This window comes from Channa argus, chromosome 16 (assembly GCF_033026475.1).
Source record: "Channa argus isolate prfri chromosome 16, Channa argus male v1.0, whole genome shotgun sequence".
Lineage (NCBI taxonomy): Eukaryota > Metazoa > Chordata > Actinopteri > Anabantiformes > Channidae > Channa > Channa argus.
Window position 1 is genome coordinate 12,474,219 of NC_090212.1, and position 72,089 is coordinate 12,546,307.

General features: G+C 38.4%; 4 protein-coding genes across 10 annotated transcripts in view; 3 read left to right on the forward strand and 1 right to left on the reverse strand.

Moving 5' to 3' along the window:
* Window positions 1–8,129: 8,129 nt before the first annotated feature.
* LOC137101722 (serine/threonine-protein phosphatase 2A 56 kDa regulatory subunit delta isoform-like) lies at window positions 8,130–10,913 on the forward strand. The gene is made up of 4 exons (XM_067480462.1): window positions 8,130–8,521; window positions 8,629–8,694; window positions 9,701–9,851; window positions 10,795–10,913. The coding sequence occupies exons 1-4, from the start codon at window positions 8,495–8,497 to the stop codon at window positions 10,911–10,913; spliced, it is 363 nt and encodes a 120-aa protein (XP_067336563.1). The 5' UTR covers window positions 8,130–8,494.
* Window positions 10,914–14,220: 3,307 nt separating this feature from the next.
* ppp2r5ca (protein phosphatase 2, regulatory subunit B', gamma a) lies at window positions 14,221–27,442 on the forward strand. Of its 3 annotated transcripts, none has more exons than XM_067479929.1 (14): window positions 14,221–14,420; window positions 19,432–19,631; window positions 21,617–21,727; window positions 22,048–22,140; window positions 22,237–22,367; window positions 22,507–22,566; window positions 22,841–22,949; window positions 23,131–23,184; window positions 23,751–23,921; window positions 24,017–24,144; window positions 24,386–24,487; window positions 24,656–24,728; window positions 25,390–25,506; window positions 26,215–27,442. In XM_067479929.1, exons 1-14 carry the CDS (start codon window positions 14,327–14,329, stop codon window positions 26,347–26,349), a joined length of 1,578 nt encoding a protein of 525 aa, XP_067336030.1. In that variant the 5' UTR covers window positions 14,221–14,326; the 3' UTR covers window positions 26,350–27,442. The 3 variants fall into 3 exon arrangements, with proteins under 3 accessions (XP_067336030.1, XP_067336032.1, XP_067336031.1); XM_067479931.1 differs by having other exon boundaries at window positions 25,425–25,506; window positions 26,215–26,354; XM_067479930.1 differs by lacking the exon at window positions 25,390–25,506.
* Window positions 27,443–62,652: 35,210 nt separating this feature from the next.
* Window positions 62,653–65,288, forward strand: dio3a (iodothyronine deiodinase 3a). Its single transcript, XM_067480909.1, has one exon. The coding sequence runs from the start codon at window positions 63,334–63,336 to the stop codon at window positions 64,114–64,116; it is 783 nt and encodes a 260-aa protein (XP_067337010.1). The 5' UTR covers window positions 62,653–63,333; the 3' UTR covers window positions 64,117–65,288.
* A 3,569-nt stretch (window positions 65,289–68,857) lies between these two features.
* LOC137101803 (protein delta homolog 1) overlaps window positions 68,858–72,089 on the reverse strand; it is an 8,964-nt gene continuing 5,732 nt past the window's right edge. For all 5 annotated transcript variants that reach the window (XM_067480647.1, XM_067480648.1, XM_067480650.1 and 2 more), the window contains one exon: window positions 68,858–71,524. In XM_067480647.1, coding sequence (XP_067336748.1) covers window positions 70,735–71,524 — 790 coding nt within the window. In that variant the 3' untranslated portion in view covers window positions 68,858–70,734. The remainder of the gene's footprint in view (window positions 71,525–72,089) is intronic.

Genomic DNA, 72,089 nt, shown 5'->3' on the forward strand with positions numbered 1-72,089 from the left:
TATGCCATCAGTGGTGGGCTGCAACTGCACTGCTGAGTGGACAACCCAACCACCGTGATCCTCCTACACTACCCGGTGACAACTCCAATAAATACTTGATATAACTTCTGCTTCTTCAGCAGGGATGAGCAATATGTCTGGTTTTGACATACACTACAGCAATTTTGACAGCTGAAACCTACAGGTTAGGTTTTCTTTTCATACGTTTTCATGGGTTGGTTATAATCCAGGTTAGGGAGTAACAACAGGATGTCTAGAACCTGCAGTCTCAGTTGTTTGAATCCCAGCTGCCCTTTTTACAGTAAGTCAAACTGTCCATAGGTATTGCATGAACAAAGAGTTTCAGAGCTGCTGGTGTTAATATATTAAAGTCAGGGTATCACAAAAGCCCCATGAAGGTCTGTACATCTTTTTATAGCAAGCCATCAAACAGTTTTCCAGACATGACGCCATTTGTGATCAATGTGATTGATGTACCAACATCCCTTAAGCCATGCTGCTCCCATTCCAAATATTTACTCAATTAATAGCATACAAACATAAGCTGCATAAACAATACAAATCAATATAATAAATGTATGAATCCGGTATATCTGTTAGTCCTCAGCCATTTTCATTTTCTACTAAAATTTTGCAGCCTCTCTAAATAAATTTTAGGACAGAAATATATTGATCGGTTCTGAAAATCTGGTGTTTGTTTCTAGTAACATTGTGCACACACACATGCACACACACACACACGCACATGCAGACACTGACCTAAAGGCCACCAGAAATCCTACAATCCCTCTCTCTCCCTAACTTTGCCAGAAAAATAATTTCATGCCCATTTCCTGTATTTGTACAGCACTGCTATTCAACCATGCAGCACAATATAATAGTTTAAGTCATTTCCATGTTTGTTGTAATGCCTCCAAAGGAACAGTGGGACTAATTAGTGTGGAATGGCAAAACCAAAAGTCTGGTTAACTGTACATTTTGAAACACCCTTTTAATGGCTTTGCAAATTCATACCTGGCAGGAATCACATTTTACATTTTTGAATCTGTGCCTCAAGCTCAGACACAGAGCCAAAAAAAATATTTATTGCAGTGATTAAAAAGGTTTTAAGCATGAATTAACAAAACACTCATTAGCAATCTGCCACCCCCCCCCCCCCCCCACACACACACACACACACACACACTCACACACAAACAGTAACATCCAGTTTTGTAATTAACCATTCAAAATGCTGTGTATTTACAGGCAGATGATTGATGCAAAACTGCTTCATTTTATTATTCCACTGTGGTTTATATTGTTTCCTCTTTAAACAATACAAAGCATCATCACTCTTTTCCATCACTCTGATGCCCTAATGTAAAATTCAAATGTCTTCTTCTTCAGGGTGATTTGAACTTTCGGTCAGGAGATGGAGCCTCTCCAGACATGAAGTTGCATTTCTTGTTCTGTGGCGGTTGAGTACATTTATAGGTCAAGCTGGATGGTATCTGATTTGAAACATGAGCGCAGCCTTTTATCAATGTGGAAAAGCTGGCCTTTCTGTCAACCCCTGTCTTGGTCTCCAGCCGCCTGTTTTCTCCAGATTAGTCCGGGCAGCAGGCTCATTTTCTGACCTGACTAACTCAGCAGCAGAGAGGAACTGAGCTGAGGCTGAGAAGGAATGCAGAAGACAGAGTGAGGAGGAGATAGGATGAAGAAATGTGAATAGAGCACAGGGACAGAGGAGACAGTCTGAGATAGTCAGAGGAGCGGAATAGAGGACTCAGAGTGACCACTGTAAGAAGGAAAGTGTTATTTCATTTCAGAAGCTTTATCTCTAATGAAATACGGCATTGAAGGTGGCATTTTTTTTTTTTTTACCAGCTATCATTGTTTATCTTTGAGACTGTAATTTAAAAATGAAAAAATAATAAATGCTGTTGGTATTTTTGAGTTAAACTTTTATTTCCAGTGCAACAGTCGCCATATAACATTTATCTGTTGCAGTTTTCTACATGTCTTTGAATATAATGGGCCTGTTATATTTCTTTTTATGGAAATTGAGTCACACTCATTGCCAGCTGTGTATCCTCAGTCATATGTTTTTGTGCTATAAGAACTAATCGACACATAAAGTACCTTTACCCTACTTGTTCTTGTGCTCCAGTGATTAAGCATTGTCCTCCCATACTGTATGTGTTCTTCTTTCTTGTCAAGCTTTTCACTCCTCTTCTCCTGCTTTTCCGTGATAGATAAATGTGGATAAAGACAAAATGGTCTGACCTCTACACAGAAAGGATCAGTTACATTGTTGACATGTCCCCCACAGTGTTTGAGAGCCTGCAGATTTTATTCTGATAAATCAGACTGATGCCTTCTCTCATTGCAGCTCTGCTGCAGGAACTCAAAGGTGCCTCAGACAATCTCCTTCATTCAAACCAGGAATGACAATCTAGCAAATGTTACAATGAGATGTCAGCTATAGACACAGACTGTCTAGTTCCAGGAGGAAAGGCCAGTCAAAACAGATGACAGCAGGTGCTGCATGAGGTAACTTACAGAGAGTAGAGTTTGCGCTGACCTTGTACATAATGTACTGTACTGTAATAATTGGGCCTTGTCAAAGGGATGATATGTTTGAGCAGGATGCTGAGCATGTGTTGATCTTTGTTAGTCCATGCAGGCATGTGTGGGTGTGCAGATGAATTTTATAAAATCAATACACTTTACATCTAAGCTGAAAACCTCCAGAGGTTATGTGCTTGGTTAAAAAAATCTTGGATCTAGGCAAAGTAACTAAAATCTGCCTCTAAAACTCATGGATGGAAGTGTAAAAAAACAATTAATTGTTTTATGGGAATTATGAGAACATGTATTATGTGTTGATAACATGGAATGCTAAACCAAATGAACTGTCTGCTGATTTATCATTGAATGGGATGGAAAGACATAAGAATTATGGTAATTTTCTCATGTAACTCTTGCAAGTTACATACATTTAAACTTTTCCTTTAAAATTGTGCAGTAAAAGTGACCTGCTCAAACAGATATCTATGCTATGCTGTCGATGTTGCTCAAATGTGTGCGTTCTTCTGTTGTATCACAAGTATGTTTAATGCTGGTGTATGTTTTTGTGCATGAATCTGAGGAATCTTTATGTGTGCAAACGAGTGGGGAAGAGGTGTGCGGTGACAGTTCTCTTTTAATGTTTCATAACCCCTTGAGAGATAACAGAGCTCTTATGGGCTTTTCTTTATTCCTGTAATCTCCAACATGCCTTCGTCTCAAGTCCTCACAGACAAAAGGCAAGAAATATCTGCAGCTAAATCATATTATCATCTCAGTTCCAGCTCAAGGCTGAGAGGAAAAAGCTGAAATTTCTGTTTGCCTCATAAACCCTCAGCTGAGGAATAATGATTCAGCTAAAGTATATTATTTAATTCAGTGTCAAGTCAGCACTGGCCTGATTCACAGCTTGACTTAAATTTGTATTTAGTGTGCTCTAACTGTATTTGTTTTTGTATGCAAGTGTGTGCTTTCTGAGAAAAAAAAATCAGATGGCTTTTCTTAAAAGCCAGGTCTTTCTGACCTACTGCAATCTGAGAGAAGCGGTTAGTGTACTTGGGGTGATGATGGGGATTAAGTAGAAAGCTGAAGTTCTGGGCATTTGTGGTTCTCTCAGAAAATCTTTTCATAGATTGAATTTGATTTTCTACTTTCATAACACTGTTATTTTTGTAGAAAATGACTGCTGATCTAATCTGTCATTTTGTTTCAATTGCATGAAACTGAAGGTGTAGTGCCATGTTTTGAAAACACATATAATTTCAATCCAAAAATATGTGCTCCAATAGTATGAAGTTTAGGGACATAACCACACCCTCAGATACATTTAAGACCATGTAGCTCACAAACCTTGTGAGTGTTGTTCAGTGATTCTCTGTGTTTTTGCTAGTGAAATAAATCAGAAGGTCAGATACTGGCGCCAAAGGGAATGCAAGATCTGGTTCTGCGAAGGCCTTTAATTGGCACAGCCTGACAGCGGTGTGCATGGTGGAATGAGTGTACTGAAACAAAGTGTAACCAGTCCTCCAGTCAATAGCTATTATCTCTTTTTCAGAGCTGAATGCTTGGCGTAATTGTTCTTAATGAAGTTTTGGATTAGAAGTGACTTGCCTGGCATCAATAATAATGACGTGTGATAGAAGACAAGAAACAAACTTTCGATTTTAGGAATCTTATTTTCCTATTTTTAATTTCCACTTCCTGCACTGTGCAGGGATCAACCTGAAATGAGCATATATTGTTTAGTAGTCATGATTTAACAAAATGTATTTCCTTTAAATAAACCAGATATCTTATTATATGGTATTTGCACTCAAGTTTATTTGATTCAAATACTTTAAACTAAATTACTGGATATATATTGACAACTGACTTTTGTGTGTATCATCAGTACCTAAAGGTCTAATCGATAATTATAAAGTTGAGCTGCTGGGATTTGGTGTATATCTTAATGATTACAATTCCTACTGGTCAGCGAAAATGAAAGGAAAGGTGTTCATGACCGTGGTGAGACCAGTGATGTTGCTCGGCTTAGAGACAGTGACACTAAAGAAAAGACAGGAACCAGAGCTGGAGGTGGCAGAGCTTAAGAGGTTGAGGTTCTCTTTGGGAGTGACGGGAAATGGACAGGATCAGGAATGAGTACATCAGAGAGACAGCTCACGTTAGATGTTTTGGAGATAAAGTCAGAGAGGACAGATTGAGGTGGAGGAGGAGAAACTGTGAATATATCGGGAGAACGATGCTTAGATTGGAGCTGCCAGGTAGGAGGTGTAGAGGAAGACCAAAGAGGAGATTTATGGATGTAGTGAGAGAGGACATGACGTTAGTTGGTGTGAGAGAAGAGGATGCAGAGGACAGGGTTAGATGGAGGAACATGATTTGCTGTGGCGACTCCTGAAAGGGAACAGCTGAAAGGAAAACAAGAAGATTACAATTCTTACATTGACAAAAGGTGTCTGGAAGTTCAACATGTCTGTAAAAGGTAGAAATCAGCCAGGCATCACAAATGCAAAGGGTAAAGCCTAGGGAAGTGCTATCTGGGGAGCTCTCCAACACCCTAGAGAGAGGAAAAGTAGCTGAAGCCGGTGCATCCAGAGCTGTAGGCTGCAAAACAAGAGGTGAGAGCCAGTAGAGTTGGCATGAGGTGACTGTAGAAAGCAGGTACAGACAAAAAGACTCTAAGGTCAACTTGTAGAAACTGGAAAGTTGAATCTCAGAGGAGGATGTTTCTGATGGAGACAGTACAGGATGTTCCAAGCTCATCAAACAACACATCTGCTGGGGCAAGGTGAGGGCACCACGATGCCTTCTATGCACAGAGTCAGAGCCCTCCATCATGTCAACATCCAACAATATGCATTGAGCCTTATTGGGCTGCTAGTATTTACCAGCCTCAGCTGTGGAAAATGGAAAATGCTGGAAAATGAGTCCTCCACGTTTCCTGAAGCCAAAGCTGACCATTTCAGGCTTATTGTTTTGTTGTTGTCTCTCTCTTTATTTATTCATCTTTGAGGATTTTTTTATTGGGCTGCTAGATTTCTTAAGTTAACAATTCATATAATGAGGACAATTGCTTCAAATTACATAGGAAAGGTAAGCTTAAAATTATATTACATGAAAGGACACTTCACATGAGCTGTGATGTCATGAGCTGCATTGCTACGAACGTGGAAATCCTGATGAGGAGTCATGAGTTACCGTCTGAATCAAACTGCTGGGCATTAACAGTTCCCTCTCGGAATGAAAACAGACAGACCGCCAGGAAACGAGTGTGAGCTTGTGTGTGACAAGAAGTGTCACAACATGTTAATGTGCTATCACTGTGGACTGTGCACCTGTGATACAGCATAGTGATTACACTTAGCCAAGCTTTTCCCAGCTGCACCACTGCTTCCCCATTGTTCTCGCCATTAACCTTCCTTTATAACAAGCTTTCATTTGCCCCTTTCAGTTTCTCTCTCCTGGAAAGGTAAACAAGGTTTTTGCTATAGCCCTATTCAATTTAGTGAATTGTTTGCTTTTTTTCATAAAACAAGCTGGTGTTATGGCAACTCACACTTTATTTATGCTGCCCAGCGCTGGTATAACATAGATTGAATGGCTTAAAAATTATTTAAGGCAACGCTTAAATCATTTAAACCAGATTATTCTCACATAGAGCTAAAAACCCAATGTAATGATGATTCAAAAAAGAGAAAATAAATATTTGAGAAAGAAAATTGTTCTCAGCCAGAAGTCAGTAAATAGGCTGTAGGGCAGATTTCTGTATTCAAATGTTTGATTTATTTATCCTCTTATTTATCCTCTTACTGATAATCTTCATTACACCAGCTCCCTGTAGAGTAGCTGTTGCATTTCTTTGTGAAGAAAGGACACATTGTGCTGTCTCACACACTCGCCATCCACCCAACCATGTATGCACACACACAAAAAAAGCCTTTTTTCCCTCCTATGTGCAGCATTCAGTACTATGCCTGAGACAGGAAATGAAGGGAGCCGTATCACCGAGTAATAACACTGTGTTGATGATGAAGCTCTGACCACGGACAGAGGGGGAGATGGAAACACAGTGATTCAGAGAACAAAATGCTCTCACAGCCTGATCAATATACACCAGTTTGCTGCATCAATATCCAGAATAGAAGCCTACCCATCCTACTCTGTTTGTAGCCCACACACGTTTGTTGCTCGTGTCAATCTGTGATTTCTTCTCCAATCAGTCATAATGATGTGAACACTTTTAAAGTATCCTGAGTCACAGGGGCAGATATGGTGTAGTTTTAGTTCTCTGCATTAGGTAGGACAAGACAGAGATGACGGCATTCAACAAGTACCATAATCTCATCAAAGTTGGTTTAAAGCAAATTAATGTAAATGTGTTCATAGATGATGTGTAAGTTTCCTCATGTCCACCTGCCTTCAACTATATTAAATAACTACTACAACAGGAGCAAATATTAGACTAAACTCAAAAGCATACAATACTACCACCCTCTGGACAAAGATAAATACTACAACAATGGAACAGCTAAATGAGGAAGACATACATCAAGGGATAACCTGGGAAAGACCACCTACACCACAACGCCCCGAAGCTGAAAACAGCACAACAAAAATCTCATCTTTAAAATGCTTTTTGGTTGAATTATAACTTGAAGAGAAGAGAAACTTGCTCCATTCAAGATTTTCTTTATCGGTGTGTCGTGTGTCTCAGTGTTGATATCATAGTTAAAGTCTATATTTCAAGGAAAACAAAAATATATTGAGATGTATATAAATAAAACATAACATACAGTAAAAAGTGCACACATAACCCCTCTATCCATCCATCAATCATGTGCAGGGTCGCTGAGGGCTGGAGCCTATCCCAGCTGCCATTGGGCGAGAGGCACGGTACATCCTGGACAGGTCTCTAGTCTATCTCAAGACCAACACACAGAGACAACAAACAACACGCCTATGCAGGTCTGTGGAAATACCCCATTACAAGTAAAAGACCTGCATTCAAAATTTCACTTATGTAAAAGTACATTAGTATAATCAAGAAAATGTACTTACTTTGAAAGGTAAAGAGCTTCTAACAGCTGTTTGATACATGTAGTAAGAAGTGCAATATTTAACTCTGGGTAAAGTACATAAAAATGCAGTAAACATAACTAATTACTTACACTAAATAATTTTTGCCTAAAGTTACAATTCATTAATCATTATTAAAAATGTTATATGACACTCTCTTTTCGGCTGTTCCCTTCAGGGGTCGTCACAGCGAATCATCTGCCTCCATCTAACCTTGTCCTCTTGTCCTCCATCCTCTTCTCTCACACCAACTAACTTCATGTCCTCCCTCACTACATCCATAAATCTCCTCTTTGGTCTTCCTCTAGACCTCCTGCCTGGCAGCTCTAACCTCAGCATCCTTCTACCAATATATTCACAGTAAATTCATTTCCAACCTGGTCTACATATATAGGTTACTGTGGACTCAAAAGAAACTAAAGGCCATCACCTTTGCAGTTCTGACAACGCTCCCTCTTCTTTCCCAGGTACAGCACTGCCCTCCTGCGGCTGTTACAAATCATTACAGCCGGGCCAACACATACACACACACACACACACACACTTCTCTCGCTTTGGGCTGGAGGAGACAGCAGGCACCAGAAAGTACAGCCAGTGCAGCAGTGAATTGGACATTGCCTGCGAAAATAAACCGGATTTTCTTCAATCATGTGCTGCGTGTTTTTGTCGGGACGCAAGGTCCGTTGTGAAACCACCGCGGAAATAGGATGATTTCTTCTAGTTGTGGCTCGGATTCAGTCACATGGTGTTTCGATGGTCAGTGAAAGCCACATCACTGTGTACCTCACAGTCAGATGTGTGAACCAGGCATCAGTGTGTGACCACTTCCACTGCGACCTGCTGACACTGAACAGTTCCACCCAGGATGCCTCACAAGAGCAAAAAAGAAAAGGTAAAGTGGGCATTTTTTTCTTTTGCGGCAAATGCACTTTATAAAAGGTCAGCATAAAACCATGCATGTTGTGTGTAACTTTGCTTGTTTGGTTCTTTGCCGTTAAGGACCCCACTAAACCTGCAAGATCCAAGAAATCTGGAAGTAAAAATGGGCCTGTAGAGCACAAAGAGGTAAGTGTCTTAAAAGTTTTCACTGCCCATAAAGGACATCCACTGGCTACTTTATGAAAAAAAAAGTCACAATACACATAAGATAAGAAATATTCTTTGTTTTTGTATTAATTGGCCATATAATTAACAAACAGCCTTTAAAGCAAGAGGACAAAAAGTTCACTGGAAACTTTGTTTGGCTTTTGTGTAACCAGTGTTTCATAGTACTAAAAAGCATTGCTGTAATGATAAAATCGGAGTATTTCTCAAATGCACATATTAAATATAGCACATGCAATACAATATTACATGGATTTGTACCATAACCACTTCTCACACACGCTTTCCAATTGCTGCATTTTCTAGAAACTTTTCATTTATATTTTGGTTTAAGGAACCATTGTCCGTAAGTTGCATACCATTTCTCATGTGACATCACAGCATGATCTTATGATTTTATTTTCTTAAAATGCTGGCATTCCTGCATACAGTGCCCTGTTTGGTGTTTTAGTACCACACTGGGCATTCTAGTGGCTATTTTTGTCCTTATCGTTGCTGACTTACATCACTGATGTCGAGTGAGGTACATGGAGACCGGAGAGGCCTGATTGATTGACTGCTGGACGCGCTGTTTGTTCCTATTGACAGCTTTATCAGCTCCGTTTGTGCTCAGTGATTCTGCCAACGGAGGTTCATCAAAAACTCTGTCAACAGATACAGTACAGAACACCGCCAGCTCTGATCAAGTTGCTTCATTGAGAGTCACCTGATTTAATTGAGAAAGGAAATTAAACTTAACTACACTGCTTAACCTGCCAACCTTTTCTGATTCCCATATTTTCCTCTCCTCTCCTCTCCTCTCCTCTCCTCTCCTCTCCTCTCCTCTCCTCTCCTCTCGTTTCCTCTCCACTTAACGGTGACACCTGAGTAAAATAATTCCTGTGTCATTTCCTTTGGGTCAGGAACTACCTTGCCCTCTTCAGCTGCAGTAACAGGAGACCTTCCTCTGTGACTCTTATTTCTGCAGGGATCCAATAAGAAAGTGCCTCCCTCAACTCAGGTGATGAGGGTAAAGCAACCGGGGTCACACTCGGCCATGAAGAGAGAGAAGAGGTTCAGCACTTCTTCTTTTCCCCTCAGTGCTAACAGGGAGTTACATAAACTATCCCCTCTGGCAGGTACGTCTGCTTCGATGCACAGTATGTGGATAATGAGCTCTCAATTCTTCCCACTTTCTTCATGTGTGGCTCTGTTAGATGTTCCTCCTCTGTACAAACTTATAAGCATAGATAAGCTTTTACTCTTCTCCTGGAAAATACAGTATGGATGAAGGGAATCATATTAACAATTTATAGCCTTGGTGGATCCTCATAACCGTCTTTTTAACCTTGAGGTCTCTGCCCACTACATAATTTATAGATACGTAGTCTACTCATTAGCTTTATCTGTAATGCAAATGATGTGCAATCAGCTGCATCTCCAGCTGTACCTAGAGTAAACAGATATAACCCCCGGATAGCTCACCCATGTAAGACAACTCTGGCTCAGAGTGAATGGACTGGAAGACAGTGGTGGACTGTCGGCTGTCCAATAATAACTCAAAGTGTATGAACAATCAAAAATAAAGTGTATACTCAAACATATCTTGGAGCATTAGGTATTTCAGAGTCCTGTAATTGTGTTATAATCCAGCCTGATCATGCAATCTGAACAGCCGAGATGTGTCGATGTTATTTTGGTGCTCGCCAATCAGCAAATTAACCATAGTAATTATAGACAGACAAGCTGGCACCGTACTTAGTATTTTGATTTATTGTATCGATTTTCTCTCTTCGTGCATATCACTGAGGCAGATTCTTGGACGAGGCAGTGGGGTGGAGGTTTGAACACTTACATCAATCTTTCATGGCTTCTTTGTTTACACACGGCATTTCAGTCAGGATCTGGTCTAAGTGGCCTCCTGTCAACCATACCCAGCTACGCTTTGTTCTCATACCTGGATGAGCTGGGTGACACTGAGGAGAGACAATAGAGGTGTAACAGCACAGGGGATTTGCAAGTTTGACGCAGAGACATGGTCCCAGTGTGTGATCATGTTTATGTTGTACTTGTATATTAAAGTGTGCCCTGCATGTGTGAGCTTTGAGATGACACCGAAGGGAGAGAGTGGAGATACAGTACGAGAAAGCAATCTTCCTGACCCTCCTCTCGAATGCACTGACCTGGAGAAACATGCATGAACAGGCAGGGCCTTGAATACCATCACAAATTATACTCCTGACAGTTCAAGGACTGCTCTGTGATTGTAGACTTTGCAGTTAGAGGTCAGATACAGTCTAGATAACTGTTGGCTCAGTCTCCCACTGCCGTGCATCACTTGTAGTCATGTGGTATGTTGCAAGTTTTTTCTAACCTTTTTTTTTACTTGGAGAAGTAGACTCTCAATCATTTTGGGGAAAACCTAACATTTGAAATAACACTGTGAAATTGTAACGGGCATTTTTTTAAATAACGTCTGGCATTTTAGAATTGATTAATACAAGTAAACTAATCAATGACAATGACTGGACAGTAGCTCACCCCACACATTTTATGTATCTCTGGACCAGACAAATATTATTTACAAATAGTCTGAACAGGTCTGAGTGAAATGTTGAGTATTACAAACACTATTTATAGTTATAGTTATAACGGAGAAAATTGTTTATTATATGATTTATGTGACATTAAAGACAAAGCTTTTGTATTATATATTAATTAATTGACTATCCTTAAAATGTTCACATCTGTTGAGTACTTCTGGTTTATTGGATGATACAAAATATATATATTTTATTAGTAGAGAATGTTTTTGTTTGCAAAATGACATTAAATATTACAGATCATGTTGTTCACCACAACCATTGGTACTACTACTTAAATTACTTCATAAAAATATTTTAAAAGTTTCTCAATGACCTCTCTGACCACAATTGGTGCACTGACAGAATGAAGGAAATGTAAATGGTAATTTTTTTTTTGTTTTGTAACTACTAAAGAGATTTATACCAATAAGTGTCACAGGCTTTAATGAGTTGGGTACAAAAGTTTTTATCCCCTTAGTGAATAATTAAAAATGAACTTTAATTCATTTACAATGAAAGAACATTTGTACTAGCTGAATGTGCATTAAATATTATGTCATATTAACAACATGTGAGCAGACTGTGTTGCACAAAGTTTTTGCACAGCCTGTGTTGCCATCTTCTGGTTGAAATTGGAAATGTGTCGTTATAATAATGTTGCAATTTCTTAATTTCATTTTTTTGGATGTAATGTCTAGCCTTTTAATTTAAGTACTTGGCAAATGACAGGCATTATATGAAAAAGGGAGGCTGGCAGAGTTCTTCATTGAATTGTCAAGAAATCCCATGAAAAGATCAAAGCCAACTAGGTGTTAATCTGTCTCTCAGTACTTCCCAACTTCCTGTTAGTCGCACTCTGCCCCAAGTCTGTTCATTTTTGCTAACCTGAATCTTTAATAATAAGTCAGTAACATTTATTTCTAAGAAACATCCAAATAATATCCTATAAAAACTGGGCTCTGTGTTCTAGACAATAGGTTTGCTCCGTTACGATAACAAACATTTATTTGAAATTATGCATGGGGGGGCCCTAAGCTGGAGCCTCTGTGTAAAGGAATTACTAATAGTTCACACACACACAGACACACAGACACACACACACACGACAAAAATAAACACAAAAGAATAAAAAAAGGACCTAATACAACTTATGTCCCTTTACAGTACCTCTGTTTTCTCCATTCATACATTCTTATATCAGCTTGAATACTAAACAGGGTTAAAAGGGTTTTGTCATTTTGTCACAATTGTCACAATTTGTTTGTTTAATTTCTCAACACCCCCCTTCTTCCACACACACTCAAACACACAGCCACACTTGAATCCAGGCTGTTCTGCTACCAGCAAATAAGTAGCAGCATTTACAAAATACTAGTGTCTGTTGGCCGTGGAATGTAATGGCACTTCTCAGAGAGGCTTTGGCTTCTCGGTGAGAGAATGCTAAGAGTGAGGCCGCTTTAGTGATACATTTGGCCTTTCTCTACTCTACCGCCTCAGACTGTCCAATATTAACTTAATACTAATCCTACCAAATTGAGCAAATATGACCTGACAATAACAAATATAAAAAACTGACATATTTTCAAGTCTTTTAAACAAATGTAAACAGAAGTGTGTCATTTTTAGACGAAGGACTGTAACAACTGTAACATCTTGTACATTGCATGGCATACATGGCATTTCCCAGAATTGAATTAGTTGTTACATGTTGTTGGAAAACAGCGCAATCCCTTTGCTATTAAAACACTGGGAAATGACTGTGGTGTTGTGAGCCCCACTGTTATGAAACATCTGGTCGGCCTTGTGGTATGAATGTGGTGTGTCCTTTGGTAAATCACATGAAATGAGGAAAACTACTTCATTATGTAGTGGAGCATCTAACTTATAAAGGTTTAGTCTAATTATACATGGCCTATAAAATTAAAAGCGTGATATTCTTTTTTTTTTTACAATACAAGTATTTTAATTGCTTAGTTATAACTGGAAACAAAAAGTGCATGTCACAAAGGTACACCTACGGGTGCGTGCACTGCAGTTTCATGCACTGTGTTTTCTGTCCGCATGCTTTCGTTTCCTGTTTACAACCAATTTTGCGAGGCACATGTACATCACTCAGGATAACATAATGTGGCAAAATCTGCCCTCAAGAGTATATGAGTCACAAAACCGTCACAATAAGCACCTTAAGTGGAGCCACTGAAGTGTGTAATTGTGTGTTTTATGTTCTTTTAACTGGTCTTCTAGAGCTGGAACTGGTTACCTATTTGATTTTATGGTCATATTCAGCATTAAGCCACATTACAGATTGACATGGCTGTTTCTCTTGTGTGGTTAATAACTGTATCCTACTACTGAATTCCTTGTGATTTATTGCTGGATAGCACTAGGTTTCAGGTCCCTGATAGTCCTGTCTTCAACCCCTCATGTAGTTTCTTCATGTCTCGTTTAGTTTCTCATTGAATCCAAACAGAGGCTCCTCTGACCCTTTCATTCACCTCCCTTTGATCAAGAACCAAGCAGAGATGACTGAAACAATGAAAGGCTTGAAGGCCCCTTGTCTTTCTCTCTCTCTCGCTCTCTCTCTCACACACTCTTTAAGCACACTCTGCTCAAGTTTTTTCCAGCTTCTTATCCTAAATCAGATTATGCTAAAAACCCTGCAAATGGTTAAACAGTTAAAAAGACTGAAGTCAAAATCTGATCTAAGCAGCAGCAAGGCCTGCCTTGCAGAGCTTCACCGACACCAATGAGTGGAGAGGAGGAGCTGCACTGAGCGAAAAAAATGCGAGTGCATGTCCCTGCCCCTGGGTCTTCTCTCAGCCAATCAGCACCCTCTGTCCCAGCAGCCTTTGCACTCATTGCTCCAGAGCAGCCTGAACTCATCCAATCAGCTGGCTCCTTCACTGCTTACATCACTAACTAGCCAGTTCCCTCCAGCAGCAGAGAGCTTCATTTTCTGATCTGCTTTTGTGCTAAAATGGAGGCTGGCCTCTCGCCCTGAGTGGATCGCCTTCCTGGTTGAGGTTTAGATGTTGACATGCAATAAATCTGGAGACAGGATGGTTGTGGATGCACCTAACTCCAATGGGCCTTTTCAGCCGGTGGCTCTTATGCACTTCAGAGGTATGTAAGGACTAATTATTTTACCTGTATTGTCCCACGGAATTAAGAAGACAGAGAGGGAGAGCTGTGTGTTGCTGTGCTCCGGTTCCCCTCCACTGGTTAATGCCTGTTTAGTCAGGATTCAGACACTTGAGATAAGATCATAGTTGCTGTGTTTTGGAAAGCTGCTTTGCTGCATTTGGAAGGTGTTGGGGAAGGGTTGTTTGTAAGGCTTGTGTGCATATCTGTGAGACACAGGAGCTACATAAAAATCTGGTTTTACTAGCTAGCTGCTCTCTGCCCATCCCCCCGCCAAGCTAGTGATGTCAAAGGAAGTGAGGTCATAGCCTAGGGAAGGGTCTTCTCCTTGGATTTTCATGTGTTCAACTGTAATGGTGTGGTTGTGTGTTAATGACAGTATCTCTTAAAGACGAATCAAATGCTGTACATTCTCTTCGCCTCCTTCCTAGCTGTGCAACCTGGCACAGCATTTTTGTCACCCTCCAGTTCATCTGGCCACTAATTGGTCTCAGTGTGCAGGCTGTAGACTGCCACTGCTCTGCAGCCTTCTCCATCTTTCCAGCCTTTTCCCTTGTTACCCTCCCATGAGCAACATGCTCAGGCACCCTGGAGGTGATTTCTCTCTAGAGAAGACAGGAGAAATGAGACCAGATTTTTTTCCCTTCAGTGCCTGTCTTTGCCAACAGAGCACCGCTGTCAGTATGACCCGGCCATCTTTGACACAGCAGAGCAGTAATGTTGTAGGATTGAAGCACCAGGCACAGCCTCTCAATGTGTGTACAATGTAGTCAGTCACGTTTGAAAGGGCCAGTCTCTTACCACTGTATTTGAGTGCAGTCCAGCGTTGGATCAAGCCTCCGGGAATTATTGATTACACTCTATTGAGCTACAGAGGCGACTGCCTTGAATGACAACTCAGTGTTCGGGAACAGTCAGGCTGCCTCTGCCTTCTTGCTCTTTCCTCTCTTTGTTATGACCCTGTGCAGAGAAAATGTGTTACAGCAGCGTATATACAGATCTTTTCACATTGTGTCTAGATCCAGTCTGGAGATCTGAACTTGTCTCAGTTTAATGTTTCACTGATCACGTAAGACTAGTTTTCATTCCTCTTCTCAATTTTGCATTTTGTGAATGGGGAACTGAAACTACTACTGAACAAAAAAAAATTCTATATTTGTACACGGAGTTGTGCAGTCTTACCCCAGGTATAGACCTGAAAACTAGCATTTGTTTGTTTTTGGTTTAACAGACTAATACATCTTGTTTGGGCCATTTTTTTCTAAGATTCACACACACCATAACAATGACTAGATGCCATTCTGTGTTATGAGGAATAAACTATCATTCGTGCTACACTACGTACGGTATGATGTCACACAAATACAGCACTTGCCCATCTTCAAATGTGGCATATTCTGGAGTCAGAATATGTGACTCAAGATGCACTTTGCGTCTAAGTGTGAACAGGTCCGTTTCTATGAGATGCAAGGCTTCATCTTTGTAACAGGCACTTTGAGGAGCTTCTCACCATTATTCATCATCCAAATTGAAGCTATGAATGCATCTCAAGTATGGCAGTGAAGCATACCTTTACCTATCTCCAACAACCTGGCCATAACTCAGGAACTGTACTCAACAGTATTCTTCTAGATTGCATTCTCAGGTGTCGCTCACAATGTAGCTGTAGCAGTTTTAATGGATGAATGTGGGTTTACTAAAACTCTTCAAAAGTGTCCCCATATATAGCTTTAAATAGTAGCTAGTCAATGTTTACATTAATCATAACATGCTAACTCTAGACTAGCAGCTGTTCATTTGACCTATTTACAGAGTAGACATATAGAGAGCGTGGCTCCAGCTCCTTATCATTCTTTTTTTATTGTTATTATTTTTTAAATTCTGACTTTAAAATAACTCTTTCTCTGTTTTTCCCAGGGCAGAATCCTCACATGTGCATGGTTGTTCCCTTCTTAAGGCTTCTCTTAGTTACATTTTTAGAAGTCACATTGTGGTTAACATCAATTTTGAGATCACAACACTGGGGCTTTATCTGTTACACAACAACCTGCTGGGTATTTTAGGAGTGGACAGAAACTTTATAACACTGGCAGGCTGACTTACATAACAGGGCCTACACAAGTCCGACATGGTCAGGGGTTCAAGGCATGGCAACACATTCCAGGACAGCTTCAACTGGACAACTCTAACTCACAAATTACAAAATATGGTACAACATAAAAGTAGTGGCAGAGAGAGAGATGGAGAAAGACGGTGCACACACAGATAACGCACACAAATAAACATTAATTTAATCCTCCTTCCTTTTCATAGAAAAACTGCCACTTGTACTTTCTCCTGTTGCTATAGCACTTTTGTCTATTAAATCTTAATGGGAAATGGACAATAATGGCAGTGGACACACTTACCCTCTTTCCTCTGGAATTCACAAAGTCTCGCTGTCATCGAGATAAATTGGTTGACTTGAAACTGACACTGCAGAAGTGAGTGTGTGTCTGTGTGTTAGCTAAGTCTCCATTATGTCTGAATAGGATTTCTCCCTTCTTAGCTAGAGTGTGTGTGTGTGTGTGTGTGTGTGTGTAGGTGTGTGTGTGTGTGTGTGTGTGTGTGTCTTTGTGTTCCCTTCTTTATTTTGTGCCAGTGTGATACAGTGTGTACATTCACTGAAATAAGCACATGTGTGAATAGGTTTGGTAATCTGCAAATTTGATCTATCATGTTTTTATGGAGTCAGCTTATTACACACCTGCGTTAGTGAACTGGTAGATAACTTGTGTGCCTGTTTGTTCATTTGCTCATTACTTTCTGTCTAATTAAAACAAGATGGAGTGCAGTAGAGCAATACAAAGACTAAATCATTTATCTCAAAGTAATATAGTTACATTATTTTTTGTAACAAATAGCATTTTTGTTCTGATCAGTTGGTTATTATTTTTGTATCCTCATTTGAACTATGAAAATCTCATATAAATCCTAATTTGTCTCACAACCTAATTTGCTTATCTCAGTAATTGGAATCATTCTGCCCATGGGTTACAGGACATTGGTGGAGGAGGCTTGAGATTGATCTATTTTTTCTCCTTTTGACGTATATACCTATGTGTATATATATGTTTTCTAATTCAGTTCACTCATGGCATCACCCTCCTTATGTCTGACAGCCTTCTTGCATGCCACACCCTTTACTGATTAGTAATTATAGGGTATAGGAAACAGAGCCCTGCACAGGGATGATTAACATGGTGTAAATGGAAAACGTTATATGATATACATGCAGGGAGGATGTTAATTTTCTCGCTGCATTTCATAAGAATGGTAAATGGTCTGCACTATCGCTCTTTTCTACCTTTTTGGTACTCAAAGCGCTTTACACCAGAAGCGGTCCATGTTCCAGAAATAGGGCAAACTCTTAATGTAAAGCTGCTCGAGGTGTCAAATTCTGCATGCATGTGTGTGGGAAGTGATTGCTAAAAACCTAACCTGTCTGTTTCCAGATATGGAACAAGCAATAATCAAAGCACAAATACTGTATATATCAATCAAACTAACCACATTTAAGTCTGACTTGTGGTGACTTGTTATTCACTATTAAACAAATGAGACTCTTATTCTGTACTCATGCAGCTGCTTCTGTCAGTAACAAGGGGAATATTGTAACATTATGGACTTAATTACATTTCCTGCTCGGCTAACACAGAATAAAATCAGTCAGGTAAAAGACTTTATTACCGGTTTTAAGTTTTATTGCGGTATATATGTTTTTAATTGAGGAGTACCTAATCTATAAAAGGAGGTAGAGGTCACTGGAGATTGTCATTTTGATAAGAAATGGTCATGTAATTTTACAATTGCATTTATATTTGCAGACAGTACTGGCCGTGGCTCCAGAGTACTGTTTTATACGAAAACCGTACTTAAACAAGCGTAAATAGGTTTCTGCATTTGACTGGCTTGCAGAGAGTTTTGAGGAGATTGTGTGTGTGTGTGTGTGTGTGTGTGTGTGTGTCAGGTAAATACAAGGCTACAACGTAAAGGCTAGAATCAGCGGAATAAGCTGAAACCTGGCTTCCTCCTGTGACAAGATGACATAACAAAGCCAGGCTACCAGTTTGATCTATGCTAAGCTAAGCTATCTAGCTTCTGTCTGAAGATGTGGTTTCAGTCATGAAATGAATCGCGCTTTAACAACTGTAGCTAAGGGGCCTGAGAGTGCTTTTCCTCAATTATGACTTGCAATACCAAACATGATTAGAGATGGACATTGATGAATGTTCTTTTTAATAACTACATAATTATAATATCATTATGTGCCATGCTGCACCCCATAAGCAGGTAGAGTAGGAGTTTAGTGCAACCCAAATGGCTGTTTCCTCTTTGTGTTGTCATGTGTGAAGTGCTGACTTGAGCAGTGATAGTTTGTTTACAACCCTGTGCTCCTGAGTGCTTTAGTGGAAATGAAACGGCAAGTCTTCAAACCCCCATGGACAAAAATAATGATGGACTTGAATAGCTAGTTTTCTTAGCAAAATTGTTTTTTTTTTGTTTTTTTTTTCCCTCAGCATGCATGTGTCAAATGGCCTGACTGTGATTGTTCACCTGGGTCCCAAATCTCTCATCCTCCATTCTGTGTTTTCTCCTCCACTCAGCTCTGTTGTTATCCTCCCCATGGGCTCAAAACATCATCCTTTCTCTCAATGCACTTTAGTCTTCATGACTCATTTGCCAGTCTGCATCACTCTATTGCTTCCTGCCATTTCTTTTTCTGTCACATTGCTGTTTTAACTGTCATGATTGACAGTTAAAACCACCCCCTCCTTTCTCTTGTGGCCCCTTATTCTTTGAACATGGCTTCATTCTCAAATATTCTCCACTGGCTTATTTCATCACCATTGTGCAGTCCTGTTACTGCTGCAGCTGTCTTTCGGGTGTCCCCGGACTCTCCTCTCTTCTCCCCCCTCACCCACCTTACTCTTTTTATATTCTCTTTCTTTAGATGTGGCCCCAGCAGAGCAGGAGAAGCTCTTCATCCAGAAGCTACGACAGTGCTGCGTTCTCTTCGACTTCCTGTCTGATCCACTGAGCGACCTGAAATGGAAGGAAGTGAAGAGGGCGGCGCTGAGTGAAATGGTGGAGTACATCACCCACAACAGGAATGTCATCACAGAACCCATCTACCCAGAGGTGGTGCACATGGTCAGTAAAGAGGGAGGGGATGTGGGTTTTGTGGTTAAAGCTAAGGATGAGGGCGAAACTCAGGCTAAAAATAGGGGCAAACTGTGGCCGAGGGACAGAGCAGGTTGGGGGGAGAGACAGCATGAATTATAAGAGATCCTAGCAATCAGGCTTTGGTGGCACTTTGTTTCTCCTCAGGGCTGTGCTTACTTTCTTCAAGTATTAACCTTAGATTATCTAGTCGGGCACCTTTTTATGAAATGGGTTGGCCATTAAATAAACTTTCTGCAGCCATCAATAATGTTATTGTGAGAGTGAAGTCAGATAAAGCTAAAGAAAATTAAGTGAAAAAACAAATTTGTACAATCAATTAATCAGTTGTCTGTTTTGATAATCGACTATTTTCTTTTTTCAAGCCAAAAACGATTTTGTTCCTTGCTCTGCAGATTTTCTGTATGTCATATGTTTGGATTGTTGCTCAGAAATCTTAAAAAAGCTATTTGAAAATTTTTCTCTGCACATGAGGCATTTCTTACAAATATTTTTCTAATATTTAATATACCAAATGTTGACCAATTAAGAAAACGATGACCAAATTAATTGAACAAAATTGTTACTTGCAGTCCAAGACTTGGACTTTGGTTTGCTTTCCTGAATGAAGTAGGTTAAAGTCAATGAAATTCAGAGTGACTTCAGCTCAGTTATTTGTCACAAAAGCCAAATGTAAGAATCTGTAAGGTTGTAAAGAAATATCTGTACATGATAGCGTGTACATGTTTATAGAGGCTCATTTCGAGCACAGGATTTTTCCTCTTATTAAAGGGCTGACATGCACTTCACATTCAGCAGAAGTAATAGTTATTGCTTGGATAAATGCAATAATCGCTTTTACTCTGATTTACAGTAACTAAACTTAACCAGCAGAGAATCCATGCAAAATGCAATTATCATGATGATAGATGTCGCGCTTTGCTTTTCATCACATTCTTTAGTGTGCAGACACACACAATTTGTGCAATTAACATGATAAAAAGTTTTAGACACTTTTTCCTGGCTACGTTATTTTTTTTTTTTCATCATCAAAGCCAACTGTAGTATTGCTATAATCATGGTTATGACATTTCCCTTTATAGTCTCCACTGTGGAGTTAATGTGCGGTCGTCTCTACAGCCTGTTCTGGGTTTAAATGCTGCACAGTTTGGACAGTCTATCTACCTTGTAGCTTGTCTTTTCAAATAAGGCTCCCAGTGTCTTAGTAGGCCACCTGCACTGTCCCATGATCTGCCTGGCAGGGAACAGCAGCCCACAGGGGAGTCAGTTGACACTGTGAGAGACCAGAAACACAACACACTTGGATTATTGTGGGCCAAACCCTTGGGGGGGCCAGTTGAAAGGACAAAGTTTACATTAGCCTCAAAAAAGAGATGAATTTTTATTAACCTAAGACGGGACATTTCTTGGGCATTTAGCTTTTATGGTTAAATACTGTATAGTTAAATTTAGTCTGACCTCTGACACTGGAATTTTTATTTTAGCGGTGATAAATTTAAGATTAGGAAATCGTGAGAATCAACACTAACTCCTGATCAAGGACTAGGAACTCTATCAGTAACAGAAGTGTTGTTACTTTTATTTTATTTTATTTTATTTTTTTTTGGTTGGATGGATTGTTTTAAAGGTTGGAATAATATGTAACACTGCTTGTGAAAAGGGGTCAAAAATCAGTCTTGCTGAAAACAGATTTGCAGTTTCTTGATGTGGTTTCACTGTAGTTTAACTACATGTCATGATGGTAAGCATTTCCTCAAGAATTGGAAACTTCTGACAGGAAGTCAAGGGGTGTGTGTGTGTTTGTGAATGCATGTGAAAACTGCCTTTTGTAACATAAATCAACTGGATTGAGGCATTAACTTCCCCCCGCGCCCCCACCCACCCAAATTTAGATATTTTAATTGTTTTAGCATAAACTATGACCATGGGTTATCAATTTCTTTTCTATCTCCCAGTTTGCAGTGAACATGTTTAGGACATTGCCTCCATCATCCAACCCTACTGGAGCAGAGTTTGATCCAGAAGAAGATGAACCGACACTTGAAGCTGCATGGCCACACCTCCAGGTTGACATTATTAAATCCTTCGTAAAACAATGAAGTTTCAATTATTGTTATTAGGAGGTCTAAATTATTAATAACCTGCGAAGCTAGTAGCATAGCTAAAGGATGCAATTAGGATTCCATAGTTAGCTGTACATTCTCTGTAGATGCATATAAATAACAAGAATGAATAGTTCCCATAATAAAAAAAAAAAATGAAAGTACTGTACATAAAGCTGCATGTCTGTATATGAGCAGGAAAGAACATCATAAACGTTTTACCTTAGTTTGCTTAAATCCCCTTCCCGTCATTTCTTTGTTTCTTTTTGTTTTTTCTCTTGCAGCTCGTCTATGAATTTTTTCTTAGGTTTTTAGAATCACCTGACTTTCAGCCTAACATAGCAAAGAAATACATTGACCAGAAATTTGTTATGCAGGTAAGAAAATAATAATGTTGTCATTTCTCAGCGTGTATAACAGAAATCAAAATTAGAAGACATAGTTTGCATTTGTTTTGTTTTTTTGCTTTGTAGCTCCTAGAGCTGTTTGACAGTGAAGATCCAAGAGAGAGAGACTTCCTCAAAACCACCCTCCATAGGATTTATGGAAAGTTCCTGGGCTTGAGAGCATACATCAGAAAACAGATCAATAACATTTTCTATAGGTACGTGCAGTTTCCCCACTGCTCTGTTCATTTGTAAACATGTATTTCAAGATAAAGGGTCAACGCATGGATCATTTGTTCTGTTGGTTAATGTAGAGTCTGTATATAGCCCCTGATAAAACCCTGTTTGTTCTTACAGGTTTATCTATGAGACAGAGCACCATAATGGCATAGCTGAACTACTGGAGATTCTTGGAAGGTATGGCCCTTATATAAAGTTAAAAGCTTTTGCAAAATGTAGCTGTTATTCTGTGCGGTTCTTGTGCAACTTTTACATTGCATTCAGTTGAACACTTTCGTTTTAACTCATCACAACATCATAAATGCACAAAAAGAACAAACAATGAAACTAGATTAGATTTTTGACTTTAAAGTTGCTCATATTTGAGAAGCTATTAAGTTTTTGCCAGCCATCCAATAATGTCAGAAAGTGGGTCAAGTGTTTTCTACTTATTTATTCTTTTATTTCACAGCATAATCAATGGATTTGCCTTACCACTAAAAGAAGAGCACAAGATTTTCCTGTTGAAGGTTTTATTGCCTCTGCACAAAGTCAAATCACTCAGTGTCTACCACCCACAAGTAAGTTTGCTGAATACAAAACAATCATTTTCAACTGAATAGGCGCATGGAAAATCAATATTGTCCAAATCTGCTTTAAGGACACTCCTCTTCCTATGGTACTACATGTCCTCAGCCTTTGTGGGGTTTTTTTTTTTTTTTTGACATTTTAATGATTGGTATTTGTTTTGATGTTTTGCAGCTGGCCTACTGTGTGGTGCAGTTTTTAGAAAAGGACAGCACTCTAACTGAGCCGGTATGTCTAATATTAACATGTTAGAATAATCAAAAATTCTTTGCATAATATTGCAATATAATAAAACTATGTGTATTGCTTGCTTTAGGTTTTCTAGTTTATTTTATTTCAAGATTTTAAGCTGATAAACTCCTGTTTGGGCTACTTCACTGACTACCATTTACTAAATCTTATACCCTGTGTTAACACACAGTGTTACAATGCATTTATCTTAGCTGGCCTATTGTAAAGCTGTAATTCTCGAAGTGTGTTGTGTCGGGCATGTTATTTACATGCTCTGCACTGAATAGGCAGTTGTTTTTGGATTATATATCCCACTATTAATTGAGGTGTGTCAGAGCATATGTGCACAAAGTTCAGGTTTCCACCGTCACACAGCTGGGCTCCTGTTGCATCTGAAGCACACAGCAGGTGATACTCTGAAGCACAGCTGCCATTGACAATGAATGGGCAACTGCAGCTGGCTTAGAATTTTGTAGCCTTATGTTTACGCCTGGTCACTTGTGTTTATGCCCAAAGCTGCTGACATTATCTCCTCCCTGTGTGTTTCTTCATTATCCCAACAGGTGGTAATGGCTCTTCTAAAGTACTGGCCAAAGACTCATAGTCCAAAGGAAGTCATGTTTCTCAACGAGCTGGAAGAGATCCTGGATGTCATTGAGCCCTCGGAGTTTGTTAAGGTGCAGGAGCCTCTCTTCAGACAGCTGGCCAAGTGTGTGTCCAGTCCGCACTTCCAGGTAACTGATGGTTTACAGCGATCTTACAATCATACCCCAGGGGGTGAGATATTCTGGTGCCTAACTTTATACATGTTGTTTACCCTTTCCTGTAGGTGGCAGAGAGAGCCCTGTACTACTGGAACAATGAGTACATCATGAGTCTAATCAGTGACAATGCAGCAAAGATTCTGCCGATCATGTTCCCTGCTCTGTATCGCAACTCTAAAACCCACTGGAACAAGTAAGACTATAAAGTTTGGGTCTTCACATGAGCTAACAGAACCTTGAACACACTATATGTTCTGCACATTTCATGTAACACTGCTCAGATAATACTCCTGAGATGCTCACACACTTCTATTTCCACTTTATTCTTCCTAATGATTTTCTTAAAACCATAAAACTGTTTAATATCTAATTTAGGGTCCCTGCTTTGTGCACAATTGTAGATTTAGAAATAAATCTAATTGTTGTGTTCCCAGGACCATCCACGGCCTCATCTACAATGCTCTGAAACTTTTCATGGAGATGAACCAGAAGCTTTTTGATGACTGCACACAGCAGTTCAGGGCTGAGAAAAGCAAGTAAGCAGCAAAACAAACTCTTCTCCCATTTGTTTAAGGAAAAAAAAAAAAAAAAAGCTAGACACATTGTTGCAATTAGATTAGATTTGCGGCTGATGGAGTGTTTTACATGTATCACTGGAGTGGAACCGATTTAAAGGACAGGATGTTTGATGCTTTGTTTAACAGAGAGAAGGTGAAGTCAAAAGAACGTGAGGAAGCTTGGATCAAAATCGAGAGCCTCGCCAAGTCAAACCCACAGGTAAGAAGTCCATGTAATCCTTTAAATGCATCGTTTTCTCATTTACTGTGTGTATGTGTGCGTTTGTGTGTCATCTTACATCCACTATTTAGTTTTCCATCTTAATTTTTTTTTTTATATTCAAACTTGACACTGTCAGTAAAGATGGATTGCTCTTGCTGAGTTTTCTAGGAGTATGCATATTTTTCACTCAAAGACCCAAGATGAACTTTACAGAGGTTGAAAACACTGCTTTTGACAGCTAGCCTGGGTGTGTTTAGGGAAACTAGTGAACTATAGGGACCTGTTCAGAACCAGACTAGATGTGCTAACAATATTGTATTTAACTCTCAGCAACAAAGAAAATAGGTGTAATAAATACAATTTCCAATTATTCCTTTATATTAAATTAAACATTTCTAACGTATGAAACATTGGTTTACTGGCTTTTTACTGACCATTTACTGGCTTTTTCATAGTCAACATCTGCTGTACAGTTCTCAATAAATCAAATTGTTTTCAATTCTTGCACCTTAATTAAAGCAGATCAAACTGACTGTAACGGTGGGAGTTGCTTATTCTCATTCTACTTTGCATGCAACTGAAAGTCTTTTCTCCATCCTTTTGGTTTTTTTTTTTTTTTTTTTTTTTTTTTTTTTGTTTCCCTTTCTTTTCAACATAGTTCTATATGTATGTTGATTCCTCTGACCTCAATAGTCCTGTAGCAATGGAGACGGATGTCCCTTTGATAGAAGATGTTCAGAGGCTAAAACAGACAGTTGAAGAGGGCGCAACTCAGGTAAACCTGACTTTCTCTCTCTTTATTCATCTTATGATGATAGCTGTCTGAGTATTCTAACTGAAGCTAGTGGCACTGCATTATCTATCATTGTAGTCTTTCTTTATAAAATATAGTATTTGTCCTAATGGTTTTTCCACCTTTTTTTCCTTTTGTGCACGTTTTCCTCCGTTTGCATCAATAAAAAAAATACTTAATAAATATATATATATATATATATATATATATATATATATATATATATATATATATATATATATATATATATATATATATATATATATATATATATATATATATATATATAAAATATTTTTTTTATAAATGAAATAAGCAACAACATTAAAAGTAAGATATAGTTGTTTATATATTAATTTGAAATAATACAATAAATTGACAAAATTTTGGGTAAATATTTTAGTGGTGACATTAACAGTCATGAAATTAAAAAAATATTAATTACTTTGCAATTATTGGTTCATTGATTTGATTGAAATAAATACAGTAGTTTCATTGTGTTTGTATGGCTGACTTGAATTCTTTAACTCAGTCTTGATTTTCCTGTGTCAATTAGATTTGATGTCTAACTAAATTTTGTTCAACCCATTGTCTGCTTTGTCTCAAAGATACAATCATAGCAAGGACATGTTGACAGAAAAAAAAATTATAATGAAGTCTAAAACCTATCATTTATTTTTTTTTTGACAGTTGCAGCATGACCAGAGAAAAGAGCGGCCGATGATGCGACGCAAATCTGAGTTGCCTCAGGATTTATACACCACAAAAGCCTTGGAGTCCCACCGCAGAGCTGAAGACATGTTGACCCCCCACGACGGACTCTAGGTCTTGCCACCTGCTCTTGATTCACTTACTCCTTCTCCCTTCAACAGCCATGGAGATCTTCTTTGCCCAGGTGCCAGAATTCACCGGTTGGGCTTTCCATCCGTCTTCCTACCATGACTTTTTTTCCCATAATCCTTAGTTCTCCTTCATTCCTACTGCTCCTGTGCAGAAGCCCTGTATCCTCTCCCCCTCAGATTTCTGCTTTCTCAGGTTTTTACTTTATTTTGAGAGGAGCGAGAGGGTCTTTGTATGTCTTTAACCCCTCGCCACATCCTCTGTGTTCTCCCATTATTTTACCCATCAGTTCCTCTCACCTTCCGTTCTTTCCACCCTCCCTGTAAATGTGGAACTTGGGAGTACAGAGGCCACAACACTGGTTTCATCAAAACCTCTTGCAGATGTGCTCACAGAGGACTGGACATGGTTACATAGGAAGTGACTGACTCTCTATGGAACGTCTCTTGGTCTGTGCTTGGTTGTCTTTTCTTTCAAAGGGAACAAAGACAGAACATGTTGGTCATTTGAAAGACAAGAATTTCCCATCATCTCTTATGTTTTCTTTACATTTTGCTCAATCGGATGGACATGTTGTTAGTGCCAAGACTGTTGTGTTCATGTTTGTTTTGTTTCATGTTTTTATCTGTGACTTTAACAGGGACACTTGCCTTTTGATTTTGGTAACTTGTGTTTGGAATTTTTATTTTTTTTTTTAACTTTACACTTAAGACCAAACTGAGGCCTGTCCTTAGCCTTGTTTGTCCAGGAAATATGGTTAGGAAAAGGGGAAGTTGTCCTGTGGACATCTGAAACTTTCATTTTCTTATTTTGTGCCAAATGCCACTGTTTTTACATGCTTGCTTCCCTGTGTTCATTGGCAGTATCTGAAAACTGGACCATAATGAGGCCCAAATGGTTCAAACAATGGTACTGTTTTTGAGTTTCATAAATAAGGAGGAACCTGACTGAAATCTTTATGCTTTTTGATACCTAGTGAGTTTCAGTTGCAGTACCTTGGACTTGCATTTAGCAAGGAGATGAGGTGTGTGTGTGTGTGTGTGTGTGTGTGTGTGTGTGTGTGTGTGTGTGTGTGTGTGTGTGTGTGTAAAATGTAATCAGATTGACATTTTGATTGGTAAATGGGAGAGGAGGCACAGATCTGTATTGCCACGCCTTTGTGTGTATCTGCACCTAAAACTGCCCCCAGTGTTACTTTTTAACAGCAGTTACTAAGTTAGAACCTCTGCCTATTATGTTTTTTAAAGAGCAAGGAGGTCTATTTGTATTATGTTATAATGATTTTAGGCTCATTTATTAAAACTTAATTTATTTTTAAACCCAAGACTAACTATTAACAAACAGGCATTTAATGGTAAACTTAAATTACCTGATGGGAACAACAACCAATGGATATTTGAAAGGTGTGGCATGTTTGCTACCATTCTTCATTTTGCTTTTCAGTGAAGAAGTTCTTTAAGGGTGGAAAACATTACCAGTTAGTACCATTGTTTAAACTGTTGAGGCCTGCCAGATTTCTTCATATTCGATGTGTTGTTTTTCTTTGTTTTGTCTCAGGAGGGTATTACCTTGGATGTCAGGTTTAGGATTTTTTTTTTTTTTCTTTTTTTCTGGTCATTCCGGATGTCCAGTGCTGAAACAGACTGGTATCAAATGGCCACAAAATTGCCAGATGCTGAAAACAAACTGAAAATTGTCACTTGGCTTGTTAACTGTATTAATACTGTATTTGCTTGAGTGCAAAAAGATGTAAATTAAACTACCATGTTAAACATGTACCTTTTACCTTGGAGGAATGCCATTCACCAAACTGATTTCTGTTGTCGAGGTCATTGCAATTATAAAACAGTCCTGCTTGCTGGGAGAGATGTTTCATAGATTTTATGAGGTTTAGTCAGATGTTTGAGATTTATTTTAGTGCTGAAAAACAAGTCATCCATGATAACAAAATATGATTTAAAGATGATTTGGTGGTTTGTTCTCTTTTGCAAGATCTTTGCGGATCTTTTACTTTAACATTGTTTCCAAAACACGATAACTTAAAGTGTCCTTTTGTATGTGACCTGTACTATATGATTCATTTAATATTGTATATATGATTTACCTTGTTTCATGTAGTGTTATATATCTAGATTAATTTTGTACAAATTGTCCCTCTGTACAGAATAAAACATCATTAGCAAGTGAAAGAAGTCAATCTGGCACATACCGTCTTATTTCTCTAGAAGAAAGCTCTTTATTTTTATTAAATCTGCAAAGTTCCCTCCCTCCTTTTAAATACCTGTAAAATGTTCATGCCCGTTGTGTGCTCCTATCACTGTCTTTATTGGTGTACAACTATATAAAATAAATAAAGAGATTATTTGACTATATATTTTCAAATATGCATCCATTTCGGCTTTACATTTCCAAAAGAGCACACCTCTTAAATGAAATATGATCATGTATAAGCTAGGATAAGCAAGCAGACGTTAAAACTAATAAAATGTCTTGATAATGACTGTTCATAATTAAAATGTCATTTCAGTGGTTAAATGCATCAGATTTTCATAGAACATGTATCAGTGATAGCTGTTGACAGTTCTTGTTACAGATCAGTATGTGATCAGACAAAATCACTATGCAGGATTATAGCCATAAAAAAACATTTTGGCATTGTAACATACATACTAGAAAAATAATTTTTTGACTTAATTTCATTAAGAATAAGTAAGATGGTACTGTAATGAAATATATCGTCAATTTAACAAGTATTTCTTTTAGAGCCATAGGGTTTATAAGAGCACAAAATGCTGTTATAACAAATTTTCTCAAAAGTAACATTTAAATCAAACCCAAAGGTTAATGATGGTATTTTACCACAAGCAGAAAAGAGGCACAATTACATGTGACATTTTGATTAAATCTTTCTTTTTAATTTGGTTTATATAATGTAGGCAATGAACTGTTTAGAACACAAGGGGGAGGCAGAGAGCTGAAAATGAACATTTACTAATCTGTTATGATGTGGACAGTAACATCTGCAGCGGATCTGGATGCAGCATTATTCCCACAGGGCATCTCAATCATTTCATGCATGATTGCATCCAAACTTGATCTGGAATCCAATAATCAGAAACACGACTGTCTTCCAATTCTCAACCAAAGCTAAAATGTTTTCAGTAATAAGTCCCACACTGATTATTGAATCACACCCACATGTCTGTCTGGCTTTCCAGCAGCAACCTGACATGGAGTATTTCTCTGGGACAGCACTTGCTTCTTGGCAATATACTATGGTTTTTCTGTGATCTGTGGTTCGATTGTGACAATTATAGTAAACACTTCTTTCCCAGTATATTTCACATTCAGGTTAACACTTTGGATACCGCACTAACTAGTTTACCACTTATTTGACGGCATACTGAGAGCTGCTTGTTTTATTTAGAGAACTTCATTTCGATTACATTTGAGAAAGTGATGTGTGTGCAAAGCACCTGTATAAGAAGGCATGGAGCAAAAACAGGTCAATCCTTTTTTTGTTTCCGCACATGCTTTATAAATTACTTCCTGTATCAGTAATTAGTGTTGTTTTGATGTTGTTGGCCTTGTGTTCCTGTAACAGTTGGCTGTAGTAGCTTATCTCCTAGAGAGTATTAAATCTTGATGTTGCACAAGGTGAAGGTGACACTGAAGATCACAAAGGATTGGTGAGTGTAAGGCCAATTGTAAACAAGTGTGTCTGTTTTCAGAAGAGGATGATTAGATGATTTCAATGAAAACAGAAAATTGTTGTTTTCTCTGACACATTTCCACAAAACCGGCTGCTTTGTCCTGAGCTGACACTGCTGATGGAAATAACCCTGGAACACAGTTGGCCAGGGTTCAACTCATGTCTTTTTGTTCCACTAAAAGAATGTAAGTGAGGAAGAGAGCAGACTTTCTGTATTTGTTTGGAAGGCAGCTAACAAATCGACAGCAGTGATTCTGTGCAAAATAAATACATTTAAATAATTATAATTTTCCCTTGACATACACATTAGTGGGATGCAGCTTCTAATGTAGCTCTCTTTAATTTGCTGTGACCTTAGGAATAACTGCTATTTCTCCTTCTCCGGCTTTACGATATTACCAATGACCTGAAATAAACTGCACAGCCACGGTGTCTGTCTGCCTACTTGTCAAATGATTGCTTGGGATATTTGATGCAGGATCACCAATAGGTTGCTTAAAGAAATGTTATGTACAACTCCAGGTTTTCAACACAACACGACTGTTGAAAGTGTGTGCTTGGCTTCTGTATGCCTCTATAAATTGTACATTCACTGACGTCTGTTCCTTTTGACAGTATTGCTAACATAGACTAACCATGACTTATTATCAGATGTGCTGTACTTGGACATCTTCCACCGTGACTGTCGATACTCAATTTTCCAGTGGATAAAGTTTGCAATGATGGAGTATGAATACTGACAAATGTATTGCTATTTTGTACATATTTATGGGCTGGAAACATACAGCAGCCAAAAAAGAAACAATGATTTATGATGAAAAGACACACACATACACACAAAAAAAGTCCCTGAAAATGTTGAAGGACTACTTTACATCTTCAAATAATATACTGCAACATTACGCTGGCTCCTGTTGTTGTACATGTAACGTGCTAGGGAAATAAAGGTAAATCTGAAATTAATTCTTACTGATCCAGGTCAGAGACCAGCCTGCTCGCTCAAATCCCACAGCATCTCCTCGGCTTGTGTATTGCAGTGTGTTGTTGCCAAGCTGTCCTTACCTCCCTTACCTGACTCACAAGTGGCTCAGAGCCAAGACTGAAAGATTGCTGGAAAGGAAACCTGCCACCATCTGGAACATCACTGGCTGCCAGTAACAGCCATGGTTCATAGACAAAATGCGTGGACCAGTATTCTGTGTCTTTTTGGTAAGACGTGTTATTCATTCAAACAACCGTATATTTGCAGTAATTTTTTTTTTTCTATTGATGTGTGGGTCCATTTTAATTTTGCTTTGAATGTCATTTTTCTCATTTCTTACCCATTCTGCGCCTGCATATGAAACAAACTGGTGCCGCAGCCTGGAGGCACAGTTTGCCTATCTAAAGTTACTGATAGAAATGGTTGTGCAAAAAACAAAAGAAGCTATATAAGGTCAAATCGGCTGCTTTTACTTTGACAATTACAGTCATAACCTTCCAAATCAAAAGATGTTGAATTTAAATTAATGTAAAGATAAAAAAATAAAACAATAAAAAATTATCAAGTATGGAACACTTTAAATATTGTCTTTACCTGTTGCATTAAAAATTTAAAATAAGGATCAAAAACCTTTAATTTGCATGGTCGGTTTAATGTCTATTTGAATTTGTAACTTTGCAGAAAAGTGTGTCCACATGAATCAACATTAATCCATAGAAATCTGACAAAATGGGGAACACACATAATCTATCCACTATTTGTAACCTTTCACTGGGGCAGAGGTGGGGCAAACCATGGGCAGGTGCCACTGTATCTTAGGGCAAACGCAGCAGGGTTCGAAATTACCTGTTTTGTCAATGTACTGCAATTGTCCAAAATCCTACTTTTACCTGTCTCAACCATGGTCTCATATTACTGTAAGTACCTTTCGTTCTTTTTTTGTTTCACTAGCTTGCATAATCGGTGACTCACCATTAAAGTCCTGCTAGTTATTCCCAGTGCTTGCCTGAACAAAAACCTTAAAACTATAAAATCAGTTTTCTTCACTATAGCTGGCTTACTTTAATCATCACTGTTTGGTTAAAAAAAATGCATCACTATAAAACTACCTTCTGATTGACATACTGTGGTGGAATATATATTAACACACTTGAAATACTAACTGTTTGGTTTACTTTATTTTACACGCTATAACTGCTAAGATATCAGTTTATAATTTTTGCAAATGGTATTCAGCGGATTCTTAATCAATTTGTACTCACAATCATATGTTAATCTCTTGGTTATTTGGCTCTGTTGACTCCGTTGTCTGCCTTGAGAGAAGCAACCCACTTCCATCTGCAACCTGTAAAAGCAAGCGCATAACAAATGGTTATAATGGCTACAGTAGAACCTGATAATAGGAATGACTGATTAGTCAGCAACTGGATGTCATGAAACCCTTTTTTTCTATTGTTTTGTCCACACCATTTAGGGCATCAGTGACGACTGGCTAAACAACAAAATCTCCTTTGTGCAAAAAGGAAGATTTACTGCAGGACTGTCGGATTAGACTGACTTAGTCTGAGCCTAATCAACTAAGAACGGAATGGAAATCCATTCATCCATATCTACAACAGCAAAGTCAGCACATAGACTCAATAATATCTGCCTTAATTAAATGGAAACTGGGTGAAGAAGAATGAACATGAAATCAGACACTATCACAGATCCCTGTCTTCCTTTGTCTGCTGCTGATGGGGACTATGCTGACAGCTACAGCTGCTACAGGGTCCTCGCTAGTTTGGGAGTGTGGGGCTGCTGTCTCAGTGTCCACTATAACTTGTGGCACATTAGTCTGAATGTTTAGTGCATTAAGCACATACAGCTTTTACTCTATGTACGCTAATGTGTTTGTAGCAGTTAGTGTTTGGCCAACAAGATTGTTGACGGTGGATGGGAGACTGCAGACAGAGCAGGAATTATCGTTTTTCTGTAAATTTATGATCATTAACTAGTGTTTATTGGCTATTGGCCCACATAGTGTTTTTCTAATCCTTACAGTACCTGAATGAGCACTGATGTTGTCCACTGGAGTTAAGGATTATGTATGACTTCACCTAAGATGTCTGCTCCCCTCTGCCTGCAACCGGGGACACTTAGCTGAGCTCCTCCCTCGCTCATAGAGAGACAAGAGACTTTTCCACAGACTATATTTTCAGACCCACTGGGCTGAAGTATCAATGTCATAGGAACTCAGAACACAAATATTTATTTATCTTTGTATGCTCTAATTAATGTTTTACTGCAAAATGATTGCAATGTAAGATAATATTCTTTATTGTCCAAATTTGCCCCAGACCCCAAAAGTTTGTGTTCCAGGACCAATTTTTACTGTTCCTGGAACAATTGGACGGCATTAATTTTGGGCCGTGCAACAGAGAGAGACATAAACACACATACAGTGGCGACTGTGGCAAAGGAGGTAGAGCAGTTGTTCACCAATCCTACAGTTGTTGGTTTGATCCCCCACTCCTCCGGTCACAAGTCGAAGTGTTCTTGAGCAAGACACCAAACCCCAACTCAGCTGCTGTCAGGTAGGCCAGCTACATAGAAGCACTGTGTGAATGTGTGTAAAGCACTTTGAGTATCAATAGGTAGAAAAGTGCTATATAAGTGAAGACCATACATCCATTCATTCTTACATTCACATTTAAAGGCAACTTAGAGTCACCAATAAACCTAACATGCATGTCTTTGGACTGTGCAAACCAGATTACCCAGAAAAAACCCGCACACCATACAAACTCTACATAAAAGGCCGCGGGACCTTCTAGCTGTGAGGTGGCAGTGCTAACCACTCCACCACTGTTCTGCCCAACCCATTTTCTTACTTCATATTCTTTTAGTCACTGGACTGAAAAGCACATGATATAAGTCAGCTCCATATGACTTTATTGTTGAGCAATGAATAAGCTATTATCCCATTCATCTTTGAACTCTGCTCCTCTGCCTGTTTTTTAAAGTTTAATGAAGGAGGACATGAGTCTGTCTTGAAGACTTTGTGAGATCTTGACACTGATTGGCAGTGACTCTAATAAAACCTGACAAGGTTCTGTGCACATGACTTTCGTGTACCCTCTGGTGTCAGGCAGCCAGCACATGCACACACACACTCACACAACTCTTTATGATCACTAAACAGAGTGGTGATGGACATTTAAATGTTTGACTTGTTGTGAAAAGTAAAAAATATTTAGTGTTTGTACTTGATTTAAGGCCACACAAAATTAGTTACACATTTGCATTGCTTAAGTCTAAAACTGGAAAAAGATCACCTGTCCTTATGGCTCAGAAATCAAAATGTAATATCACTAGCTTGACATTCTGTAGTTTTAAGCCATTAGTGTTCTAGTTGAATTTAAATGTTACAAATAAACTTTCACCAACAAAACCTTTAATGAGGGCAACATCTATTTCATCATTAGTCTCCCCCCACAAAATAAATTGAATAAAAAGTAATAATAATCCACTCAAAACATGTGCTGTGCTGCCTAACTCACCTCAGATGAGATGTGACCAGACGTGTGAGGCTTCCACATTGAAATCCTGCCATGAACCTACAGGGGGAGATGTTACCCTGCAGGCATTAGAGCATAAGCCTGTGACAAAGGAAAGACAGGACACAGAGAAAGAGGGCAGCTGAGGTGAGCGGTGGGGTGGTGGCGGCCGCAGCCTGAAGCTTTACTACAGAACTAGCAGGGTAATGGAATCAGCTGTTTCAGAAACTTTCTTGGCTTTGCATCTCTCTCACACTTTTTGGAAATAGAAAACAGGTCAATTATCGCTTTAAGTGTTGTGCCTCATTTCATTATCTTCAATCAGGTATGTTCGTTTGAAAAACAACTGATAAACATGGGCTTTTTTTCTGCAAAATGACATGATTTAGTATATGTTGTTTGTAGCCGAGATAGATGGAATAACTGATGCAATCAGGAACACCACAGACCATTTCTGAACAGTTACAAGCTTTTCACCCAACCACCCCAAACCAGACACTTACTTTCTCATGTCAACTGCCTTCTGTGAAAAAGACATTAGTGTGTATCTGATACATCTAGAGTATGAGGTAATTTTCTATAGTTAATGTTGATACAGATCTTTACTTTAATATACTATGATACACCTTTTTTTTTTTTTTTTTTGTCCTTTCGGCTTATCCCGTGAGTTCAGGGTCGCCACGGCAGAACATTGTCCGGATGTTGATTTGGCACAGTTTTGACGCCGGATGCCTTTCCTGACACAACCCTCCCCAATTTCCCCAATTTCTACCAGGCTTGGACCAGCACTGCACAGCTGGGGATAAGAATGGGCTGTTGGGGGTTCAATGTTTTGCCCAGAGCCACTTCAACATATAGCTGGGATGGGGATCGAACCACTGACCCTGTGGTCCGTACCTTGATATGGTTAAATACTTTTACCAGTAAAAAAACAAAGATTTCACATTTTACTTAAGTAAAAATGTATACCCAAAGTGCTGAAAGTAAATGTACAGAAGAATGTGTTTTATACACATGTGTGCATCACTTTATCGTTTTAGCTGGTAATGATTGTATTTCCTTTATAGCTATACCTCTGTGTAGCTCGCAAATGTCTCCCCAGGAATCAAAAATGCCAGGATCCCTTTTATAATATTGTCAGCAATTTACAGTGCAATTGTATTGTATGAATCAGATACCTTAATTTTTAATCACACAGTAAGAAAATGTTTTTAACGCTAGACTTCAGTTTTAAAGTATTTCATCGTTAACTGAATCGTTACCTAAATTACACTATGAACCAGAGCTTGCATTGCGCCTATACAGTGTTAACCCTAAGGCCTAATTATACATCATATTATTTGTTGGCTATATTTTGTATTATTAGTCTGATAGTAGATAGAGTAAACTTGGATACATGCACATAATTTCCAGATACTGTTGTAAATCTTGGCCAGAAACACCGTTAACCTATATACTTCAAAACTGTCTACTAGGCGCATTTTTCAATATGGCGGGATATTTAAACACCCCGTAGCGTTGCTAAGTTACTGTCCCTGCCTGATAGAGCGGTGGTTTTCTGGTCTACATATTTTCTTGCTGTCCATATTTTGTAACTCCTTAAGTCGGTGGAGCCTCGTAACGTTCCAGCCTCAAACGCGATTTCCATGTGGACGTCGAGCTTCGCTGCCGCCATGGACAACTTGAAACCACAGAACGGAGATTCTACAGCTTTTCTACAGCAATGAATTAGCTGCCAATGCTAACATGTCCAGGGAAAGAGCATGTGGTGAGTCAATTGTTTACTTTGGGGTTAATTGCTAATTTATACGTGCTAATTTCTTGTCTGCCGTTTGTTTGGCACACACTGCTGTTGATGTAACATCTGAACACTGTTGTAGCCTGAATTGGTCCTGGACATATTTCGGTGCCGCAGCCTGGATAAGAGTTTCCTGTTTGCTGCTTTCATTGCTTAAGGCAATGGTTCTCAATTCCGGTCCTCAAGAACCTGCTCTGCTCTACTCGTTTTCCAACTAACCCTACACTATCCTTTGCTTAATAGTTGAGTCAGGTGTTTTCAGTCAATCAAAAACACGGGCTGTAACGTTTTACATTAGTGTACCAACACCTTTTTATGGAAATTGAGCATTATGCAATTTTTACGCTTCTCGATTTTTTCATAAAACACAGCAGCCGAGAAAGAGTAAGACAACAAATCAACTGCTTGTTTTGCAACAATTGCATAGAGACCATGTACAAATGTACTGTGCATCTTCAGTTTAGCAGATAAAGAACATGGCTCAAAAATGGAACCTTTCAGACTTTCTCAAGGCTTAGATAAGATGGAGTAAGTTATATCACTTTTCAATTTAGTTCAGTTGAGCTGAGATGTTGATTCAACTGTGTTGTCACACCACGGACAGCTTAGATTTCAGTGTTTTATTATAAACATGCAGTAGTATTATAACTTTTAACATAAACGCTGAGAAATTGCAGCCTTGTAAAAGTAGAATTCATGTCAGAGCTGCTGTATTGAATTGCATTAGTATATTGAGGTGTACCTAATGAAGTGGGCAGTAAGTGTATATTACATGAATTAAATTAATTGAATGACAGAAACTCAATGTAGTTTCTTTTTTATCAAGTAGCCTCAAAACTATTAACCTATTAACATTTTCTACTGTTTAACTCAGTCATCTTGGAGAAAATGTCTGACATACTGACTAATGATTATCTGGCATGCACTCCCACGTGCAAGCTGTTTTTTCTGACATTTCTTCTTTTATTGCTTTCATGTCTCCTGCTGATCTCTCCATATGGTTCATATGTTTGAGGTACTGCACATGTTCTGTAATCGGCCCCTCGCATATCTCACACATCCTCTTCATCACTTTCTAATCTGAGATGAAACAGAATGTCAAAGGAGATCATATTTTAAAGTTACTGAAGGCCACAGATTTAAAAAATGTTTAAATCTGTAATCATATGGAAGCCTGCAATCTTTACAAGGCATCTAGATTATGTGACAAACACCTAAAGGTATGCAATCTTAATACACACTGCTTTATGAATATTGCTTGAATGTGGTAGGTTAATGGCTTAAGCTTTAATTATAACGTTAATGAGAAGGTAAGGTGTGCATACTGACACCTTAGTAATGACCATGTTTGTAGAATTATATACATTCACCTCCTACATGGCGTGACATACTAACAGTTTAAGTTTGGGTGTGAAAGTTGAACTGAAAACTGGAGTCATTCAGCAATTTGAATGCCCTTCTGTAACCTTAAGTTCTTCCTGAAATGAGGATGTGGGTTAATTTGTGCCTTTTTTTTATTAGGTGCAAAGGGGCACCATTTTGTTTTAAGAGCTAAATGTCCTGCAGATTTGAGTCAGATTTGATGCAGCTAATGACGGGAAGGATGGAAAGTTTATTCATTACAAAGTGTCTTTTTAGGTGTGTGTGTGTATAGTTATTAAATGTTTATATACCTCTTTGAAGAAATCTTTTCAGATGGCTTTACTGTTCTTGCTGGGACTAGCAATAAACCCCCTTATCCATAATAACAGAGAACATATATCTCCAGTGTTTATAAGTTGAAGTATTGCCCTGGCTCAAACAGAAATGTACAGAAAGCTATTATGACCACTTAATTATGACTGGCAGTTTATACTTTGAGCTTGTTCAGAAAAATAATTTATGTAACTGACAAACCTCTTGGGTGGTATAGAAACTGGAAGAAATCACGACAGCATTTCCTCTACTGCATAACATGTCATATAATGAGCATGACTGGCAGTAAACTCCTAATAAAATTCAGCATTTTCACGAAGAGCTGTTGAGTATGATACTTTGCGCAGACACCTGTATGCTCAGTGTCTTTAAGTTCGTCCACACATCATCTGGTAGTGATAACTTCCACTGAGAGACGGGTCAGCACTCTGACTGCTCCACCTCACACACAGCAAGCTGTGATGCACTGTGTGTTTTGACACCTGCCAGCATTAGGATTTTTCCATCTTGACCCCTGTCCACCTCAACATTAAAATCATCAGGTGAAACTAATGTTGTGGTTGATCAGTTTATGCACAAATGTCCATATTGGATAAAGTTGCAAACTGTCTTGTCATATGCTGTCTGCCATACTATACTCTCAAAATTTCAGTTTTGATGTAGTATATGTATATAACTGATATTTGTACTAAATGTGTAGGTACGTGTATGTTTTTACCTACCCTAGACATTGTTATATAGAATTGTAGGTTATTTAGTTCAACTGAAATATCGCAACTATACAGACAACCATGTCCATGGAAGTTGATTATAGGATTGTTATTGGTTAAAATTATTTACTCAATTGATTAGTTGTTTGGTATGTTTAAAAAAAAAAAATCACAAGCGCCTCTTTTTTAAATTAATGATTTATTTTATCAGCACACCCAAACCTAAATATATTTAATGAGCTGTAATTTAAGATCCAATATGTAGCATTTAACAAATCTTCATAATTAATTATTACAAAACAATTATAAAAGAATTAAAATAATAACTCAATTGATTAAAGACTAATTGTGTACATGACTTAACTTTGTCCGTGTCTGGCAGACTGTGAGTGTGGTATATGGTCTATTCCATAGATCACAGAGAAGTAGGCAGTGTTGCAATTTGCTAATTCTGGAGCAAAATTGCTGCTTTTAAACTGAATTTGACAGATGTGAACACGGGAAATAAGAAAATAGTCTATCCTAATGAGGTAATGAGAAGTTGCACATTACCTATCGTGTGTTACCTTGGAATTTTTTTTTTTTAAGAATGTTTCATGAATCAGAGTTTTTTCTTGTTTTTAAACACTTTAAAGTTGAAATTTCCTTTTAACGTAAAATTAGGTTTCATCCCAGATGATCCATCTTTATAATGGAAAATAATAAATAATATCTGTAACATGCCACTAGCCTAAACAAGTGTGATGAATGTCAGTGAATGTTGTCCAGGTTTTCTTATCCAAAGATTGAATCATGTCAACTGTACTTCTTCGTTTCTTATCGAAGCAGCTTCTTTAGTCTGAATAAAGGGCCTCGGGTATCCAGTTGTATCCTCCAGAGTAAGGCCTTTGTTCCACTTTGGCCTAAAAAGGCTCATTAAGGTGAGAGGTGGGAACAGGTTGGAGTCATCAAGATGTAATGACTTAACTTCCTAAACCCCTAAGATGGGGGGTCGTTAGGTGTGGCCCTCTTGGTGGATGTGTGAAGTGGTCTTGAATCTTCCTGGGAATGGCTTCACGTACTCCTCTCTCATACCATCTCTGTCAAAAATGTGTACATTGTCATTCTCAAAAGAGTGTCCTTTGTCCTTCAGGTGTAGGTACACTGCTGATTCTGGTCCTGAGGTGTTGCTTCTCCTGTGCCATCTTCTTGTGTAGAGGCTGTTTGGTTTCTCCAAATGTAAAGCTCTGAGCACTCTTCACTGCACTGGACTGCATACACTATGCTCTTCTTTGACGACTCTTTGTCTCCGTGTGTTGGTGGGTTTGAAATGAATAGGTATGTTGCATTTTGGGCTTTTTGGGCTTCTCTGACACTTTAGCCATGTAACGAATCACCAGATTGTTCCTTTGACTACGAGTCTCTCGTCTGTCTGCCGTCCTTCTGTTGGATCTGTATGTAATTAAACATTTCTCAGAACATGTTGAGTAATGGTAATTATTCTATTAACTACACATACAAAGTGCTGATGCCTATGCAATTACAAAAATTTACTTCTAACACTTTGGATCTGTCACAATTAACTGAAATCTTTTTCAGCTTGTTATTTTTAGAGTTGATAAGGATTCAACTGAATTTCAACAAAGATGTTAAAATTGATAATAAACATAAACAGAAAATCTCTGTCAAAATTTGCATTATGCCAGACAAACAAGGCTATTCATAAATACTGGAAGATGTGTGGTGTTTCACAATTGAAATTAAGTTCATGGTAGCAAAGCTACCTCTTTGTGCAATGGTGCTTTTACCAGAACAGCAGGGGTATCTAAAAGACATTCGCTCTAATTATAAATCAACCTCTTGCTGCTCAGCCTGCTCACATTGCTCATACTGCTGTCTTTTTCTCTTTCTTTTCACTCTCTGTCTCTCTCTCTCATTCGCTCTGTCCCACATCTACCCGCAGCCAAATACTAAGTTCATCCAAGGTAAAGCTGCAGTGGGTAAACAATCACCACCATAGGGGATGCAATTTAAAACAGAGTTTTAAAAATGTTCTCTGGAATAAACAAGTGTCTTCCTGTCTAAAGATGGTCACTTAATCAAACATTTGTCTAACATAACAATGTGCTTAACCTTGTGCTGAAAATCTGCACATCAAAACAAAATTTCATCTCAGTCTACCTTTTACTCAAATGTAACAAGACTAAACTTTGTTGAACTAACCTCTGATGCTGTAGTCCTTGCGTTGCAGTTCTGTATACTTGAATGACATATAGCACTACTAGTGGGGCAAACAACAAAGTTTTCCCTAAGGGTGTTCATAGAGAGGACATCTGAGATTTAGCTTATTGTACTCAAACCTCAAGTCCAAGTTTTCCTTAGTTCAACTCAGTAACTGCTTTTAAATAAGGTTGGTTTTGTGGTAAAAAGAGGCCATTGATGTGTTCCTCGTTTGCTATTTTAGCAGAAAGCCTTAGTTCCAAGACTGATTGGTTTGAGGCCATTTTTACACCCGAACGTTCGGACCACGATTCATACTTTGGGTAAATTGTATACATCTGGTCTGATTCATTTTGGATTTGCATAACAACTATGCGAGCACACTAAAGGATTTTGCATGACATACTTAATGACCTGTTGTCATCTACTACGTGGGCTTTTGGCAGCCTGCACTTTAATGTACTGCTGTAGTAGTTTCTTTACTTTTTATGTAGTATTGCTCCCACACTCTATCAAAAATCTTGTCTTTTCTCCTAGATACTTCTGTGGCCAATTGGATTCTCTTTTTCCCCCTCAATTGTTTAAAGGGTGACACTACATGCCATGTACAGTACTTTTAGTGTTGCATTGTGGGATACTTTGATTGCACTATATAGTGGAAAGATATGCACACTCAACATTCAGACACTTCTACAAAATGGTGAACAGACTTCATACTTTTCAGACACTGCCCAGGTGATGTGTCTCTCAAAGCTGAGAAATCTTCATCTTGAGAAAATCTGTTCTAATTATGACAAACAGCTGTGCAAAGCTTTAAATAACCAAGCAAACTCTGGGCAAAAAATATTAATTCCTCTTGTCTGTAGCTGTAATTCATTGTAATGCTTGATCAAGGAGTTAATTTGTTTTAACATTTATCATTAATATGCATTTCTTTTATTGATTTGTCTTTCAGTTATCAGTGATACAGTTACACGGTCAGTTGGAAGGTCAGTGATACTGTAGTTAAGCCCCAGCAGTCTGCATAACCTGAGATGACCCTGGAAACTGAAGCTCTAGTAAACAAGCTTGGCTAAACAATTAAGTCAAAACCAAAGCACTGACACCAAACCCGCCACCCTCTCTAGTGATAAGGCATGTGTGAACTATCCTTAAACATAACAGGAAATCCTAGAGGAAATACAGGATTGCAGATGTGTTCACGTGATCTTCCCCTTTGCCTTTTTAGTTGTCCAAACACACTCTGAGGTTAAATGAGTCCAAAGGAGTGTAGGGGGCTCTATATTGTGGTGGCTCAGCTTAGGAAGGATTTAAACACTACTACTTAGCAGCTCTTAACCTCACTGCCCCTTTTGGGACTAATCCAAATCCTGTTGTGCCAGAGAATTACATTAAGCTCTTGCTTTGAACTCATGCCCCAGCACATGGACTGGACCATTTACAGTGGGTTTATCAGCTCTCAGCTCCCTAACTTGGTAGCTTAGATGCTAGTTAGATCACACACCGATCAGCCACAACATTAAATCCACATAGTGATTTTAGTAGACACTCTGAAGGGGGCTAATTGGTGGAGTAGGGCATGACCTATAAAAACATTTTTAAAAATCCCCATCTCCCCCTTTGGGTGTTTTTTTTTCTCTACCAGAGGCCTGGGAGTTTCCTCTCCACCCTCAGCAGCTTTTCACTAGGTCCATCTGGCTGCTGTACTCCTGGATGCTTTGTGTGACATCTAAAGCAGTAAGCTTGACACTCAACAGGCCCTCTCCGCCCCTGTTCTGGCTGATGTGCAGTCTTTGCGTGTTGTTCTTCACAGTGGCAACCTCTAGATCTTCTTTTGGCCAGTTCACTATGCTGGTAGGGTGCTGTATTTGATGACTGGCAGGACATATGAGTTCATGACTTAGATATTATTATTCTTCCCTTTTTAGCTGGCTCTTGAGAACCTGTCACAGCCTTTGATGGTACTTGGATGTTGCTTTTTCAGCCCTTCATCTTGGGTTCCATTTGACTGAGATCCTAAGGTAGTTGAAGCTGGTCTATACGCCAGTTCTGGGTCCCCCCCTCGGTAGTTCTAACCCATCAGTCTTTACTACCTTTCCTCTTCTTAATACCACGTGGCTACATTTCTCCAGTCCAAATGACATCTCTGTGTCCTCACTGTGAATTCCTTAGGGGTATCAGGGACTTTTTTTTCTGTTTATTCTTGGCACAGCTTGATGTCATTATACCTATGCAGAACAGAAACAGGAATAGTTCATCACCTTGGTATATACTGCACTTGTTGGTCATTTTTGCAAATGGTCCAGACTTGACTTCTAGCGCTGTTTCCCTCAGTGTCATCCATGCTGATGTCCCATTGACTTTGTGTAGTACCAGGTTTTCCCAGATCCAGTCTTGTGGCATTAGGTCTTAGGTTTTCCAATAGCAGAATGAGTCATGATGGCTCAGGAACCAGTGCTTTGAGCTTTAGTGTTGTTTACAATGTCCTTTTGAGGTGTGCTTATGTACTCCTATTTGTGGACCTTTGGCAGATACAATGCCTGATAAGACCTACCATGCTATGGAGATGCAGGTTATTAGTCAGTAGTTGGATGCTGCCGTTTCCTTGCCAGGCTCTTTCATGATCAGCACTGTCCTTCCTTCCATTAGCAGTCTGGGTGGAGGACTGCTGATAAGCTTATTTCTGTGCTTTAAAACAAAAGATGCTGGATTTGGGGTGAAATCCTCCACGAATTATAAGGAGCTTCTAGTCTTGATGCCAGCGGCCTCTGTCTCCTATTTGGCCCTCGTATTATAGGTGTTTAGAAAATCTGTTTATTACATACAAAAAAACATGATTGGCAAACCAAGATATACGTATACACAGTAAACAAGTCTGCAGCTTTTCAGGGAAACATCCCAGTACTGTGTAACATGGCGAGGCAGCAGGTTGAGAGTTCACTATTTACTGCTGATAAGTACCTTGGTTTGTGAGCCAATATCATGTTTTTGTGTATGTAATAAAAAGACTGTCTACGGCATCAAATTATATCTAAAGTAGCCTTCAGCATTGTAGAATAATCTGTTCCAGAATGATATAAATTACTGATAAAAAGTTAGGCATATTCAATTTTCAGGTATAATTTCAGAATCCAGCTAAAATGCACTATAACCTTTTTTAAAGGTGAACGTAACTTGACCACCTCTAAACTTTTTTTATCTCCAACTTTTCAATGTTTCAGTATCTATTGCTTAACATGCTGTTCTCTAACAAGGTGATTAACCACAAAAATCACAACGTGATTCATGGATCATGTATTGACCACTAAATGTTCTGGTTCAATGACAATTTGTATTTAAACAGTCCCCTCTCAGTCCCCCCCGCCCCCCCCCCCCCTTTTTTTTTTTTTTAGTATAGTATGAACTTTTTACATTTGCCAAAAATTTCACCCTAAAAGTGAATATCCCTAACTTTTTATGAGTAGTATATATGATATTATTGGGTTGTAAAATATAATAATGTAAAAAAGAAATCTTGCTTCAAAGTAAAGAGAGTTTGGTTGGTTGGTTTCATGGATAGTATTAACTAAGACATATTTGGCAAGAATATAAGAAGGCCTAGCTCTTTTGTGGCAGTAAGGTAAAATTCTAAAGCTTTCGAGCTACGTACCAAATCAGTTGTGTGCACACCACCAAAATTTAGTAGGATCTGTGTAGTTTCAGTAATTCTGCAGCAGAAGAAATTAGAAGTTTAAATATAACTGCAAAACACATCTTTAGACTTGGCTGTGAACCAACCAGTGCATTATACTAGTAACTGTGTTACCGTACTTCATCTGAATCACAGTGTTGTCTACCTTTTTTTTACTACTTCCAGTAAAAGTATCTTGACTAGTCCCCAAGCCTCTACTGGAAATGCATGACTGCTCCTACAGTGTAAGTTGAGACGTGGCTGATGGATCAAGAAGGCATGCTCAAAAAAACCTCATTGTCTTCTCACAAATTTTAACAATTTCCTCCAGACACTAAAAGCAATTAATTGTAAGGTAAATTTTACTTTAATCTATTACAAAATACAGTAGGTGAAAGAGACCTATCCTACAGTATGTATCAAGTATTAAATAAAGATGCCCAGTCTGTTTTATTTTTATTTATTTATTTATTTTAGTGCTAAATCATTGCTAATTCTCTGTAAACCTCTTTTAAGTAGGTCAGTGTATTCTTGGCTCATGTGTACTGTTGCAAACAAAAGTTGCATACTTAATTTGTTCTTTCTTTAATTTGACAGGTTCATGTACATACAAAGTTTTAAACACACATTCACAAAAGTAATTTTGCAGCATTGTTGTATTTGAAACTCGCATCACAAAAAGAAACCTGGACATTTTTGGGTTAAAAGCTAATGTGGAAATCAAGCATGGGCTCTCATTCACTCAGATTCTTTGCTGGTTATTTCAAGGACAAGCCATTGGCCTGACATTCAAATGTTGTTTTTTTGGCATGGAAAGCTGTTTTAGGTTAACAGCCCCCTAGGTTCTTGGAGACGTCCATACTGTAGGCTATAGAAAGAGGGCCTCACTGCATAGTTTATGGAAACCTCAGGCCGTAGTTCCCAGCAAATGCAAAGACATAACAGAGAACACAGGTCATTTTGTCTCTCTCTTTTTTTTTTTTCTAGTTTTTAATATTTGGGAGAACATTAATTAATGTGTTTTGTGCTTTTGGCCAACATCCTCAAACAATTAACATAGACATTGATGTGTATAGGGCATTTAACAAATATACTGGCCCTCACACATGCAGAGCACGTAGGAACCCTCCATATGTTCTGCTTCTCATTATACTCACTTACATGCTTCTCATTATGTTCAGGCTGTCCTTTCCCCAGGCCTATAGCCTTTTAGCCATTTATATGTCAACAGAATTACCACGGAGACGAGTCTCTGTCTCAGATGAATGTTTTTTCCTTCTATAGCCCCTTGTTCTGTTCTGATCCTCCATATGTGATACTTTACTGATGCTCATAGAGCCCTAAAGGTCCCCCTATGGCTCCTACATTTTTATTGTAAACCCTAAATGTATAACGGGACTAAAAAGAGACGATTGCATATTTGGCTTGTCTAGTAATGCTTAAAAATAGCTATTTGTTTTATATTAGAGATGGTGTGGATTTTAATATGGTTGGAATTCACCCGGTCTCCTGTCTGCTGCCTTCCAAAACACTGTGGCTAATCCCAAGGGAGTGAGTGTACAAGTCTGTCCTCATCTGAACCTTGGGTGGATGAAACACCGAATACACAGCTGAGTCTTCTTTTTCTCTCTCTCTCGCCCTCACTCCCTTGCTCTCCCTCTCGCTGCTCAGCATTAGCTTGCTTTGTGCCATTGCCTCCCGCCTGCTCACAGCATGTCAACGACTAAGATCTGAGATGCAACTGTGTCAAGTTGGATTCATATCAGGTCTAAATATGTGAGAGGAATGTCATTTGGAATTCATGACAGAGAAAGAAATGACAGAGCTGCAGACAGAGACACACAGGGATACAGTCAATCAAGAGACACACAGGCAGATGCATATACACACTGATGTACATCCACAGTAGGCAAAGCTATCTGGTCACCTCTCTCCTAATGAAAAGTGCACTGATGACATGAAAGGTGGCCTTATTTCCGTGGCAACCAGTTCAACGGAAGAAGCAGAAAACCAAAAATACTGCATTGCGTCATGGCATTACATCCTTGTGTTGGCATGGCCACAGCAATCTTCACAACTCCTGAATGAAATCTAAATCAGTGATGATTAAAAAAGAATGAATAACCATCAGAGATCATAAACCAGCAAAATGTAATAAAATCTTCCAAACAATGATTTTTAATTTAAGTAACTTTTTAGAAAGTTTTGTAAAACAAACTGAGGTCAAGATGTTCTTTACATTTAGCATAAGACAAAGGGATTTTATCTAATAGGCTTAGTGTGGTGTTTCTAAACTATCACAACTTTCCTTAAAAGCTATTTTACCCAGTAGCAATGATATAGCTATTCTTAATACTCAGTTGTCATTGTATGCAATAGTAAATTATGTCTGCAGTAGTTGTAAACAGAATTTCACACTAGATAGGATCGGGAGTTTACAGCCCACAGCTGTAATCAAAATGGCATGGCCACGGCTGCATTTGTACTATGCTGACAGTATAGGTAGACAAAGAAGACATGCCTTGGCAGTGCAGTTGCCTATAAACTATGTTTATGTACCACAAAATTGTTTCTCAATTACATTGTGGTAGCTTATACTGGCTGGATTATGTTCAGAGGTGACGGCGACATCCACATCTGTTTTTGGGTTTAAAGAAAATGTGCACTTTCATGGGAATGTTAACATGCTTAGCCTAATCTTTTGAAATGCAGTTAATAGCTTTAGTTTGGTTAATGTATTTGCTGTATTCTTATAGTTTTTATTTGGATGTAACTTTGCTTTTTTTTTTCTACTTTTTTAGATGCGTCTAATCTGAAACATGGGGGTCAGAAGCGGTATGCTGCTTCTTTATACCAAATAGTCAGTGTGCTTAGGTGAGAATATGGGAAACAATAAATCTTTTGAAAAGCTGACTTCTAATGACCTTATCGGACACTGACATACAATATCCTATAAAATCCAACTTTATTTATAAAGCACCATTAAAAACCACATAGTAGCGCTATACACAGACATGAAGACAAATAAAACACATAAAATAATTATAGATATAAGATGTTTAAAATAACAGACACAAACAAATAAGAAATGTAAAAAAAGAAAAACAAACAAAAAAAAAAACAGTAAAAGCCAACATCTCAAAATGAGTTAAACATGAAGGAGAAGTAATGTGTTTTTAAAGAAGATTTAAAAACAGGAAGTGAGTTGGCCTGTTTGATGTGCAAGGGCAACTCTTTCCACAATTTTGGGGCAGCAACTGAAAAAGCGCCTCGAAGCTTCCTCTTCACCTTAGGGACAACTAAAAGTGAGTTATCTGCTGACCCAAGAGAGCATGATGGAGTGTACGGCAGGAGGAGGTCAGATACTGTGGGGCGAGACCATGAAAACTTTTAAATGAACATTAAAATACCACAACACTAAAAGAAGTTTTGCTTGTTGATAATATAACGATGGATATTACCATAAAACTATTACATTAAAGTTGTTGAGGATTTCAGGGTTGAAACTTTAAATGAGGCTTGTAAAACCTGTTTGATTGCCCTTTTAATGTGAATTCACTATATATTCAGTAGTCTGCAGCTCAAACTTCTTAGTTTGCATCTTTCCTTATGGCCCTTTTTTTTTCTTTCCAGACATCTCTAACACATTGGCTGGTACGTAGGTAGGTGTTTACTCCTTAAAAAAAACTCTCACCTCCCCCACAAACACATTAAATATGGAATCACAAATTGAAAGTGGACTTGTGTTGACTCCTTATGTAACCAGACTGTCAGGATGTGATGCTTTGAACAAAAAAAAGTTTTTCAGTACTGTGTAGGAGGCCGAGGACATTGACAACAGCTTTTGCCAGACTGAAACTCATGTTTGGAGACTTTTTTTTTTTTTTTCTGTGTTGTTTTCTTTCTCTCTCTTGTAAGACATACTGTGAAGTCTTGCTTGAGAGATGCAGCTCATAAAATGCTGTAGGTCATTGAGTCAATGAACTGTCTGGGCTCTTCTGGAAAAAAAAAACTCAGACTGTTGCCAAAAAACAATAATCACTGTGTTGGCAAGCAGAAGGTTTACAGGGGTGTGTGTGTGTGTGTGTTTAAAAAAAGGAGAAGATAACTAAGCTTTTTTCAACTTAACAGTCAGCTATGTAATCACAGTTATTACAGCCTCCATTTTTGTAGCTTGGACACCTGTAGTTGCACCTTTGTGAGCCAGCTAAGGCTTGTAATCTCAAAGCATATTACTTTGACACCCTAGATTTATCGTATGATTGTATTTTTATAGCTCTTTTCACTACCAGTGATCAGTGTTTTGTCAATCATAACCACAGTTGTTTCCATATCTAAATGTAAACAAACCTTTTATGAAGCAAATGAAAAAAAGTTGTTCAAAAAATACTTACAAATTGTGGTTTTCCAAAAATGATTCTATTGACTCTAATGATGAGTCATAGGATCATTGCCTTATTGTTAGTGTTTACAATCGAGTAAAAGACTTGAACATTTTTTCCTTTTGCTTTTCCATTGTGTGAATTGACTGATGGTCCCTTCTTAAGAGCCCTAATCTAATTTCCTTTTGGGTTTTGAGTACCACAAATCCCCAAGGAAAATAAAACCCACCAAATACAAGAATCCTTTTGTAGACTCTTGGCTTGTTTCTCTACACCTCGCCTATTCTATTACTGGTATTTTACTTATTTACTTTATTGGCAATTTGTATACAATTTAGTAACAAAATATGGTCCATGGTTGCATGGAATCTTCTTTTTTTTTTATTTTTATAAAGGTGTATGGCAGGACTGTCATGCTAGACTGCCTTGATTTTTAGCTAGGTACTCCTAATAAACTGACAACTGGGTAAATGCGAGTGGGTTCACTAGAAAATACAGTCCCCTCCAGAAGTCTTGGAATGGCAAGGTCAGTAGATTTGTTTGCTGTGTTCTGGGATTGCATGTGTTGGTATAGCCTGTACATGTCTGAAAATGAAATTTGTAATTGTGAATTATGATCCCAACATCCCTGCTCTTTGGAAGTCACTGTGTTACACACTGATGTTTAAGGTTCTTTTTCTTCACAGCTCTCACAATGGTTCTGTCATCAGCTGTTGTTTTACTTGGATGATCGTATGTGTGTATTTGTTTGTCTGCTTGTGCTGCTCAGTACAGCTGTTGTTTCTCTCTCTTTCAGGACTTCTCAATTGTTTTGGTGGCTATGCCTATATTTGTCCAATGCTTCTATTTTTTCCCCCCTTCTCTGACTCCAAATAGCTTCTTTGTTATTTTATTTTCCCATCGATAGTTGCAGTGCAGACTTGTCATATAAAGATATTCAACACTATGAAAACAAAAAATGAATAGCAAAACAAAAGGGTTTGTCCACATGAGGTTAATTTAAAGAGTAGTTTTTTTGTGTGTGCATGTAGGGTAAGAGTAGGAATAAAAACTTCCTAATTAAAACCCCCAAAAATGTCCCAGGTACCCGTAATAAAAAAGGATGTGCATGGCTGTCTGCCAGAAGTAGCTTACAGTAGGACCTGTCTAGACATACCCAACAACATTGCGCATTAACACACCAGCATGTCCCTTTGTCTAGATAAAGATAGCATGCATGACTAATATCACACCCTTCAACACCATTTGTGAAGCATTAAACAGTCAAACATGCTGCTTCATTTGAGAAAATGACAAGTCACGGCGCAGTGCATGCTGGAAGCTAATTAGCAGCAAGTCTGGTTGCACATAAAGTTAGACCAAAATGTTTAAAGCAGCATAGCATCACACTGAAAGACTGACAGTGTTTAATGCCTTGCAGACTCCTAAGAGTGTTTGGAATGCATCTTAAAGAAACAGTCGGTAAACAGCTCTATGCTTCAGTTTAACAAGTGAAGGCAAACAAACCAAAATAGCTTAGTCAACCAATAAGTTACAACTTTTTGGGTCTTTTCTCCTGTAAAAGTGGACCATAATGTTTGAAAACACTTTCATTATTGCAGGACAACAGTGCCCTTAAAAAATAAATACACTTTGGTGCAATGGTTTGAGTCCCTTTTGAAATGGTAAAGAAAGTAAAACAAGGTTTGTTTGTTTTTTTCACCAACATAATATTTATTGTACAATAAACTAGTGCAAGTTTTTCTTCATTAGAAATGAAAGCTAATCTTTAAGTTATCAAGGGCAATGCAAACTTTTGTACGGATTTAATTTGTCAGTGTTTTACTATAACTTCTTTTTAATGCATTTGACCATTTTTGTTAGTCATAATGAAGCCACATTGATACTAGCTAAATAATAAGCTCTTTTGGTTTAAGTTTACATCCCCTTACATGCCATTTCAATAAAATTTGCTTTGGCAATTTGCTCATGTACAGCTGATTGGACAGATTAGTCTGGCTGTAGTCTGGCTCCTCTCTAAAGTATATTTCAAAATTGAAAAAAGTTCACATTCGAACACAAGGTGGTGGATGGCACTGCTTTATAACTAAGACTGGCAGCTGTCCAGGTGGTGTATTGCTTGTGTAGCATGTGTGAAAACCTATCCTGGACTTGTATATCCTATTGCCTGGACATGGTGGCTGCACTTCATGGTGGACATAAGTTACATTCAAATATCCTGACAGCAAAGTCTGAAAATCTGTCAGAAGTTAATGCAACTAACAGAGCCACAAACGAAGCGACATGAAAAACTCTCAAAACCTGAAAAACTTGTTTAAAACATGAAATGGCATTTTTTTGGGGGGGAAAAAAACATGCATATGGGTCAGTGGTGTGCCTGTGGCCTGCCATGTCTGTGGGCCAGTGGGGAAAATAAAAACCCATCGTTTATTTCTTGAGAGAGGGCCAATAAATAAACTGCTCACCAGTCGAAATGCGCATGAGATTTTACAGTCTGAGTGTTAATCTAGACCAATATGCTCTGATATCTGTTTGTAAAGGTCTCAAATAGGGTTTACAGCCCCAAAAAGATTTTCTTTTTCTTTCTGGCTCTTTAGACAGTAAAGGTAGCAGACCCCTGGTATGATGGCCCAAAAGCTTTTACAACAGAATATAGTCTTCCAGGTGAATTCAGTGTCCCACATGCCATCTGAAAAACACTAACGTATATTTAACATTTCCTTTTTTCTCTATCCAATAATCTCTAAAGTGAAGAACCCAGGCAACAGTTGTATGTACACATCTTTCACATCTCAGCAGTTGTTGAGGAGACATGGATGTCTTGTTGGCCTCCCTCACTAGTCTGCTACTTGCACAATTACTCATTTTTAAGTTCTCTTGTATTCATTCCCTGGCTTCTGGTTCTGCTTTTCAATAATCCTTTTTGCAGTGTTGCTTGGCATGTTCTTTTCTCTTGGCCAGGATAATGACTTATACTACATTCACTTAACTGACTTAACTTATTGGCTTTTTAGGTGTCAATTTGAAGGCAATACTTTAATGCTTACACTATGCAGGAAATTGTCGTGTTTTGTTAATTTTCAATTGCTTTGTAGAATTTTTATATCACTTTGACATGGGTCTTCTTGTGTTGATTAAAACAAAAGAAAACAACAACAAAAAAACAGCCAAATGAAATCAACCTTATTTCAATTTTGTAAAAAAAAAAATTTAAAGAGTAGACTTTATACGTTTTATAGGCATTGCACATTCATCATTACAAATGTCGTTTCCAGTAGACACACTTGCAGTACATCTGTGTAAATGTTTCTGTATTTTATTATGCACCTATCCCCTCCTTTTACTAGAGTTTCCAGTGGATCACAGACACTTAATTATGGCACACAGTGTCCTTAGGAAACAATGACCCCAAAGTAACTGTTGCAGTGTTCTTGAAAAAAATGTGCCACATGCCCTCTCTGTTTTTCTTTGTCATGAAGATTTCTATCAGAATCTTTTCTTACCTGATTTTTCTACCACCCACTTTCTCTCTCATTTAAGACGGGGCCTAAAATGACCAGCACACATTCCCGCTGTCCAGCTTACACTGATTCATATGCAAGCCACTGCAGAGCTTTGCATTTTCTTTCCCTTGGCATGTCCAGGCAGGTGAAAGTGAGAACAGAGCAAACTGAGTTATTGAAAGAGACTATCAAACAGTAATATATAAGAAAACTTTGTTTCAATCTAGTAAAATAGAAATTTTAACATGTTGGAAAGTTGGACTTTTTATTTTAACCCAATCCAGAATCTTAGTAGTACTACTCAGTAGTTTTGTGCCACTTTTTTTAATTAAATTTTTTTTTTTAAACTAATTGTTTGTGTGGGAACAGTCAGGACTCACCAATGACACTGTCCAGTAGCTGCTATGCAAGACACTGGGGAATACTAAAGGAACCAGGGATCAAACACTGACCCATCAATTAGTAGATGACCTGCTCCTGGATCTCAGCCAGAACCTCATGATCACTTTCTCCTAAGATGACTAATAGGTGAAGTAGGCCTTACTAACCTATGATCCTGTGTGATCCTGATAACTGATGTGAAATATAACTGCATGGTTGCTAACAAACTGTTACACTCAACCCAGGTGATGCCTAAGAAAGGCCACAGAATATTTTGTGTGATCGACATTTATCACCCTTGTGCAAACTTATTGCTCAACAGCATTTTTCTTTTTTTTTTCTTTTTTTTTGCTTCTCTAGGTTAGAATATATAAGGAATGCCTTTTTTCAGTCACTGTTTGTGCCTTAAATTCATATAGTAAACGAGAAACTGTGTATCTCACATAAGCAGACTACTATATTGAACAGATTTGAAGAGGTCCTCAAGTTTTAATGGAATTGGTTAAATATCACATTCAAAGTCTCTTAAAAAAACACTTAAAGTATAAACAAATAAAGTATATTTTATTATATTTAGACCATGCTTTGCAATATAAATTATTCCATCACATTGGAAGTGAAGTTTGCAACCTTTTTTGTTCATTTTATTTGCCTTTGTCATTGAATTTTAGCTTTAATCCTTTCAAAGGATTAAACTTATTAGAAAAAATATTTACCAAGAACTAAATTTCAGGAAATAAATAAACTGTAGTAGCAATTTTCCAACCACTGATAAAAGAAACCTACGCAGCTAATTGTGTCTTAAAGACTGCCTTATAATGTTGTCCCTCAGTTTGTTAACCTACTGTGCCCTCAGCCTGCCTGAAGATCTCAGCCTCACTGTTTTGCTTCACCTTCCTGTCCAGCATCACAAATGCTGCCAGTTGATGTTTGTCCCGCTGCTTTAGCGGTATCCCGCAGAGACAACTCGGGGTAGAAACACATCCTATTAAACACTGTTGAGTGCACAATGACCTTATAAGGACAGCAGCGCTTTGATTCTTCTTTTAGGGATTTAGTTTTTCATAAACATCATGTTTACTTTTCTAATATTTCAACAAGAATTAACAATAAACTGAATATTTTATGAAACAAATATACTTCACTTTTAGCTGATATTGTGATTGATTTTTATTGTTGCATCAATGTTCCTGCTTGCCGATTTATATATAAATCCCTTTGCACCACAGCAGTACATCGTATAAATGGTATTTTATAACATTTATAGTGGGTTTTAATTAGGTAATGTAATGCAGAAAAAAATGTTGTTTTAAATGCACAAGCTACTTTTCTTTCACTATAAATATAATCGCTTATAAACTGACAAACCTCACACAGTATATTTGTAAAGAAAATTGTTCATAGAAGCTGCGGAGACCAGAGAAGGTGAGACATAGAGGTCGAGAGAATGAGAGGGAGAGGAAGTGTGTGTCAGAGGTTTCTCACTCACCCTGTCTTGCTACCATCTGTCCTGAGGACTGGCATCAATGGCTGTACAGACGGGCACTCGCTAATAAGCTCAAACAGGCAGCAGTGAAAGAAGCCACATGAGGACATCCTCTGACTTGTTATCATCATTTTTTCGAGAGTGCAAATAAGGGCATGGACAACTGGAGTCCTTTAAATTGTGTGAAGACTTGCCAGAAAACCCCTACCCCCAAACTATAGAGGGAATGTCTGAGAAACAGGGATTTTGTGAATATGTTTTAATGTTTGCAGATTCAGTGAATAATACAAGAATTGCACTACAGGTTAGTTGCACTTGAAGTCAAAAAAGATCAACAGCTTTCGGCTTGTCCCTTCAGGGTTCGCCACAGTGGAACATGTTCCGCATGTTGATTTGGAATGTGTTTTTACGACGGATGCCCTTCCTGCCGCAACCCTCCCATTTTTTTTGTCCAGGCTCGGGACCGGCAACCTTGGTGCCGCTGTGGCGACCCTGAACTCACAGGATAAGGACAGGAACCCGCTGCCTTCTGCAGCCACCAGCCACCAGCTCCCCTCTTAAGTTGCACTTAAAGTCTTGTGGGTCAATCCCAAGCACTCACATTTTTTTTTTAGGACTAACTAAACATTAATTTACAAAACTGTTTACCCAGACACAGTATCTGTTTAAAGAGATGAACTTAAAATGCAAAGTTAAAAATTCACTTTTCCTCTTTGAGTTTACCATATTAACAAGATCAGTAGAGATTTAATTTATTTATGATCATCTTATCATATTTTTAAACTAAAAGCTTGTAGCTGAGTTGGTAAAGGCAGTCGTCCATGGACTACAGGGTGAGTGGTTCGATCCCCAGCCCCGGCTATATGTCGAAGTGTCCCTGGGCAAGATACTGAACCCCTAAAAGCCCATTCCCCTTTCCCAGCTGTGCAGTGCCGGTCCAAGCCCAGTAGAAATTGGGGAGGGTTGCGTCAGGAAGGGCATCCAGCGTAAAAAAAAAAAAAAAACTGTGCCAAATCAACATGCGGGCAATGATCCGCTGTGGCGACCCTGAACTCACGGGATAAGGACAAAAAAAAATAAATAAAAAGCTAAAATAAGACACTCATAGAAACCACCAGAATATTGGTCAAGCTCAAATAATCTAATTGCAGCCACAGCACCAGCAGGGATATTGTCCAATCTGTGGCGTGTATAGGGTTTTTTTCCCACTAAAAACATTTTAATGGGGAATTCAGCCATAATTAATTTTCATTCAGAAACTCGCTTGTCTTTTATAATACTTTTTTTTTTTTAATTATTCAATGCAAAAAAAAAAAGTCAAGAAAAGCAATATTGGCGTAAATTTAAATCTGCAGATATACATTGCGTGTATGCGGTAAACTCTGTAAAGTAATACAATCAATTTTGCCACTTGTGCCACCTAGAGGCAGCAAATGTTCTGGTCCTCTCAGAGCATGAGGCAGATTTTTATCTTATTTGATCAAATTAGACCATGGGATGTTTTGTGCATTTTTTTTCTACACTGTCTTTCCTAATACCAAGGATAAACCAAAGGGTTAGATACAATATGAATTATGTTCAAAAGTCATCTCAATCACCATCACAACCACCAACATCACAACTCTTATGCGTACAATGTCTCTTTCTCTATTGTCTATTAGTGTCCACTCTTGACTCCCCCATTTCACTGGAAAGTATTCAACCACTCTAAATCTAAAATTCACTTTATTCTGTATTCAAACAAATTTTGGCAGGTGCAGTTTTATATATTATATATAATATAATTTCTTTCTTTTTTTTTTTTCCTGTTACATTTCAAACCTGCAAAATCAATTTACTTGACTAATGGCTCACAGGATGAAATGCTGGTCTTTGTGATGCAAGATCAGGTTTCAGTTTTTCCTTGAGATTTGGCACAGACAGGTGTTGTTTTGCCACTTTGACACTTAAAATAATACCTGGCCATCTGAACACCAAGTTTTATGTTTGTAACCTTATCATGAACCCTACTGCTAAGCTACAGGTGTCACAATGCCATCAAAGTCAAAGACTGAATACGATATCAATATCAGTTACGCATTGACAGTGACACAGAAGATGACTATTTCAAAAACACACTTGTTTGCTTCTCAAACTATGTGGTTTACTTCCTGTATTTTAAAATACTTTACTCTTAATTCTTTTTAACTGTCTTTAAATATATCTCCGGCAATTAATTTGTTCTGGTCTGTCAGCAAAAAAGATGTTCTAAGATGCTACTTTGAATCATCTCGAGAGCGGTGCAAGTAGCTAGATGAAACGGATTACTATGTTTTTAGCTTATTGCTCATTGGCTTGCCTGTTACTGAGACCCAAACAGCCCACAGGGTAGGCAGCAGCAGTTCATTCAAGTTGAGTGTGAACACTAGTGTTCTTTTACTTCGACAGGGTCACAGAAGGTGAGGCAGAGGATGGAGAAGAGGTAGATTTTTATCATGTGTTCTGTTCAGCACAGAGAGAACGAGAGATACACTATCAGTGACTTGAAAGAGAAGGAGCCAGTGTTGAAACTTATCATAAATCTGTTTTGTGGGTTAGACTTTGTGATATTCCATCAGTTGTGGTTTCTGGAACTCTGCCATCTCAATAAGTAAGCAGCAGAAAAAGTGGCTGTTTTCCCAGATCTGCATTGTCCTTAGATGAACCTGCAACCACTGCCAACTTTATAGGAGGTAAAAGTGAGCAGGTTAGAATACATCTCTGGTTTTCAGCCACAACAACAAAAGCAGTTCCTCAAAGCAAATTCAGGCACAGCAGGTGAGCATTTTATTTTTTCATCAAAACACATCTTTTTTTTTCTTACTGTGAGAAAGTAAAGAGTTTATATAACTGTGCTAATACAGTTTTGCTCTGGGCAAAAAAAGGAAGGGGAAGGAATCAAGAAGGAAAGAACTAAGGCAGGAACCCTTTTTGTTCCATCTTTTTGAGGGAAATTTTGATTTTAAAATGTCTACCAAAAAGAAAATGTCAGAAAGAGGAATGATGAGTCAGCTGTTGAACTCATTACAGCCCAAACAGTCATCTTTCTGCTTCTCTAGTCCAAACGAGCTACCCTCATAAGGTAGCACTCTGTCATCACTTGCACCAATAGTACTAGTGAAGCATAGCAGACACAGTTTGAGCCAGTACCTTCATTTATGTGCAACGTGTGATGCTCATTATGTCTGAGAGAGATTATATCTGTGTGCAGACTTTTTAACACCATCACCCAATTTGAAAAGTTTAACAACATTCAACAGATTAACTGATTAATCATTTTAGTACTTACAGTCTATTGAAACGGAGAAAAAAATCTTGCTATGGGAAGAACATACTGTAAATGGGGTTTCCATCTACAAGAATTTTGGATACTTTTTTTTGGCGGGAAAGATTAAATTAACACAAACCTTTCTTATTTTTCTTTTTTTTTTTTAAAGAACTTGTTCCACATAGATCTGCTCCACTTTTTCACTAGCCTCAATTGCCTTTTGTGTGTCATAATTTGTGATATTTTGCAGGTTTACAGTAGATCAATACATTAATCTTTATACCTCTATATAAGCCACGTTTAAAACCTTTTTCAATGCTTGAGAATTCACTGGGCTACACTTATTTTTTTTTTTATTTTTATTTTTTATTTCAATTTACAACACAATATAGTGCTACAGGTTAAAACATCTGAATACATTTTGAACCCCTTCTTTTAGATAGAGGTTGCTTGTATATATGGTACCACAGAAAATATTTGCTTTGTTCAGTGTTTTGGCTTTAAGTCGTAAATTTGAAATACTGTAAGCTGATGAACCGAGACAAACCTTTTGTCAACGATATTAACTTACGTATCATTCAGATGGGATTTACATTACAGGGGAATTGGGAAATACAATGTTCACTCCTCAGTAGTTAAGTTATTGTTTCAGATGGGATTTTTAATGTTGAAAAATGACTGGGCATGGTCTGTAAATAGTTAGACATGGACATTCAGCAGGTCAGAGCGTAAACTCCCACCAAAGGGAAGCAGGAGAGAGAGAAGGGGAGTCAGATTTTGAGTTGAAATTGAGTCAAAAGTCAAATCTTGACTAAAACAATGGCTTTCAGCTTGCCCCTTCAGGGGTTGCCACAGCAGAATATGTTCCGCACATCGATATGGCATGAGTTTTTACGACTGATGCCCTTCCTCCTTTATATTCCCTTCCATTTTATCTGGGCTAGGGACCAGCACCAAGGTGGCCCTTGGCGACCTGGCGGGGCCACACCACGTCGGCTGGGTATTGATCCCGTGGCTTTCTGCACCCCAACTAGGTGCTCTACCCATTGAGCCACCAGGCCCCCCCAACTCTTGATTACATCTAATCACAGCTATTCATAGTGAATTACCCTTACAGCATGTAATGCTTGTTTTTTTCACAGATGCATTTAGTTATATTTGCTAAAAAATCGCATAGAAAAACATCATATGTAGAAGTGGTCTTTAGTATAATAGTAATCCAATGATGGTTGTCTGTGTCTACATGGATACATTGCTAATATGAACTGCCAATTCCACATCTGCAAAACATACACACATACCGGGCTCAACTGATATTACAAGTACAGCAAGTTTAATGAGCTTATTAATTTAAAAAAAAAAAAAATTTCTGTTGACATGGGTTTTCATATACATATATCTATAGTATCATATACATATATCTATAGTATGTGTTGGATGCATGTTACCCTGGATGGGAGTTACACTACAGGAAAACTGTAGGTAATTATGTATACACAAACAAGATTAAAATCACTGACCAAGATAGGTTAGGGGGGGAAAGCTGGAAAATGAAATCCAGTCCAAATGGAGCTTTGTTTGTCTTTGTCATCTGACTCATCATAGCTTCTTAGACAAATGACATCTCTCTTACATTTCTGGTTTATGGCCACCCTGCAGTCAAATATGACATGGATTTACTGTAACAGGAGATTAGGTCTTAACCAATATACCATGTGCTCACCACACCTGGAATGCTTTTGTTCAACAAGAACACCAGGCCAGTGAATGGCATTTAGCCAGTAATGTCTAATATGTGTGGCCAGATGTTGTATCCCTGTGGAGTGCTGAGGGAGACGCTAAACAGAACAACCGACAATACGTTCAACCCAACAGAGCCTCATTAACATTAATCTTTGCTTGGACAGGTATGTGATGGTGATATATTTTGTTCTTTCAACATCATAACCTAACACACAGTCCCATAATTATTAGTTTATTTCAAAATGTAGGGATCTGAATCGTGGTTTAAACGAATGGTAATTTATTTTTTACTTGCTCTTGATTCAGTAGCCAATTAGCCTAAAATAAACGTGTATTTGGAAACCTGTGAGACTGTACCAGTTCTAGATTAGACCTGAGAATGCGAGGTACTCGTTATCTTTAGTCCAGCGATCCCACATTGCTCAGAGGACTAAGGCTTCACCACTGGGGTTAATGCTCTATTTATGTACTCGTAAAACATTAAATCAACTTGGCTTGCTTGTGTTAATCACTAATTTCACCTCTTCTAGTGTCTGTCTTTATTTAATGGAGCTGCTATAAATACTACCTCATGTGTCAGTATGACAGCTTTGTTTTCTGGTTCGACTTCAATCGCTCAGTGTTTGTTTAGACTCCCTGTGGTTGGAACTCATATGCACTACGTAAAGTGTGCATCAAACTTCAGGCAAATGTGTCAGATTTTCTTTCCTGTGGAACATAACTGTGAGTAGATGATTTTGGCTTTTCCTCTGGAATGAGTTGGTGTCCTTGTTTTATATGTAAGTTGTGAAGATGTGTTTGCTACCGTCGGTGGATTCTCACTTATGTTTTGCACATTGTCCTTCAACCTCCTGGTGAGAGCAGCACTTTTCCAAAGTGTTTTCTAAAGCATGAAATTCAGTCGTCATATTTCTAAGTTCATTTCAATATCTTTATCTTTAGTTATTTATTTTTTAGCAGCATTAAATGCTTAGACTGACTATATGTTGTATGAATGAATGCACAATTTATGAATTAAAGATGATGGAGGTGGCGATTGCTGACAATGTTTTTCATTGGTGCAAGAATGCAGAATAGTTTAAGGTGAGAGCAGAATGGAGGAAATTGTAATGACAGGGGTGGGAAATGTTTGCACTAATGAAATGTGACCTATATGATAATATTACTGTTTATATAAGGCCATTGTGGGCTAAGTTGCAATTCATGGCATAATGTTTTGCATTAATGTGAGTACTTTTACATATTCACAAACATTTCCATCTAGTTCTTTAATGCAGTTTCGTTGCACAAAATATATTACATCACAGTAAAATGCAGCCGAAGTGGCCACTTTATTTCCACCTGTACAGTCTGTTATAAATTAATACAACAACTATGCCATAAATTCTACCTTTTACACAGTTAGTAATGTTCACTTTTTGTTGAAATCTTTAATATGTAGATTTAATGTTTGTTATTGAGGTCCTCTAAAGCACTGGACTTGAGATAATTCTATTTGTTTGTCCTACCACAAAATATACAAAACACCTCACACTAATGCAGTTTCAGTACAACACAACCTTTATATGATCTCAATAATTTTAATAACACCTCCATCATGGTGTAAAAAGTAAACAAAATTAACATTATGGGAATTATAAAAGTAGACGTTGCCGCAAACTTTCCTGGATTGTATTATATTGTATTGTTGCTCTAAATGTGTAATGCAAACAAGATTCAAACATGCCTCCCTGGTTTGTGTTCAGTACATGTGAGATCACATAATTTACAGTACAGAATTTGTAATCTGCACTTTGTTCGCCTACTCTTGTATTTTGTGTGGCTCATTTTTCTTGGTAAAACAGAGACTAAACAACTGCTCAGTACTCATTGTTATATTTGCTTGTATAGTCATTCACACCATGCAAATATTGTCATGTGTTTCTGTTTGCAAATAACAGAGGTAAAATAAATGCCAACAGTTGTATAGGTCAATCCTAGTTTGTTAAAGCCCCTGTAATCAACAGTGAATCATACAGAAAACTGCCTGCACTCCAACTTTTTACTTGGTTAACTAGTCATTTGAAGTTAGAATTTGGTAAATCATGACTGACAGCTACAAAACTGAGAGGAAAAAGAGCAAGTGCATCAATCATTTATAGCTGCTATAAATACAATTAGTCTTGTAAATCATGAGCAGAAAAAGGTGGTAGTGTGATGTATAAAAAAATCAGACTTGAACCTAATTTGAACTTATCCTGCAGTCAGTCATTTAAAAATATATGATCATAATCTTTCCCTAACCATAAGAGTTATTGTACAACTTAAGTCATTTTAATCCAAACCATGTTGAATGTAACCAAGTTGGTTACATTACAAAAGAATTGAGAAAGTTGTGGTTTAAACATTGGTCACATCAATAAATTCAGAAACTTTACTCTGCAGCATGTCATGGCCCTGCATTTACATTCTGATGTGTATTCACCCAACTTGTATTTTAAAACAAGGCCACCGTTATTTGACTTCTTTAAAAGGTTTTATACCTGTAACTAGTGTCATGTCTGTAGTCCTTTCAATAGTAGTACTGGTTCGTAATATTACTGTAGCTTCTTTTGTAGGGCTTGTTTGATGAGCACGATTCTATATTATATGTTGAATAAAAAGGTTTCTTCAAAAATCAAATCTCACAAAGATTAAATCGCATTTAAAAAAAACAATTGGAATGAAGGTACAAGTTTGGTTTTTGGGTTCTCTGATTAGTTTGTGGGAAAGTAATTACAGAAGAATGAGGTTGTTTGAAGAAAGCAGCTCTTCAAACAAGCAACCAACAGACTGTTTTCAACATTCTTCAAACTTTTATGAGCCTTCAGACATCGGCCAGGACACATTTAAAAGTAATCTGGCCCACTTAACAGAAAAAATATAAACCTGAGATTTGTGACCACAGCAGAAGGTGATGTTTTGTTTCTTTGGACCCCAAAAGTTTCTCATTCTGATTCATGTCTTCATATCCTGAGGTGTTATATGAGCCCTGGGGCCGCAGAGTGCTGGTATCCCCTTAGCCTAAAGAAAGCTTAGTCGTGTGTGTGTGTGTGTGTGGTTTTGTGTGTGTGTGTGTGTGTGTTTCTGTGTGTGTGTGTGTGTGTGTATGTGGGTGTGGGGGGGGGATATGTGTGCGGGCACTTGCTTTTACACGTTTTTTTGCTCTGCACATTTCTCCTCAAACACAGAATTGAGTTGTAAGGTTTTATTTACATCATTTCAATTTTCACATATCACCAACCTTTTTCTTTACTACTTGTAAATTGTCTGAAAATGTAGCTTCCCCTCACGTCGCATAAATAGTTTTCATTCCTTCATGTCTCAATAGCAATACTTTCACAGACGATGATTTTAGTGTATGTAAATCATCTGGGGTCTAAACATAAGATTTATGTCACTAATATTTCTCATGTGAGCTACAGGAAGAGGCCAATCCTCGAAGTGGAGTAAGTGGCCACACAGCATCTGCTGAAATGCTGCTCCTGTAAACCATTCACTGTCATTGCAGCAGCACTGTTTTCGCACGATAGAACAGTTAAACGATTTCAGCAATCGCACATCACCATCAGCAGTGGGATTTAAATGGTAATTTTAACCGTCCCATAGTAAAAATTATGACCGACTCCAACCCACTGCTGTGGCGCACCCTTTCCTGCACCCTTGGCTTTTGGCTGTGACTCAAAGCTGTGGAGTTGACAGAAGGTAATCCCCACCATGTGAGGCCTCGGCCCCAGTTCGGAGGCGGAGTGTGATTCATTCAAATCTGCCGGTGATATAAAAAGAGGGGAAGTTGCAAGTAACCCAACTTCAACCCACAGTATCGTGACATAGCACAAGAGAATTCAGGTTCATTCTAGTGATTATGAATACAATTAAGGCGGTTAAAGATGCAATGGTCTGTCTGGTCCTGCTGCCCCGTTTTCTAGTGGCAGCAGTCATGTTTTGGCTGCTTGACTTTTTGTGCATAAGGAAAAGGGTTTTCTTCAGGATGGAACAGGAGGGCGATGCCATCGATCCCCCCCTCTGTATATCGGACTCCAATCGTCTCTTCAGTCTGGACTCCCTCAAAGCAGTGTGGCACGGCCACAAACTGGACTTTATGAAAGCAGCGCATCTCGGACATAGAGCGCCAAACACCGAAGTTGTTCAGCTGGAAAATCAGCAGCGCAGCCGAATCCTCGATTACGCGAAGGACAAGAGACCGCTCATCCTCAACTTTGGCAGCTGCACCTGACCACCGTTCATGGCGCGTCTGAAGGCTTTCCAGGGAGTTGTGCAGCAGAACGCAGACATTGCAGACTCTGTAGTGGTGTATATCGAGGAAGCGCACCCCTCAGACGGCTGGATTAGCACTGACGCGCCCTATCAGATCCCTACACACCGGTGTCTGCAGGATAGGCTGAACGCAGCACAGCTGATGCACCTGGAGGTGCCCGGTTGCTTGGTCGTGGTGGACAGCATGGAAAACTCCTCCAACACTGCGTACGGAGCTTATTTCGACAGACTTTATATACTGCAGGAGGGAAAGGTAGTTTACCAAGGTGGGAGAGGACCTGAGGGGTATCGGATCTCAGAGCTCAGAGACTGGCTGGATCATTATAGAGAAAAGATGGAAAAACCCCGTAATCTAGTTATTCATGTGTAGGTTAATTTTTAATCTTTTTAGAGCTGCTATGGAATCAAATACATGCTGCGTTTTTCCAGTATTGTAACTCCAGTTAGATTTTCTTTCATTAACATTTGTCTATATTTATTTTTATATTTGTTAAAGATCAAAGTCATTTGTTGATCATTATAGGGTGTACGTTCTTCTTTATTTCTTATGGGCAATTGTACATCCGATTAAGATGAAAACCACATAAGATTTGTTTTGACGTTGCTTGTAAAGAAAAGTACTTTGGATTTCAGAAGTTCTGTCTTTATTTCTCCTCCCTGTGTAAATTCGCCATTATTATTATCTCTGTCAGGAGATTCAGTAATATGCATCACTGTGCTCGTCAGTATTATTGTGAAGTTCGGTTTTTAAACGGGATGAATCCAGAGAACCGATACTGATGTCTTTTCATACTGGAGATCATAGTGATGGTGCTGCTGTTTTCCCTGCATGGCTCAGCTGTTTTGTAAATATTATTCAGTTTTATTGATATATTTTTCATACAATAAAATGCTTGGATCTAATTTTTATTTCAGGCCTATTATATTTCCAACAAAAATATTTTACTATATAAGATGCTTTAATGTCAATTTGCAAGGGGGGACACAGGTGTGTTTTACTTTTTGCAATAACAGCATGTTTTGTATAGAATTTACAATAATTTCATCTCATAGACTAAGAAGACAAAAGGATGAATGTTCAATTTCCTGCACAATAAAACACAACAGAGCTCTCATAGATCCTCTAGAAATACCTATTCTGAAGTGCAGACGTTGTAATTGGTGTGGAGAAACAGAAAATATTGCATCACTTGAAAGATAAGATCCCCCAGAAATCTCTGCTCATACTGTAAATCTTCAAAAACAAAAAAAACAACTATTGCATTATTGTAATTCATAATGAGATCTTGCAAATTCAGAAATGCATAACAATTATTGTCAAAGGGAAAAGAAGCAAGAACACTCTTTAAAGATTCATATTTAACAGCATAATGTGGTTTTTGGCAAAGCTTTCAAATGTGAAAGTCATTCTCAACTTAAAATATTTTAAAGTCAATTTTACATCTATATCATGCAAACACACTGGGGTCTGCAATTAGGGTAAACAATTTTGTGTCTAAGTAGTGGTTATTAACTTTTAATCTGTAAAGATGGCTTTGCCATGTTTTTGAACTGCCCCTTTCCCAGCGTTTGACCTGTTACAATTAAACAAGCATGGTCACACTTGATCCAATTAAGCTTTGTGATCTATCCATCCACAGGAGTCAAAACCCAGAAGTGTTTTCAGGGATTAATATATGAATCACAGAGCAGAAAGGCTGTTATGAGTTTTTATTTATTTATTTTTAATCAGGCACTGCATGACACCAGAGGAAAATCCCTTCTGAGGCTTCAGACACAAACACTGCACAATGAAGACATAACGGGGGGGGGGGGGCAATGCTTCAGACAGCGATGACTCAGGAAACCAGATATCACTGACACAACTTGTGTGTACAGAAACATATTTCACGTTTGCTTGCCTGTCTTCAGCCTTCACAGGGGCATTATTTTTTATCACCTTTGGGGTGTAGAGCTGTTACCTTCAATGGCAAAGTCATAACCGGGACAGAAATCACTGTGAACACAACAAAGTTTTCGAAACTTAAATGTACTGACATAAGGATGCACATTGTTGAATGTGGGTAATTTTATCAAAAAACATTGCTTACGAACCACAGCCTTATAACAACTTTAAGTTCAGGGTGTCATTTATAAATCATTCAATGTTTGAGATTAGTGGTGTTGATGAAGTTGAGTAGAGTGAGAGAGAGCTTTTGTTAGGTGTCTAGAAAACAGGATGTCTGTCTTTCTACAGACCTGAGACGTGGCAAATGTGTAGGTCATGTCCTTTCATTTCAGTCCCTGGCCATCAGGGCTCTGTTGTAGGTGTAGAAATCATAGGATCTGTATCCAGTTCACATGTGCTCCACATTCGTCTTTAACACAAGTCCATATGTGGCTAGATGCATAAGAATAATAATGTCGAGTAGCAGAGCAATATACTGTAAAAGTACAATATAGAGGTAGAAACGAGTCAGCAGCTTCCTTGGCAGCCGTTTGGAAATGCAGACATTTCCAGCACCTGTGCCATCAAGCAGTGGGTCCCAACTTTGGTGCACGGACCTCCCAAAGAGTCACAAGATAAACCTAAAGGCTCTCAAGGCTAGAGTAGAAATGTATTTCGGTCAATATTTTTATCTTAAATTTAACAATAGTCAAGTGAAATGATGAGAACACGATCACCTTGGTTAACCTCATCAAAAATGACAGATATTCAGTGTATGCTCTTTGTCACAAGTACACATCGCTTCATTTTTATTGGCCACAATCCAGAAAGATAAAGAAGCTCCATAAGAGAGTATGTTCAGTACCATCGGAGAATGAGTTCTTGGTTTACAGTGACCTCGCTTTACTGCTCATCTGGAACACATTTAACACACAAACACACTGTTTTTATGTGCAGTTGACAGCTGACAGAGGTGTACCTACCTAAATTAAATAGAACTTACAGCGTAGCCAGTGTGCACCCCTGAAAAGAAATCTGACTGGAATTCTTTGTACATGGAAAGAATCCAGGTTCAATTTTCCATGGATGTTGGGTCTCATCTGTCAGCGGAGAGGCAGACGGGAACAAAGGGTTAAGGGTCTCAGGCTGAGGGGAGAGATTTAACTTTTGCTGTTGTTTTGTTTTATGACTTGGAGAGAGGAATGGGTCTGCTGAGGGGGATGTGTGTGTGTGTGTGTGTGTGTGTTTTCTTTCTTTTTTTTTTTTTTAACCCTTCTCTGGTCAGCTTTGAAGGTGAGGGCCCCTCTTTCCCCAGGGTCATAATTCCACAAATGGATGTCTGGTGGTGGGGAGCAAGGGGCCTCAGTACACAATGGTTTCCAGTGAAACCTGTGTGATTGAGCTTCAACATGTTCAATGTGAGGCTCTTTGTGGCTCAGGAGACACGTTTCAAAACCCAGAAGGCCACTTTTAACACTGGACATTTTCCTAGGCTTAAAGACACTTACAGAATTGTAGGTGTCCTTATGAAGGTTTATTCGTAAACCTTTTATGGGAGTCACAAGTACTGACTGAAGTAGTTACGATAAGGAGTATTCAGAGCCAAATTGCAGCATCAAGAAAAGATTGCAATCCCTGCTGATTAAATAACTTACATGCTGTTTAACATTTAAACTCCTTTTACTTATAACTGCCCCCAGTCATGTAGATCTGTTGAACTCTATTGGAGTTGAGGCTAGGTCTTGTAGGTCAGGGACATGGAGTAACACACCAGGAGTCTGAAACATTTTCCAAAGTTCAGGCTGTAGTGAGAAATGGCTGGATATAGCATGGGGAAAACTCACTTAAAAAGTAAACTGAATAAGCATTGTTGTTGTTATTGGAAAATAAACTATCAGGATCATTGACTCTTTTAATAGTTTTTTTAATAGTTTCTCACTGCATTGACATTAGAATATTGTTTTTGTACTTAGTGCAATTTTATATAGGGATATTAAACACAAAAATCCTGAAACCACATTGTTTAAGTATTTTAAGTTGTTGAATATCGGTATCTTTGTTCAAACCAAATTAGTTATCTATAAACAGCTGGTAAACCCCAGTGTTTCCTGTGTGCTGAAATATATCACTCAGTACTCAGCTCCTAGTTTGGCTACTTCCTGTTTTCATTTAGATGGTGACACCTTGTGGTCATATTGTGTGACTACATGTTAGTTTTTTGTTACTGTTTTTCAACTTTCATAGTAGGGTTGCATAACTCTTATAGGTAAAGACTGGCCAGAAACCTGATGCTGTGCTCCTTTCTAAATGTTGGAAATGATAAAAGTGTAATAGGAAAGCAAGCTAGAGTATTTGGATTCTACTTAAATAAACATCTCCATTAAAGCAAAAATCATGTTGTATTACAGTAGTAAGGATCAGTAATCACCACTTACATTTAGTGTATTGGATATATTGATCTTGAATAATCATTCTTTATTATAAATCTCCCACTTGGTGAAAAGAACATGCTAAGACTCTGTTGGCAAAAGAGCCCCTGCTCAACCTGAAATACAATATTTAATCCAACTTCAACTTATTTTACAGCATCTATACAGTTTGTTTGTCTGGTTTGACTTGGTGACAAACGACTCCAAATGATTTATATAGTGTGACTACAACATTGGAATAGTCCTTAACAACCTGTAAGTTGTTATTTGTGAGTAGGGTTTGTCTTGTTTGCTTGCATTTTGCTTTACGACAGTAATAGAATTAATACTTAACATAAATTTAAGTGATAAATAGGAGTTTCTTTGCATAAAAATCTTGCTTTTTGTGGAAAGTGTTGAACTGGTACCACAAGGTGGAGACAGACACTTTCTCTGAAACCTTCAGGGACAGTGGAGGAGTACCGATAGGGTCTCTTGTTATTCAGGTGATAATCGGAAATGGCTTGGGGGTTGGGAATTTATTAAGCATCACTGAGGAAGCAGATGTTTCACTGATTTCAGAGCAGTTAGGGGGTGTTTACACTATGTTCATTGGTTGGCTATTACACTGTGAAACATCTTATGCATTAGCCTGGCCAAGCATCTGATCTGGGTTTAGCCTGCTTTTTAGACCTCACTATCAGAAGCAGCAAACCAGCATAAGAATTGTTTTGTTCCTGACAATAGTAGACCAATGATTGTATGTATGCTTACTCTTACTTGGGTAAACACTTTGTGTATATTTTATTAAAATCAATGAATAGACAACATTAGCTGACCAAAGTACAACAACAAAAAATCCCAGACTGTAACAAATATCGACAAGTACAGTTATAGTTACTGGTACTCAGTGGATATGTAACAGATTTGTTTTTTAACTTGTGCACAGTATCATAAGTAGCCTGAAATATAACTGTCCTAATATAAACACAAGATGACCTCCTTAGATGAAGATTATGATGAACAAATCCAACTACATTATTGGTAATGAGGGAAAATAAGACCATTGCTAATAATAATGAAGATCTTGATATAAGCAGATAATGAATTTAAATATTTTACTTGCAATATTCTACAAGGGGCAACATGCTGGCACAGTGGTTGGCTCTTCTACCTCACAACTACCGTGAAAATATGATACATTTGAACCTGGCAGCTGGCTGTGTGGAGTTTGCAAGTTCCCACTATGCTTGCATGGTTTCATTCTGGGTTACTCCTACTACATTACAAAGACATGCAGTCAAATCAATTGGTGACTAAATTGTAAGCATGAATGGTTATTTTTCCCTGTGTCAGGACTGTGATTCACTGGCGAGCTGTACCCTGTGTCTTGGCTCTAATCCCGTTATGACCATAACAGGATAAGTGGTATCAACAAATAATATACATCAAACTATATCTTTACTATCTGGAAAAATGTTTTCTTGTGTACATTCAGTATTTGTGAAATCCCCTTTCTTTCCCGCAGGAGTGGCAGGTCATCTCCTGCAAGATTAGACAAAATACTATAATAACGCTTAAGATGCAGGGTGCATTACCTATAAAATTACAGTACTAGCAGCAAGAGACAGTGATAAAATCTCTTATTTTGTAAATGAGTGTCTGATAGATGAGGTACAAAGATACAGTATTCATGGCATGGGCACAAAGAGAAAGTAACATCTAGTGATTTATCAAAGTTTTACGGTATCTGGCAAATTAAATTATCTACATGTTCATACAGTAGTAGCTTAATGTGAAAAGCATCTACTTTGGTACAGTTATGAAGTGCAGGATTTTACAGTACAGTTGTTCTGGTGGCATGTTGTAGAGGCAGCTTTACATATTTTATATACTGCCAGTTTTATAACTTATTATATGACTGTTAGGCAGCAATTAACGTTATACTCATACAAATGTTAAATTGTGAAAAATGCCCATTTAATATATCACACAGCCTAATTCATGCAACAATGTTAAACTAAAAGATTACTGTTTGAGTTTTATTTACTGTCAAATATGTGAAAGAAAATCATTACATTAGAAGCTGGAACCCTCAAATGTTTGGCATTTTTGCATGAACCAAGTCTTAAAAGATAAATCCATATTCAAAATTGTTGCAGATTAAATTCATGTTAGCTGTTGCAGCTGTAGTAAAAACTATAAAATTGGGAATAGACTAAAAGTGGTACAATTACTTGAATGACAATCACTGAAAGAACCATGATCTATGTTGCGTGTGTTCTGGTGCAGCCTACATTCAATTCATATTATTCTATTAGAAATTAACCTGTAACAATAGTGAGAAATACAAGGGAATGTATTTTTTCTTTTTTTTCTTTTCAGAAATCAATGTGCTATTTGGTAAAACGTGTCTAATAGTTTTACACATTTAATGGGTTGATTCTAGATTAAGATGACATTTACAATTCAGGGTCATGTTTGTGCACTTAATCCACTACAATATACATTCACATATTTTCTAAAGTATTTTGACTTTATAAACACAACTGTACAACAGTCACAATATTTCCCTCTGTTCTTCCTGCTGTTTGAAGACATTCATATTAAACTCGCTCCAGAGGGAGTGAGGAAGGAAGTGGTGATGATTTAATCAGATGGATGTGTAGTGTCTCCCAAAGCTGGTGAGTCTAATCTTTTCCGGCAGGATGATGTTTACGGAGTGCTCCAGCTCTTCCTGGCTTGTACCGCCAGATTCTCTCAGCAGGTGTTCTCTCTGCTGCCGAACAAGCTGGCTGTACTTGGCATTAGCGAGCCACGTCTCACAGCGGCCAAAAAACACAATACCTGTGGTGCCCAGGATGACCAAGCAGGTGAGCAGGGCCAGCATGCCAAAACAGACAAGCTGACCATGGGTGACAAGAATGCCTGGGGAATGGACCGTCTCCTTCAGGGTAATCTTGAGCAGGTCTCTCTCAGGGGGTCTGAGGAGCTTGTGGAAGGCATGAGCAGGGAGGGAGTAATGCTGCGGGGTTAGCGAGAACACTCTGTGGTCCACAGGTCTGGCACCAGGAGGCTTAGATCTGCCCTTCTGTCTCTCCTGCTGGGAACATGTGGGACCTGTAAACCATTTCTGGCAAACACACCGGAAACTTCCATCAGGTTGATCGAGACACGTGCCCCCATTGGCACAGGGACGGCCCCCACAGGGTGAGAGGCTGATGGTGTCGTTGCAAGTGAAACCAGTGAAGCCGTGTGAACAGACACATGTAAAGGCCAAGCCGTAGTTTGTACAGTTGCCACCATTGAGGCAGGGGTTGGGCTGGCAGCTGTCAACACTGATCTCACAGAAGTCTCCAGAAAACCCAGGGGGGCATAAGCAGGAAGAGTATGCTGCTGGGCCATCGGCATCCATACATGTGCCTCTGTTTTGACAAGGAGAGCTGGAGGACAGAACAGCATAATATGAATATAGGGCAGGTGGAGAGAAGGCCTGCTACAGCATATATTAGCCTGTGGTTATAAAGCGGTCATGTGCAAAACAACCATCAGGGGGGTTTGATCCTATTTACAGATTTTAAAAGGTTCACATCAATGGAAAGCTTTCTAGGGCCATAATTTGTGGATGTGTGTCCTGATGCTGCGAAATATTGCAGAGTGGTTCTCTGATGGCACATTTTAATCTTAATAATTCATATATTAATTTAGTCAAGAAAATATCCTAAATTTTCTGATAAGGTGAGAAAGTAATTGCACCAACAGCAAATGTTAATTATTTAGGTTTGTTTTTAGATATCTCGGGGGTAGCTATGGTGCTGAAAACATTTAATTTGTAGAGACTAAATTCTTTCCCAGGAAAACAGCCCTGCTAGAAATTTTAACATTAATTTGTTTGTTGGGTCAGTCCAGAGCCACTTTGACTATGGGGCCACAACTCTACACAAACAATACAAAACCTAACAGAACAAAAACAAGCAACACACTTTAAATTTAACCTATTAGGGTTAC

What these genes read in the sequence shown, in the direction of transcription:
- ppp2r5ca (XM_067479929.1), top strand. Translation starts at nt 14,327, where the DNA reads ATGTTGACATGCAATAAATCTGGAGACAGGATGGTTGTGGATGCACCT. An exon ending in TGTCCAGTCCGCACTTCCAG is followed by an intron (nt 23,922 to 24,016) that starts GTAACTGATGGT and finishes CCTTTCCTGTAG; the next exon opens with GTGGCAGAGAGAGCCCTGTA. An exon ending in TCGCCAAGTCAAACCCACAG is followed by an intron (nt 24,729 to 25,389) that starts GTAAGAAGTCCA and finishes TTTTCAACATAG; the next exon opens with TTCTATATGTATGTTGATTC.
- LOC137101722 (XM_067480462.1), top strand. Translation starts at nt 8,495, where the DNA reads ATGCCTCACAAGAGCAAAAAAGAAAAG. An exon ending in ACAAGAGCAAAAAAGAAAAG is followed by an intron (nt 8,522 to 8,628) that starts GTAAAGTGGGCA and finishes TTTGCCGTTAAG; the next exon opens with GACCCCACTAAACCTGCAAG. An exon ending in TAAACTATCCCCTCTGGCAG is followed by an intron (nt 9,852 to 10,794) that starts GTACGTCTGCTT and finishes TGTATATTAAAG; the next exon opens with TGTGCCCTGCATGTGTGAGC.